The 72089-nt window shown below is 37.8% G+C and overlaps 1 pseudogene; it reads right to left on the bottom strand.

Annotated features, from left to right (window-relative positions):
- Nucleotides 1-35936: 35936 nt before the first annotated feature.
- On the bottom strand, nt 35937-66913 carry Upf3b-ps1 (UPF3B, regulator of nonsense mediated mRNA decay, pseudogene 1; annotated as a pseudogene).
- Nucleotides 66914-72089: the final 5176 nt, after the last annotated feature.

Genomic DNA, 72089 nt, shown 5'->3' with positions numbered 1-72089 from the left:
TGCATCTTCTCTCAATGAGTCAAGACCCAGCAGTCTTCTGCATATATTTTGGGGTACTTATATCAGGGGGTGTATATATTGCCTGATTGGTGTCTAAGCAGTTTCAGGGTTCCAGGTTAGTTGAGACTGCTGGTCTTCCTATATGGATCACCCTCCTCCTCATCTTCTTCCAGTTTTTCCCTAATTCTACTTCAGGGGTCATCAATCTCTATCCATTCATTGGGTCTAAGTATCTGCATGTGACTCTTTCATTTTCTTATTGAGCCTTTCAGACTGCAGTCATGCTAGGCTCCTGATTGTAAGCATACCATATTATAAGTATTAGGCCTTTGTCCTCCCCTTGATCTGGATCCCAATTTGGGCATGTCACTCGACCTTCTTTCCCTCGGGTTTCTCATTTTCTACTTGCCTTGTTCATACAATTGCTGAGTACTAATTATCTTCCACAAGAAAATAGCATGCCCGTATCAATTATTTTAGGTCTGTTTCCCAACTTGCCCTAAACTTTATCCCCTGACCACCCACCTATAGGAGCAACCTATCTATTGCTAGTCCCAAGAATTCTTTCTTGGCTTTTCTATCCCTAAAACATGTCAAACTTCCCTCTCCTCCCTTGCACTGCTTTCTTTTCCTCCTGGAAAGTGAAAATCCCACTTATTGTTTCTCTCCAACAACTGGCCCATGACTTCTTTACTGACAGGTCAAGAACAAATTGAAAAACAGGACAGCATGAGAGCCACCCTTACATTCCATCTCCAGGATAACCTTGGTTTGTGTTTTATTGCTTCCATTTCCTTTTTCAGGTCTTGGATAGTTTCATTCATATCCATCAAGTGTTTGATTGTATTTTCCTTTATTTATTCATGCTTATTTTGTCTTATTTTTAATGCCACTACCTATACCTCAACTTGCTCTAAATTTTATCCCCTGTTGACCTAACCTGTAGGAGCAGCCTATCTGCTAAAGAGGGTGTATTCATTTTCTCTTTAAAGGCCTGCATCATCTTTATAAGATTAGATTTAAAATCATCTTCTTGTGCATCGTTTTCACTAAGATATCCAGGGTTTGCTTTAGCAGGATACCTGGGATCCGATGGTGCCATATTTCTTTGGGTCTTCTTTGTTCTGTTTTTACCATGTCCTTTAAGCTTCTGGTTTTACCTTGTGTTAGCTGGATGACCCTGATCACAGCAGGGATTCTCTGGGAGTTGGAAGGAGCTGGGGAGGTCAGACAATAGAAGGGCGGTTACCCTACTCTGTCGGTTGTGTTCAGAAGGACTCCACTAGCTAGGGATTTGTGGGGAGATGTTTCAAGCAGTTAGTTCTTAGGGTCTTTGTGGTTATCCCCAGAGAAGCAGGATCCCCTTTAGGTCCTGTAAGCCCCCTTGGAAGTGAAGAGCAAACTGAGAGTTAGACAGTTCAGGGACCACAAGCACCTCAGATCTGCATGCTGTTATTTAGGATGAATTGACTAGGAATGGATTTATGAAGCAGGATTCCAAGCTGGGCAATCTTGGGTGCCCCACATGTTTTCAGGTGGGAGGGGGAATGCATTTAGGGTTGTGCAAGGCTCCTCAGGAACAAAGAGTGAGCCCAGATGTAGACATTGGGTTTCAGGAAATCACAAGAAACTCATCTTTGAAGACTGTTACAGGCAGGACCCAGATGCTTGGAAGTCTTGTGTTTCTTCTTTAGAAAACAGTCTATTGATTATATTAGCCCTTTGATGATTAGCAATTTTTATTTTGGTTTGGTTTTTGGTTTGGTTTGTGTGTTTGCTTGTTTTAGAGTTTACTTTCTTCATTTTTTATACATTCTGAATATTAACACCTTGTCTGAAGTTTAGCTTTTATAGATTTACCCTTGTTCTTTGACCCATCTGTTTTTCTGCCTTACTGATAATTCGCTTTGCTACGTAAAAAAATAATTTTATGTAATCTAATCTATTGATACTTTAGGATAGTTCTGGTTTTATTGCTGTTCTGCTCTGAAATTTAATATTTATTCAAGTATAATTTCAGATATTTTCATATGTATATTTTCATGTAGAGCTTCAAGTCTTAAAGTTTAAATGATTGTCACTGATACATTTTGAATTGGTCTTTGTACAATTTGAGAGATATTAACTGCATTTTTTAACAAGAAAATATTCAATTTTGCAGGCAGCAACTGTTGAGTAGGTGTTAAACAACTCGTGCTTTTATCTGATTGTCTGAAATTGGGTGAACATAGCATTGACATTTTATTTCTGAATAATATGTACACCTGCACTGGGAAACTCGTGTTTTAGGTCAGTCCTAGACTGTTTTTGACATCACAACAGCAGTGAGATGCTTGACATCCCCCAAACACTGCTATCTAGCTATCGAATTTCTCTCCACTGTCTAGCTTCTTTTCTGATTTGCTTGTTCAATGTAATGATGTTTGAATTGTACAAATTTTCTGTAGTACATAAAATTTGAAAGAGGATGATAGACATCACTCTCTCCTTCATAATTTAAAAGAAAATAAGCTCTGTTCTCTCAAATTAACATAAAGTTTTCTATATTTTTGTATATAGTCTGAATTTTTGATGAATTATTCATCCTTTTCTAAAATTTTGAAGATTTTTATTATGAAGGCATGATGAACTTTATCAAATTCTCCTTAAAAAATCAGTCAAAATGTTTCTGTGATCTCTATTCTTAGTTATGTATAGATGTTGTATTACATTTACTGATTTACATAAATTAAAACAATCTTGTTTTCCAAGATGAAATACACTTTGTCTTAATCTTCTTAATGTATTACTGAATTGTGTTAGCAAGTTTTTTGATGAGATTTTGTGCATTCATGTCAATAATGGAAGTAAACTTGTAGGTAATATTTTAAAACTCCTTTTAATGGATTTTTGTACCAGAATAATACTGACTTCACACAATTAATTGATAATTATACTCTGCTGTTCATCTTGTATAACAATTTAAGAGGAACTGGTGAAAATCTTTCTTGAAAGTTGACAGAGTTTCGAAGTCATGGTAATATTTCATGTGCAATCAAGAAAATGTTTATGCGCTTACCTAGGAAGTGCAAGGCCCTGGGTTCGGTCCCCAGCTCCGAAAAAAAGAACCAAAAAAAAAAGGTTTATTACCTATGAGTTCTTTGGGGTGTTCTCTATATTTGGTAAGCCTAGTTCACATACTATGCATTTTAGCTCTGACATTACTTTATCTCTTTTTAGTTTTGAGAACCTATAATATGAGATTGGGATAGTCTGGTTACACAGTATTATTTTGTCAGGACCAATAAAGCCATTGATGTCTTTAGTGTTATTTTATATTTTTATAATTCTGAACTATAGGGTTTAGTACATAAATGTTTACATCCATATTTTTATGAAAATTAAAAATGCAAATCTTTTAATTATCTGACAATTTAAAAGACTGTTAACTTCTGATTCTTACACTAAAATACTTATCACATGACTCACTTAACTTATGAAATTTTATATATTTTTTCTCTGAATTCAGAGATACAGGTGAGTTATAAGGATAAAAAGCATAAAGTAATAAATAAATAAAATTAGCTTCCAAACTCAATTAAGGTTATAAATTCAGGTAGATTGTTTTATATATAAAATTCATACCTGACTAATATATAAATTCCCATCAATGATTTACATCTTCCAAAATGTGACAAAGTGATATATTCAGTGTTAAGTGTTACTCTTTGTGAAAAATATACTACTGACTATACTTTAATAATAGATTACATTAGTGCATTTTAACCAAGGAAAAGGAATGTATATATATATATATATATATATATATATATATATATATATATTTCATATTCAAAACAATAAAATATGAGGTATGCATTCTAAAGGTAGGAGGGAGAGGTGTATTTGGGTGATATTGGAAGGAGAAAATAAACAGGAGACATGTAGCTATAATTTCAAAATTAAAAATATTGCTAAATACAAATTAGTAAATTATCTTCTAAAGGAAAATACCTACAACATTTACTTGCTAATAACAAATGGATAGAAATGCATCAAAATGAGACAATACATGGAAATGGTAAAAGAAAATTATAAACATCAAATACTATATCCTAATTAACTGTGATACCATTTCACTTTCTGACTCCTTTAGATTATTAGATTATAAGAAAATTTTCACTATATTTTTCCTTGCACAGTTTTGTTTAAAATAATTTTAATAACTTCTTGAAAGTCTTCATAATTAGGTAATAGTGACAGTTATTGAATGTATAAATGATTGTTTATAAAAAGGGTAAACATTTAAAAGTATGTTTTAAAAAAACGAAGTAATTTAATAGTGATTGAAGCATATTTTCTGCTCTAACAAAATATATTCCTTTTGCTACCATCTTGTTGAAACTGTGTTTTGCTAGGTTCACAGCTTTAGAGTCATTTATAGACTGAAGATATTGTTGAATACCACTGACTTACTTTGTTCAACTTGTGAAACACATTAATCCAATGCTAAAACATCTCTTTCTGTCTTGTAAAAATATAGATTAACTGATTAAAGTTTTCAGACATATATTCTTCTAATTGTTTAAGTACCACATAACAATGAAATTAAAGAATCATTTGATATGTAATTATATTCATTATACACTACATACTAGATTTCTTTGTATATAAGCTAAACCATGGAAATAATTTTATACCTTTTTTCCATTGATTTAGTGATTTTAATAACCGTAGAATCTCTAATAGACATATAGTGACATAATTTCAGGTTAATGCTTGCAGTAGTGGTACTTTAAGAATATAAATCCTTCAGATTTCTAAATATGTTACCAAACTAAAATTATACTACTATCTGTATGATTTTAAGTAATGATAATGATTTGTAGGCTTGGTTGCTTAAATTAGACATGTTAGTCATTCTTGATTCCTATTTGATTTCATTGTTGGGAAAATGTATAAGGGACAAAGAAGTACATTTTTGCTAGTGTAGGTACATCACTGTGGTTGATATATTTATGGCATATAGTGCATATGCAGCCTCACACTGTTTTTGATTGAAATTGTGATCTATCCACACCTGTTCTCTCCACGTGTTGGAATGTTTCTGTATTTTAAACCCCTCTCAAAACTGTAAATCAATATCAATTTCTCCTCATACAAATTACATTTGGTCATAATGCTTTATCACACTCAAAGAAAAGAAAATAATACTGGACTAGAAAGAAAATGCCAGAAACTATCTTTAAATAATATGACTATGTTATATTTATCAAGGTACAAAATTTTGAAACTTTGGATTAAAAAAATGGCTTAATGTGAAAGCATTAATCAGTAGAGCACTCTAGTAGGAGCATGGAAGTCTGTACTTATCAGAGTAAAGAGGAATGCTATGAAAATCAATTTCATCCTTTGTTTTTGAAGTTGTTTCATTTGTTTGAAATCAAAGGTGAATAGATCACTGAGGACTAATATTCTATAGATGTCTTTTGGCGATATGCTAGTGTGCATGCTTGCTTGAACAACACTTGGAAATTCCTGAAACTTGACATTTTAGCCAAATCTTCTCCTTTTGCTCAGATTATAAGTTATCCTGTCATATCAGATTATACAGGTGAGTACAGATGAATGAGGTAAGACAACTACTACCTGCATTAACACAAATCCTAAATGAACTCAGCATTAGAGTATTCTTGTTTGCATTGCTTGGTTCATGATCATTCTTGGAAAAAAAAAACATTGACTTGCTTATTATTGTTTATGTGTTTCTTTATGTCAATCCAAATATATTCCTTTTCAACAATTTGAATGCATATTCAGGATTTTCAAGCTGGTCCTTGATTTGTCTCCTTTGATGTGTGTGTGCCCCGTAGCATATTGTGAAATCTTCCTCTAACTCTGGAAAATAAAGCACTTTCAATTCCACAATGATTTCTTACTTAGAGTTTAACTGCTGTGAAGGGACACCATGACCAAGGCAAGTCTGATAAGGACAAAATTTAACTGGGGCTAGCTTATAGGTCTAGAGGTTCATAGCAACTAAGGGAATATCCCAGACATGTATGAGAGTCCCACATGGCAAATCTCTCCTTAGTATTTGGGACATCTCTAGTTGCTTGAGAGTAAATGTCCTATTTTGAGGGCAAGAAACTTCCTCTTTAGGGCCAAATGTGTGCTGGTGGACACTTTAAAGAAATGAAAAGTGGAAATAATTAAGCAAAACTTAGTTCCTAAAAAGTAATAAAGAAAAGAAACAGATTCCTCTAGATGAGAGGTGTGGAGGAGACACTACCAACTTCTCTGCATGACCCAGGAGTTCTCAACCCCTATTCAATGCCTATTCCTGCGGATAGTAAAGAGATCTTGAAGTATTTGAAGGAGCACTCCAACACAAAGGTTATTCTTTCAGTCCTCTCTCCTCGTATCATATAATTATCTACATTTCCCTTTTTTATCTGGTTCCATTCAGAGATTCTGGGAGGATCTTTACTAGATTTGGGAGACAGATGGTAAGAAACTTGTGGTTAAATATAAAACTGCCTTATACAACTATGTCTCCATTAGATTTTCTTACTGCATAGTAACAAAACACAAGGTTATAGAAGGTTTGACAGTGGGATCAATTATTTTGAAAATTTTGATTTATAGTGGGCTCCAGCCAATACATAGTTTTTTCACTCAAAGTTATTCCTGGGTGGTAAAAAGCATGACACAAATCAACTTTTATAAGTAAAAGATTTAGCTGAAAATGGTTTATAGTTCAGAGGTTTAATCCATTGTCCTTGTGGTAAGAAGCATTGTAGAGGATCCCGGCACACAGCAGCTCTCTGCTCCCAGACCCCGTGAGAGAGAGACCCAACCGCCTGGTCAGGTGGGCACTCCTGAGGCTGCAGAGCAAAAGAGACCACCAACACTGCTCACCCCTGCCCACATCCCTGGCCCAAGAGGAAACTGTATAAGGCCTCTGGGCTCCCGTGGGGGAGGGCCCAGGAGCAGGCCGAACCCTGCCTGAGACACTGCCGGAACCTGAAGGAAACAGATCTGATAAACAGTTCTCTGCACCCAAATTCCGTGGGAGGGAGAGCTAAACCTTCAGAGAGGCAGACAAGCCTGGGAAACCAGAAGAGACTGCTCTCTGCACACACATCTCGGATGCCAGAGGAAAAAGCCAAAGACCATCTGGAACCCTGGTGCATTGAAGCTCCCGGAAACGGCGGCACAGGTCTTCCTGGTTGCTGCGGCTGCAGAGAGCCCGTGGGCAGCACCCCACGAGCGAACTTGAGCCTCGGGACCACAGGTAAGACCAAATTTTCTGCTGCAAGAAAGCTGCCTGGTGAACTCAAGACACAGGCCCACAGGAACAGCTGAAGACCTGTAGAGAGGAAAAACTACACGCCCGAAAGCAGAACACTCTGTCCCCATAACTGACTGAAAGAGAAGAAAACAGGTCTACAGCACTCCTGACACACAGGCTTATAGGACAGTCTAGCCACTGTCAGAAATAGCAGAACAAAGTAACACTAGAGATAATCTGATGGCGAGAGGCAAGCGCAGGAACCCAAGCAACAGAAACCAAGACTACATGGCACCATCGGAGCCCAATTCTCCCATCAAAACAAACATGGAATATCCAAACACACCAGAAAAGCAAGATCTAGTTTCAAAATCATATTTGATCATGATGCTGGAGGACTTCAAGAAAGACGTGAAGAACTCCCTTAGAGAACAAGTAGAAGCCTACAGAGAGGAATCGCAAAAATGCCTGAAAGAATTCCAGGAAAACATAAATAAACAAGTAGAAGCCCATAGAGAGGAGACACAAAAATCCCTGAAAGAATTCCAGGAAAACATAAATAAACAAGTAGAAGCCCATAGAGAGGAGACACAAAAATCCCTGAAAGAATTCCAGGAAAACGTAAATAAACAAGTAGAAGTCCATAGAGAGGAGACACAAAAATCCCTGAAAGAATTCCAGGAAAACACAATCAAACAGTTGAAGGAATTAAAAATGGAAATAGAAGCAATCAAGAAAGAACACATGGAAACAACCCTGGACATAGAAAACCAAAAGAAGAGACAAGGAGCTGTAGATACAAGCTTCACCAACAGAATAGAAGAGATGGAAGAGAGAATCTCAGGAGCAGAAGATTCCATAGAAACCATTGACTCAACTGTCAAAGATAATGTAAAGCGGAAAAAGCTACTGGTCCAAAACATACAGGAAATACAGGACTCAATAAGAAGATCAAACCTAAGGATAATAGCTATAGAAGAGAGTGAAGACTCCCAGCTCAAAGGACCAGTAAATATCTTCAACAAAATCATAGAAGAAAACTTCCCTAACCTAAAAAAAGAGATACCCATAGACATAAAAGAAGCCTACAGAACTCCAAATAGATTGGACCAGAAAAGAAACACCTCCCGTCACATAATTGTCAAAACACCAAACACACAAAATAAACAAAGAATATTAAAAGCAGTAAGGGAAAAAGGTCAAGTAACATATAAAGGCAGACCTATCAGAATCACAGAAGACTTCTCGCCAGAAACTATGAAGGCCAGAAGATCCTGGACTGATGTCGTACAGACCCTAAGAGAACACAAATGGCAGCCCAGGTTGCTGTATCCAGCAAAACTCTCAATTAACATTGATGGAGAAACCAAGATATTCCATGACAAAACCAAATTTACACAATCTCTTTCTACAAATCCAGCACTACAAAGGATAATAAATGGTAAAGCCCAACATAAGGAGGCAAGCTATACCCTAGAAGAAGCAAGAAAGTAATCGTCTTGGCAACAAAACAAAGAGAATGAAAGCACACAAACATAACCTCACATCCAAATATGAATATAACGGGAAGCAATAATCACTATTCCTTAATATCTCTCAATATCAATGGCCTCAACTCCCCAATAAAAAGACATAGATTAACAAACTGGATACGCAACGAGGACCCTGCATTCTGCTGCCTACAGGAAACACACCTCAGAGACAAAGACAGACACTACCTCAGAGTGAAAGGCTGGAAAACAACTTTCCAGGCAAATGGTCAGAAGAAGCAAGCTGGAGTAGCCATTCTAATATCAAATAAAATCAATTTCCAACTAAAAGTCATCAAAAAAGATAAGGAAGGACACTTCATATTCATCAAAGGAAAAATCCAACAAGATGAACTCTTAATCCTAAATATCTATGCCCCAAATACAAAGGCACCTACATATGTAAAAGAAACCTTACTAAAGCTCAAAACACACATTGCACCTCACACAATAATAGTGGGAGATTTCAACACCCCACTCTCATCAATGGACAGTTCATGGAAACCGAAATTAAACAGTGATGTCGACAGACTAAGAGAAGTCATGAGCCAAATGGACTTAACGGATATTTATAGAACATTCTATCCTAAAGCAAAAGGATATACCTTCTTCTCAGCTCCTCATGGTACTTTCTCCAAAATTGACCGTATAATTGGTCAAAAAACAGGCCTCAACAGGTACAGAAAGATAAAAATAATCCCATGCGTGGTATCGGACCACCACGGGCTAAAACTGGTCTTCAATAACAATAAGGGAAGAATGCCAACATATACGTGGAAATTGAACAAGGCTCTACTCAATGATAACCTGGTGAAGGAAGAAATAAAGAAAGAAATTAAAAACGTTTTAGAATTTAATGAAAATGAAGGTACAACATACCCAAACTTATGGGACACAAAGAAAGCTGTGCTAAGAGGAAAACTCATAGCGCTGAGTGCCTGCAGAAAGAAACAGGAAAGAGCATATGTCAGCAGCTTGACAGCACACTTAAAAGCTCTAGGACACAAAGAAGCAAATACACCCAGGAGGAGTAGAAGGCAGGAAATAATCAAACTCAGAGCTGAAATCAACCAAGTAGAAACAAAAAGGACTATAGAAAGTATCAACAGAACCAAAAGTTGGTTCTTTCGGAAAATCAACAAGATAGATCAACCCTTAGCCAGACTAACGAGAGGACAGAGAGAGTGTGTCCAAATTAACAAAATCAGAAATGAAAAGGGAGACATAACTACAGATTCACAGGAAATTCAAAAATCATCAGATCTTACTATGAAAACCTATATTCAACAAAACTTGTAAATCTTCAGGAAATGGACAATTTCCTAGACAGGTACCAGGTATCGAAGTTAAATCAGGAACAGATAAACCAGTTAAACAACCCCATAACTCCTAAGGAAATAGAAGCAGTCATTAAAGGTCTCCTAAACAAAAAGAGCCCAGGTCCAGACGGGTTTAGTGCAGAATTCTATCAAACCTTCATAGAAGAACCCATACCAATATTATCCAAACTATTCCACAAAATTGAAACAGATGGAGCACTACCGAATACCTTCTACAAAGCCACAATTACTCTTATACCTAAACCACACAAAGACACAAAAAGAAAGAGAACTTCAGACCAATTTCCCTTATGAATATCGACGCAAAAATACTCAATAAAATTCTGGCAAACCGAATTCAAGAGCACATCAAAACAATCATCCACCATGATCAAGTAGGCTTCATCCCAGGCGTGCACGGATGGTTTACTATACGGAAAACCATCAACGTGATCCATTATATAAACAAACTGAAAGAACAGAACCACATGATCATTTCATTAGATGCTGAGAAAGCATTTGACAAAATTCACCACCCCTTCATGATAAAAGTCCTGGAAAGAATAGGAATTCAAGTCCCATACTTAACGTAGTAAAAGCCATATACAGCAAACCAGTTGCTAACATTAAACTAAATGGAGAGAAACTTGAAGCAATCCCACTAAAATCAGGGTCTAGACAAGGCTGCCCACTCTCTCCCTACTTATTCAATATAGTTCTTGAAGTTCTAGCCAGAGCAATCAGACAACAAAAGGAGATCAAGGGGTTACAGATCGGAAAAGAAGAAGTCAAAATATCAATATTTGCAGATGATATGATAGTATATTTAAGTGATCCCAAAAGTTCCACCAGAGAACTACTAAAGCTGATAAACAACTTCAGCAAAGTGGCTGGGTATAAAATTAACTCAAATAAATCAGTTGCCTTCCTCTATACAAAAGAGAAACAAGCTGAGAAAGAAATTAGGGAAACGACACCCTGCATAATAGACCCAAATAATATAAAGTACCTCGGTGTGACTTTAACCAAGCAAGTAAAAGATCTGTACAATAAGAACTTCAAGACACTGAGGAAAGAAATTGAAGAAGACCTCAGAAGATGGAAAGATCTATCATGCTCATGGATTGGCAGGATTAATATAGTAAAAATGGCCATTTTACCAAAAGCGATCTACAGATTCAATGCAATCCCCATCAAAATACCAATCCAATTCTTCAAAGAGTTAGACAGAACAATTTGCAAATTCATCTGGAATAACAAAAAACCCAGGATAGCTAAAGCTATCCTCAATAATAAAAGGACTTCAGGGGGAATCACTATCCCTGAACCCAAGCAGTATTACAGAGCAATAGTGATAAAAACTGCAATGTATTGGTACAGAGACAGACAGATAGACCAATGGAATAGAATTGAAGACCCAGAAATGAACCCACACACCTATGGTCACTTGATTTTTGACAAAGGAGCCAAAACCATCAAATGGAAAAAAGATAGCATTTTCAGCAAATGGTGCTGGTTCAACTGGAGGTCAACATGTAGAAGAATACAGATCGATCCATGCTTATCACCCTGTACAAAGCTTAAGTCCAAGTGGATCAAGGACCTCCACATCAAACCAGACACACTGAAACTAATAGAAGAAAAACTAGGGAAGCATCTGGAACACATGGGCACTGGAAAAAATTTCCTGAACAAAACACCAATGGCTTACGCTCTAAGATCAAGAATCGACAAATGGGACCTCATAAAACTGCAAACCTTCTGTAAGGCAAAGGACACTGTGGTTAGGACAAAACGGCAACCAACAGATTGGGAAAAGATCTTTACCAATCTTACAACAGATAGAGGCCTTATATCCAAAATATACAAAGAACTCAAGAAGTTAGACCGCAGGGAAACAAATAACCCTATTAAAAAATGGGGTTCAGATATAAACAAAGAATTCACAGCTGAGGAATGCCGAATGGCTGAGAAACACCTAAAGAAATGTTCTACATCTTTAGTCATAAGTGAAATGCAAATCAAAACAACCCTGAGATTTCACCTCACACCAGTGAGAATGGCTAAGATCAAAAACTCAGGTGACAGCAGATGCTGGTGAGGATGTGGAGAAAGAGGAACACTCCTCCATTGTTGGTGGGATTGCCGACTAGTAAAACCATTCTGGAAATCAGTCTGGAGGTTCCTCAGAAAATTGGACATTGAACTGCCTCAGGATCCAGCTATACCTCTCTTGGGCATATACCCAAAAGATGCCTCAACATATAAAAGAGACAAGTGCTGCACTATGTTCATCGCAGCCTTATTTATAATAGCCAGAATCTGGAAAGAACCCAGATACCCTTCAACAGAGGAATGGATACAGAAAATGTGGTACATCTACACAATGGAATATTACTCAGCTATCAAAAACAACGAGTTTATGAAATTCGTAGGCAAATGGTTGGAATTGGAAAATACCATCCTGAGTGAGCTAACTCAATCACAGAAAGACATACATGGTATGCACTCATTGATAAGTGGCTATGAGCCCAAATGCTTGAATTACCCTAGATCCCTAGAACAAATGAAACTCAAGACGGATGATCAAAATGTGAATGCTTCACTCCTTCTTTAAATGAGGAAAAAGAATACCCTTGGGAGGGAAGGGAGAGGCAAAGATTAAAACAGAGACTGAAGGAACACCCATTCAGAGCCTGCCCCACATGTGGCCCATACATATACAGCCACCCAACTAGACAAGATGGATGAAGCAAAGAAGTGCAGACCGACAGGAGCCAGATGTAGATCGCTCCTGAGAGACACAGCCAGAATACAGCAAACACAGAGGCGAATGCCAGCAGCAAACCACTGAACTGAGAATAGGTCCCCCGTTGAAGGAATCAGAGAAAGAACTGGAAGAGCTTGTAGGGGCTCGAGACCCCAAAAGTACAACAATGTCAAGCAACCAGAGATCCAGGGACTAATCCACTAACTAAAGACTATACATGGACTGACCCTGGACTCTGACCCCATAGGTAGCAATGAATATCCTAGTAAGAGCACCAGTGGAAGGGGATGCCCTGGGTCCTGCTAAGACTGAACCCCCAGTGAACTAGACTATGGGGGGAGGGCGGCAATGGGGGGAGGTTTGGGAGGGGAACACCCATAAGGAAGGGGAGTGGGAGGGGGATGTTTGCCCGGAAACCGGGAAAGGGAATAACACTTGAAATGTATATAAGAAATACTCAAGTTAATAAAAAAAAAAAAAGAAAAGAAAAGAAGCATTGTAGAATGCAAGCATACATGGTGCTGAAGGGATAGCCAAGAATTCTGCTTTAAAATGTAGAGGCAGCAAGCAAAGAGAGAGACTCATGACCTGACTTGGGAAATTAAAACTTCAAATCACTTAAATCAAAACCTCAAATCAAACCCTAAATCTATAGTAACGTACTTCCTCCAAGAAGTCCACATATGTCCCCCAAATGCCACACATCTTAATCTTTCAAATGGTAACACACCCTGATGTCCATGTTTTCAAGTACATTAGTTTGTTGGGGAATATTCTCTTTCAAATTCTACAATTTGGGCCTCAAAGCCTATAACCATATGATAATGCAAAATTCATTTATTCCATCATCAAAAACACTTATATTCTTTCACAGTTTTAAAATATTTGATAGTCCATAGTCTCTTTTGATAGTCAAGCCAACCTCTTAATATAATCCCTGTAAATCAAAATAAAAAAGAAAATAAAATACTTTCAACATAAAAATCACACAGAATGTTTATTTGTATCCCAAATGGAAGGAAATGAAGCATGGGGAAGAAATACCAGACCAAAGGAGGACTAGCAAGAAGAATGGAAAACTTGAATTTCTGTGACTTCATGTCTGGTGTTTAATGTCAAATTGCTTGTCAGCTCTTCACTTCTTTTCTGCTTTGTTGATTGTAACACACTTCTTTATCTTGAGTACATTCCACATTCTTTAATTCTTTTAATCCCTTAGGAGGTATTTTGGCATTTCTAACAACTACCTTGACTGTTTTAAAAAATGGCCGTGAGCCTCCATGGATTGACACACCTGACACATGCCTGGCTTCTTCCAGTATTCTGTAGCTATTGAATATGATTATACAACCTTTCTTGTATTCTTGACTTTAAAGGCTAATCCATGTAGTTTAATTTGTCAAGTTCTGCTTCCTGTTGTGGCTAGAACTCTATCCCCTTGCTTAAATAATTTTTCATTAGCTTTATGTTTTCAATGATTTCCTTCATTGCTTAATCATTTATTTAATTCCTTTTTATAAGTTAAAGTGTAGTTGAGTAGGGCAATGTTCAGAGGCCTGCCACTACTCCCGTCATTTCTTTTAGCATCATGATTTTTTTAAGTGTTTTATCTCCTTGATCACTAGACTGAGCTCCATTATATTTGCTAGTGTTCCTTTTCTCCTTAATCTGTACATTTTCTATTATCATTCTTCAATTTGTTCCCCTTTATTTAAGAGTGACCATTAAAATTACATGACAGAGTAAATCCTTGGCTAATCAATACTCTCAAAAATATAATAGATGATATCTGAATCTTCTTGAATTGGGAATTCACTATTAAAATCAGTCTCACCATCATTTTTTTTCTGTTTTCCTTCAAAATGGCATTCTATGCCTCCTTAAAGCAATATACATCTTTTCTAATCCAAAGGCCCAAAGGCAACAGCAAAAACAAGCAAGACCATCAAACCTGTCACAGAAATACATGGATCCCTAATATCAACTTCTGTCAGTGACCTATTGCTAGGAAGAGACACAAAGATCAAGAAAACTCTTATAAAAGAAATTCCAGAGTACTGTTTAGAGTTTCTGAAGATTAGTCCATTATTTTTCATGAAGTATAACATGTAAAAACTTCTACACACCGTGACCCTTTGGCATCCAAGAAAGAGGAGGGAATTAGTTTTTGGAATATTATTTGGTTTGAAAAACCTTGATCTCCACCTTCACTAACACACTTACTCTAACAAAACAACACAAAATTTAACAAGGCCATACTTTCTAGTCCTTTCAAATAGTACCACTCTCTGCTGACAAAGTATTTAAAGCTATTATTTTATGGAGACCATCCTCTTTCAAATATCTGTAATTAGCTACATCAGCAAAATGGCAACCTTTATGTGACTTCAGCTCTTTCTTGGCTCAGGCACCCACACACCACATGAACTTTCTTACTCACCAACTTCCTATTGGTCTAGAGAAATAACGTTTCCTTTCAACTTTTGTCAGGTCAATGTTGTATTCCATCTTAGATTTTAAATATTATGCTGTATCTCCTTTTGTGACTGGAATATTTCCTTTAATATAATAACCTTTAATTCTATCGGGGTTGTAAAAAATGACAAAAATTTATTCCTCATTGAGCTGAAAAATTTTGCTGTGTGTGAGTGTGTGTGTGTATGTCTGTGTCTGTGTGTGTCTGTTTGTGTGTGTGTGTGTGTGTGTGTGTTTCTGTTTTTCTACGATTGTGATCTCTGTTGCTAGATAATTAGGTTACTTGTATGCTTTTTCCTAATTTGAATGTTAATGCAATAAGCACTCAAGATATTTTTCAGCCATAATGATTTTATTTCTCATGGGTAGAAGCAAAACAATAGTATTGCTGGATGTAGTAATTCTGTTTTCATGTGAAATAGTAAAGTTTATAGCTAGAAGTTTATAGCATATTTATAGTATTATTTGATTGCAGTACAAACTGCAGTGCAGAAGAGTAAAAATAAAGGAAACACAAGAAAGGGCCATTATAGAATTTTATAATCTAAAGCACTTAGGAAAGACATTCAGATATCTACTTTCAACAGAAGAATGGGAATCCTTCGGCACCCAGCTTTATGACAGTTCACCTACTATTTTCTTCAACTCCTAAGAGTGATAAACAAAATTTTTGTGAGCTAGTCTAATATGTCAACAGCTTCTTTTAATAACGTTTTTAAGAAGGAATGTGGTAGGTATTTCATGTGTGTGTGTGTGTGTGTGTGTGTGTGTGTGTAATGAGGGTATATGTATGAAAGTGTAAGTGATAAAAAGCTATGTTAACATTACAAAATTTCAGAACTTTTTGAATGCCAAATTAGTAGATCATTCATAACTTGGCATTGAAAATGAGATCAAGCTATTAGGTTATGATGATTAATCTGGATTGGAAATAGAATCAACTTGAATTGTCTGCAGGTAAATCTATAGGGATAGTTTCAGAAAGAATCCATTGATTGGAGAAGAGTTTCCTCCAGGATAGCAGCATCTCAAAGACCATCAGTAGAAAGGTAAATCATTGTTTTTTGCTTGTCTACTTTTATCTCTGACTGATGACTACATCAACTATTCTTGACAGTTCTACTGCCATCCTTGGTTGAGACTGACATTCAAGGCCTTTGGCTTTCCATGCTGGATAGAAGACCAGAAGTTATCAGTAAATCTTCCAGAGTTTCAACCCAAGACTGAGGTAGTGAAGCACCCAGATAAATAGGCTGTACATCTACCATGTTCTTGAACTCCTTTGTGTTCAGATAATAATGTCTGGATGATCATTTTTTTTGTAATTCAGTCTAATAAATCAGTTTTGTTTGTGCAGCACATAACAATGTGTGGTGTGTATGTATTATGTAATACATACATTATTTCTAAAGGTTTAATTTCTTATGAAATATAAGTAAACACAGAATTACATTGGCCTATATTTCAGAAGGGGGCAGACCATAAAAGGAAGATATATTGTTTGACACATTTGCATAATATAATCAACATTGCTTAAATATATACCTCATAAGACATGAGAAGAGCAATATTAGTGGAAACACACCATAATCTCAGCTTTAATTAAGCATTCAGAACAAATTTCATTTAAAAACCTGTGTATAGTGAAAACATAATATTCTAAATTTTTTGATATTTTTAGAAATTTCCTCTTAAGAAGCATTCTTTGCTTAAGAATAAATATTCAAATAAATAAATAAATAAATTTAAGCAGGAAGAGTAAAAAATAGTCACATAGATATCAGAGATTGAATATCATCCTTAAGGACAAAGGGAATCAAAGAGTTCAATAAATGTCATGGGCTACATGCAATCCTGCATCAAAAATAAAACTAGACAAAATCCTACTAAAAGGATTTAATCACATCCAGAATTGATTATAACTTAATATATGCTATATTTTCTGCTAGTTTTCATGTATTTTTTCTTTTAAGTAGAACTTAATTTTTTTTTCTTTAATGAAAACACAAACCTTGCTTAGGTACTGTATCTATACAATATACTTTAATACTATGAGGTAGTTACATTCAACAGAAATTTCATTGAAATCAAAATCCTTATTGAAGAAATCTTCCAGTGCTAATAAAGTTTGTTATTATGTCTTGCTTTTTTCACTAATGGGAGTTTTCAGTAAAGAGTTCATGTCTAATTGATGTATGAAGCAAATCACACTCCTTAATTGTGTTTGTAAATCCAATACCTCTTATAGAAAGAAGCATATTTGAGTACGCTTCACAAAAAATAATCAAATATTCTAGGCCACATTTTATTCATTCATAAATTGCACATGTTCTAAATGTCTGTGTCTGTGTTCAGTAACTACAAAATGTCTCTCATCGACCTTGGAAGGTTTTATTTTGCTTCATGTTCCTGTGATGACTCAATATATTTTCTCTAAATCTCATATAATGCCATTGAAATTCTACATGAGAGAAGGAAGATACTATATTCTTTAGTATATAAAAATGCATTTTAGAAGTCACTGGACTTAAAATGTTTAAACATTAAAGCATTGAAGCCTGAGAAATACTTTTAGTTTGAGCCATACACTCTACTTTAAATTTATTTTTTATTGGATTTGGTAGTATGCTATATGCAAGATTTTCTTGTGACTATGCACAGCAGAAGTGGGTTTCAGGTTTCAGTAAGCCAACAAATTATACAATGAACAAGTGAAGGTCCTCTGAAGGTGGTCTTTACTTTAGCTTTAAAGTTAAAAAGAAGATATCAATAGATAATGCTATTTCAAGCCAAACACTAATTTTAACACAAATTGAAATTAGAATGTACTCAGTATAATTTTCTTTTAATATGCTTAATATATTAGGGCTGCAGTGAAATATTTAATTTAGCCCTGGCTGTCCACATGCTCATTATCGTCTTGTTTAACCATCATGTAAAAAAGGTTCTGAAAATTTAGTATTTTTCTACTTTAAGACAGTTTTTTTCCTGCATTTCCCTAGTTATCATAGAACTCTGTATAAAGACCACTTGACCTCAAATTGGTAGACCCCCTGGCATCTGCCTCATTGAGTACTGTGATTAGAGGTGTGTGCCAACATGAAGCAACACATTTTAGAATTTTTGCGGTATTCATAATCATAAACACACACACACACACACACACACACACTCACCCCAAACCAATTATGATATAACAAGATATTATACCTGCCTTACTACATTCCCATCAGGGCTATATTATGAGAATTCTCCAAATCTGTATCTTTTACAGTGTAAGCAGCAAGAGAAAAAGTGGAGGAAAGCTCTTCAGCATGATTGACTTTCAATCAATTTTGATTTTTCAGCATTTGTATACATCTGAAAAACAAACTATACTAAAGGATTTATATTTTAACTACCCAAGGATACTGAAACCAAAGTAAGCAATAATAAGGGGATATGCATAGATGAATTATACCACAGGCAGAAGAATTCACACTGATCGATAAATGGAGTCAGTATTAGCCTTTCATTTGTACAGATAAGATCTGTTCAAGTTACTGGAGTGCTTCCATTAAATAAGGTATCTTGACTTCTCTTGACAAGAAGAAAGTAGGCACATCAAGCTATGAGCAAGTTACATTATTTAATCTAAGTCATAAGTTGGAGCCTTTGTGTAACATAGAGCCCAGGCCTATTTATGTATGATTTTGTAGCCTTGCTTTTATACCTTTCAAGAATGGAAAAAGCACAAGAGATACATAAAGTAGATGACCCTATGACTCATGCAACTAACCATATTTACTATGCTTGTCCTTATAGAGAACATATGCTAGTTCTTCTAGAAACACTTGAAGAAATTTAGCAAAGAAAACTGAAACTCATCTAACCATATCTACTATTTCACCACATCTTTACCTAGGTTCTGTCTTATTTTCATTGTGGGGGAAACCTGACCTTCACAAATATGAGATTGTAACAAGTCAATAATTTAGGGGAAGAAAAAAAGTACTCTATAAAATTCCTCTTAAGATGGTACACTGATGGTAGATTAGTCATCATGTTCACTTTTCTCACCAAATGTGGAAGATTTGGAAACTTAAGGTCATTTGAGGGAGTAGAATTTCTCATTTGTTTCTGATTCAGACAGACTTCATACATACATGTAAATATATACATATCTTGTCTATTTTCTTATTACTGTGCCAAAGATTCCTACCAGAACAGTATAGGAGAGAAAAGATTTATCTTCAATAAATTCAATCAAGGCAGGGATGATAGAATAGTAGACAGGAAGACATGGTGGCAGGAACAGGATGGTTATATTACATCTATACTCAGGAAACAGAGCAAGTATGAGAAACTCTGCAGGGTAATAGACCCTGCCTCAAGTGGCTCAGCTCTTCCAGCAAGACGTCCCAACAGAAAGTTTGCTCAGAATCACAAACTGTGCTACTAGTTAGGGATCAAATATTTAAACCATGTATTTTTATCTGTAAAAATATAAATGAATATATTTATTGGTACAATATTTTTATGTTATGGGGTAATTTTTTCAATAAAGACACTTATGACTATGGACTTTGTGGCTCAAAACTTTTAAATTTGTTCCTTCTCTCCTGCTTTCACCAATTCATTTTATACCCCCCCATACTTCTACTTCTCAGATGGTGGAACTAGGTATGTGAGCCCAGGAGTATCTAAACTATCTCAGAATCTAAATATGTCTTTACACTGTGATGGTGAACAATTTATCAACTGAGACATCTGACTATCCCTGCCAGATAAAATTTAAGGATAAAATTTTAAGAATAAAATCAGAAATATTCTATGTGTATCAAAATGTTAATTAAACATAAAACAAAATCACAAAGCACTGTAAAATATAAAGATAACATTTCATGAAACTTACAAATTGACTATTCCTTATACAATGATAAAGTAATTTCCTGACAGAAAGAAAACATGCAAGAAAGATACCTATTAAATATACATTACGCTATCTTGAAGAGATAATTCAATTATTTGAAACTTTTTACTGCTTTCTACATTGCAGTAATGTGAAGCCTATACCCATAAAATTATGAACTTCAAAGACAAATAGAATAAATAATGGGATTCTAAAATATTAGCTAATTATTCAACTGTAAATAGTTGAAGAATTTAATCAATGCTTCTCTTGGGTAAAACTGGTAGAAAGGAAAAAGAAAGAAAACATAAAAGAACAGAATTGAGCTCTAAAACTTTGTCCCTAGGAAGAAAATAGTATTCTAGTGTCAGAGTAGAAAAGCACTTTTGAAAATAAAAAGATATCAAGACTTTTATATAACCAAACTCAATATAAAACAAAAGACTGCACAAAATAATAAATCAACCTAATTATATAACCCAACATAAAGAACTGCAATTTCTGTGTTGTGAAGCAGAGTTTATTTTAAATATCTGTGGTAGGTGAAAGAAATATAGCTCTTTGGCATACATACACAATATGTTAAAAAATTAAAAATATAGATACCATAACAACATGCAAACCATAATGTAAAGTGTGGACTCTCGGTAGTACTTTGTGTCATTTTAGGCAAAATTTAAGCAAATGCAAAACTGATGACATACTCAGCTAGGAAGTCTTTGCATGCAGGCTGAAAGCATATGGAATATCTGTGTAGTCTTTGTTTAGTTTTACTTAGAACTCAAAACTATTGGGTTTTTTGTTTGTTTTAATTGGATTTTTATTTACATTTCTAATATTATTCCCTTTCTCTGTTTCCCTATCATAAGCTCCCTATCACATCCCTGGCCCCTTCTTCTATAAGAGTGTTCCCCCTTCACAACCAACCCCCATTCTTGCCTCCACATCTGACATTCCCTGTACTGGTACAGCCTTGGCAGGACCAAGGCCTTCTCCCATGGGTGCCCAACAAGGCCATCGACTGCTACATATGCAGCTGGATTCATGGGTCAGTCCATGTGGTAGTTGTTTAGTCACTGGGAGTTCTGGTTGGTTGGTATTGTTGTTCTTATGGGGTTGCAAACTCCTTCAGCTCCTTTAATCCTTTCTCTAATTCTCATTCTCAAGTTCTTAGTTCAATGAAAGCTATTAGCATTCACCTCTGTATTTGTAATTCATTGACTGAGCTCTGCAGAGAAAGTTATATCAGGCTGCTGTCATCATGAACTTCTTGGATTCATAGATATTATATAGCTTTGGTGATGGTTTGCAAACACACAAACACACATAATATATATATATATATAATTATATATGTTATATATAGCATATATTATATATGTTATATATGTTATATATTATGTATGTTATATATTATATATTATATGTTATTATATATGTTATATATATTATATATATATATGTTACATATATGTTATAAACACACAAAACACACACATACATACATATACATATGGGCTGTATCCCCAGTTGGGGCAGGCTCCAAATGGACATTCCTTCAGTCTCTACTCCAAACTTTGTCTCTATATCTCCTCCTACAAATGTGGTTCACAATTTTAAGAAGGACAGAAGCAACTGCACCTTGAGTGTTCTTCTTCTTGAGCATCATGTGGTCTATGAATTTTATCATGGGTAATTCAAGCTTCTGGGCTAATATCCACTTATCGGTGACTGCATACCATGTTTCTTTTTCCGTGATTTTATTATCTTATTCAGGATGATTTTTTTCTAGTTCCATTTACTAGCCAATGAATTTCATGTACTTATAATCATTGATAGCTAAGAAGTACACCATTGTGTAGATGTACCACATTTTCTGAACCCATTCCTCTGTTGAAGGATATCTGAATTCTTTCCAGCTTCTGGATATTATAAATAAGGCTGGTATGAACAGAGTGGAGCATGTGACTTTGTTGCATGTTGGAGCATAATTTGGGTATATGTGCAGGAAAGGTATGGCTGATTCCTCAGGTAGTGCAAAATCCAATATTCTGAGGAAACGCCAGATTGACTTCCACAGTGGTTGGGACAGGTGCAATCCCACCAAAATTGGAAGAGGATTGCTCTGTCTCCACATCCTCACAGGCATCTGTTGTCACCTGAGATTTTTGTCATAACCATTCTGACTGGTATGAGGGAGAATCTCAGGTTTGTTTTGATTTGCATTTCGCTGATAACTATGGATGTTTAGCGTTATTTTAGGTACTTCTCAGCCATTCAATATTCCTCACCTGAGAATTCTTTGTTTAGCTCTTCACCCATTTTTTAAAATGGTTATTTGACTTTTTCGAGTCTACCTTCTTGAGTTCTTTATATATTTTGGATATTAGCCCTATATCAAATTTATGATTGGTACAGATCTTTTCTCAATCTGTTGGTTGCTCTTCTGTGCTAATGGGAGTGTCCTTTGCCTTACAGAAGCTTTGCAATTTAAAGAAGTGCCATATGTTGACTCTTGATCTTAGAGCATAAACCACTGGTGTTTTATTCAGGAAATTTTCCCCAGTAACCTGTGGTTAATGTTACTTTCCCACTTTTTCTCTTATGAGTTTGAGTGTATCTGCTTTTATGTTGAGGTCCTTGATCCACTTGGATTTAAGCTTTGTAAATGGTTATAAGAATGGGGTGATTTTCATTCTTCAACATGTTGACCTCCAGTTGAACCAGCACCATTTGTTAAAAATGATCAAGAGACCATAAGTGTGTGAGTTCATTCTGTGACTTCAATTCTATTCCACTGTTCTTTGTGCCTATGTCTGTACCAATACCATATAGTTTTTATTATCATTTTTCTGTAATACTGCTTGAGGTCAGGGATGGTGATTCCCCCAGAAATTCTTTTATTGTTGAGGTTAATTTTCGCTATCCTGGATTTTTTGTTATTCCAAATGAATTTGCAAATTACACTTTCTAACACTATGACAAATTGAATTGGTACTTTGATGGGTATCACATTGAATATAAAGACAGTTTATGGAACAATGGACATTTATACTATATTAATCCTGCCAATTCATGAGCATGGCAGGTTTTTCCAACTTCTGAGATATTATTTAATTTCTTTCTTCATAGATTAGAAGTTCTTGTTATACAGATCTTTCACTTGTTTGGTTAAAGTCACACTGAGGTATATTATTTGGGACTATTGTGAAGGCTGTCAATTCCCTGATTCCTTTCTCACCCTGTTTATCCTTTGCGTAGAGGAAGGCTACTGATTTGGATAATTTTATTCCCAACCCCTTTGTTAAATCTGTTTATCAGGCTGAGTAGTTCACTGGTGAACTTTTGGGGTCACTTAAGTACACTACCGCATCATCTGCAAATAGTGATATTTTGACTTCTTCCTTTCCAATTGATGTGCCATTGACCTCCTTTTGTTATCTGATTGCTCTGGCTAGGACATTGGGTACTATAGGGAATCGGTAGGGAGAGATTGGGGAGCCTTGTCTAGTCACTTATTTTAGTGGGAATGCTTCAAGTTTATCTTCATTTAGTTTAATGTTGGCTACTGATTTGCTGTATATTACTTTTAGTAGGTTTAGGTATGGTCCTTGAATTCCTGATCTTTCAAGGACTTTTATCATGAAGGGGTGTTGAATCTTGTCCAATGCTTTCTAAGCATCTAATGAATTGATTATGTTTATTTTTCTTTGAGTTTGTTGACATAGAGTATTATGTTGATGGATTTCTGTTTATTGATCCATCCCCGAATCCCTTGGAATGAAGCCTACTTGATCATTATGGATGATTGTTTTAATGTGTTCTATGATTCGGTGTGTAAGAATTTCATCGAGTATTTTTGAGTCGATATTCATAAGGGAAATTGGTCTGAAGTTCTCTTTCCTTGTTGGGTTTCTGTGTAGTTTAGGTATAAGCATAATTGTGGCTTCATAGAAGGAATTTTGCAGTGCTCCTTTTGTTTCTACTTTGTGGAACAGTTTGAACACTATTGGTATGATGTCTTCTATGAAGATTTGATAGAATTCTTCACTAAACCCATCTGGACCTGGTCTCTGTTTGATTGGCAGATTTTTTAATAACTGCTTCTATTTCTTTAAGAGCCATGGGATTGTTTAGATCATTCATCTGATTTTGATTTAAATTTTGTTATTTTTTACCTGTCTAGAAAATTGTCCATTTGATCCAGATTTTACAGTTTTGTTGAACATAGGCTTTTAGTAGGAACTGATGAATTTTAGAATTTTCTCAGATACTGTTGTTATGTTTCCCTTTAAATTTCTGATTTTGTTAATTTGGACACATTCTCTGTGCCCTCTGGTTAGTCTGGCTAAGGGTTTGTCTATCTTATTGATTTTCTGAAAGAATCAGCTTGTGGTTTTGTTGATTCTTTGTATATTCCTTTTTCTTTGTATTTGGTTGATTTCAGCACTGAGTTTAATTATTTCCTCCCTTCTAATCCTTTTTATAGAGCTTTTATGTGTGCTGTCATGCTTCTAAATGTATGTTCTCTGCCTTTTCTTTTTCTTTTTGGAGGGATTCATTCCTTTCATTTTGTCCCACAAGTTCAAGTATGTAGTGTAATCATTTTCATTTAATTCTAAGCAGTCTTTAATTTCTTTATTTCTTCCTTGACCAAGTTATCATTGACTAGAGCATGGTTCAACTTCCATGTATATGTGGGCTTTCTGCCGTTATTGTTGTTACCAAAGAACAGTCATGATCTGATAGGATGCATGGAATTATTTCAATCCTCTTATATCTGTTGAGGCCTGTTTTGTGGCCAATCATACAGTCAATTTGGGAGAAGGTACCATAAGGTGCTGAGAACAATTTATATTCTTTTGATTTGGAATGCAATGTTCTAAAAATATCAGTTAAATTTATTTGGTTCAAAACTTCTGTTAGTTTTTCTGGGTCTCTGTTTAGTTTCTATTTCCATTATCTCTCCATTAATGATACTGGGGCGTTTAAATCTTCTACTATAATTGTATGAGATAAAATATGTGCTTTGAGCTTGAGTAAGGTTATTTTTATAAATGTAGGTACACTTGCATTTGGAGCATAGATATTTAGGATTGAGAGTTCTTCTTGCTTGATTTTTTGTTTGATGAATATGAAGTGCCCTTCCTTATTGTTTTTGATAACTTTTGGTTAAATTGATTTCATTCAAAATTAGAATGACTACTCCAGCTTATTTCTTCGGACCATTTGCATAGAAAGTTGTTTTCTAGCCTTTTTTTTTCCTTTGGAGCGGGGGATCGAACCCAGGGCCTTGCGCTTGCTAGGCACGCGCTCTACCACTGAGCCAAGTCCCCAAACCCATTTTCTAGCCTTTTACTTTGAAGTATTTTCTGTCTTTGTCACTGAGGTGTATTTCCTGTTTGCGACAAAATGCTGGGTTCTCTTTATTTATCGAGTCTGTTAGTCTATGTCTTTTTATTGGAGAATTGAGTCTATTGATGTTAAGAGATATTTAGGAATACTGATTGTCATTTCCTGATAATTTTTGTTGTTAGAGATAGAACTATGTTTGTGTGTCTCTCTTCTTTTGTTTTCGTTGCAAGATTACTTTCTTGCTCTTTGTAGGGTATAGTTTCCCTTATTATGTTGGAGTTTTCTATCTATTATTCTTTTTAAGTCTGGATTTGTAGAAAAATTTTGTGTAAATTTGGTTTTGTCATATAATACCTTGGTTTCTCCATGTATGTTAATGGAGATTTTTGCTGGATGTAGTTGCCTGGGCTGGCATTTGTGTTCTTTTAGGGTCTTATATCTTCCTATGATCTTATGGCTTTCATCTTCTCTGGTGAAAAGTCTGCTGTAATTCTGATAGGTCTGCCTTTATATGTTACTTGACCTTTTTGCCTTACTGCTTTTAATATTCTTTCTTTGTTTTGTGCATTTGGTGTTTTGACTATTATGTGATTAGAGGAATTTCTTTTCTGGTCCACCCTATTTGGAGTTCTTTATGCTTCTTGTATGTTTAAGGCCATCTCTTTCCTTATGTTAGGGAAGTTCTCTTCTATAATTTTGTTGAAAATATTTACTGGCCTTTTAAGTTTTTGCTCTCTTCTATACCTATTATTCTTAGGTTTGATTTTCTCCTTGTGTCCTCGGGTTCCTGGATGCTTTCGGTTAGGAATGTTTTTTGTTTTACATTATCTTTGATGGTTGTGTCAATGCTTTCTATGGTACCTTCTGTGTCTGAGATTCTTTCTTCTATCTCATATTCTGTTGGTGATACTTGTGTCTATGACTCCCAACAACCTGTTAAAAATCAAGACCCAACAAACTGCAACCCAACAATAAGATTTAAATGTTAAATTCTCCATCCACAATATATCCACACAATAAACTTACAACCAATCGATAATGATATAAACTACCCACCAAGAAAAAATAAATTTGCCTACAGAAATTCATCCTAAAAACCTTGGCAATTCAGGACCACCTAGATCTGGGTCATCCTTCCCTGTCTCCATCTTGATTCTCCTTCCTTATCCTTCTATCCTGCTTTACAAAAGCTTTGTCCCTGACTTATTTTTTTACTGTCCAACCATGGCCTTGACCTAACGTGTGCCAGCCCTCACCCACAAATAGAAACCTACACAATACATTTATGTAAACTACTTGAATTTCTTTCAAGATAACAGTAATTCTATCCATGTCTCACATTAAATTTAATATACATGTCTTTTAAAGAGGTTAATCACTACATCCAGTATCCTATTTATGTTCAGGACATTTACCAATGCACAACTTTTATTAATTGATAGCCTCATATATGTACAAAATGCATATTTGTCATATTGCCTCCTCCCCTTATCATAACCAAAATTTGAGCAAGAACTCCAGACTCAAATCCTCTTTTTCTGTTTAAATTAAAAGGGTTGTTCTTAAAATCTTTCACCAAGATCTGAATAACTACTTTAAATCAACAAAAACATAAAGAATATTTTAAGAGAATTTGTTATCGCAAAACATAAATAATGTAAGAATACATTTTATGCATCTTTATGTCATACTCTAAATCTACAAGAGATATAGTTCTATAATCCATGAACCATTAGGAATACTATTAGAATGCATAAACAGTTTTTTTTTCCTTTTGACACTAATGACTCTAGTTCTTTCATATAGTTTTTTTTTCAATTTTAGAACTTTCCATATGAACAAAATCTATTATAATCCTCAATCTTGTTAGTAGAAACTATCAAAGCCCAAAGAAACCATACCCATGTATTCATTCCCAGAAAAGAAAGTGCCAGAAAATAAGGATTTTTATGGGGTCACTTACCATACTCTAAAATGTTAAATCAATCAAATTTAAAAGGTACATTAAATTTAACATTTTTTCTAAAATAAGATATTTTGTTTCATTGACTAAATTAGCACATCAATCAAGGCATGGAGTTAAGTTTAAGAGCAACATACTATCTGCAGCATGATATTTTTCAGGCTCTTTTTTTTTTGACACTAAGTGTAAGAGCTGTTTCTGAAGACCAGGACAGTTGTCATCTAAACTCTCATTTTTAGAAGTAATGCTCATTCTAAACTCATTATTAGAAGAAATTTTTGGAAATAATACCAAGGGCAAAAGGGTATATTTTGGGTAAATTTTGCTAAGAAATGCATGAACAAACAAACCTAACTAACGTTTTGCTAATGGACTAGAAGATGCACTGTGATTAAAAATCAAATTACAATAACTTTTAGAGATCTAGAAGACACCATCCTTATTAGTAGTAGGCAATAATGAAAGAATAGTGTGTTTGAGTTTATCCTTTATAGTTTGGCACTGCAAAGTCTCATGTATCAGTAATGTATCTTTGAACTCAGCCCCTGTGACATTGTGGGAAATCTTTTGGGTATATGCCCAAGAGTGGTATAGCTTGAACTTCAGGTAGAACTATTTCTAATTTTCTGAGGAAACTCCAGATTGATTTGAGGAGTGGTTGTACCAGTTTGCAATCCCATCAGCAATAGAAGAATGTTCCTCTGTCTCTACATCCTCACCAACATATGCTGTCACCTGGGGTTTTGATCTTAACAATTCTGATTGGTGTAATGTGAAATCACAGGGTCATTTTGATTTATATTTCCCTGATCATTATGGACTTTGAAGTTTCCTTTAAGTGTTTCTCAGCCACTAATTCCACTATGTTCATAGTGGCCTTATTTGTGATAGCCAGAAGCTGGAAATAACCCAAATGCCTCACAACAGAAGAATGGATACAGAAAATGTGGTTCATTTACCCAATTGAATACTACTCACTTATTAAGAACAAGGACATCCAGAGTTTTGCAGGCAAATGAACAGAACTAGAAAATATCATCTGAGTAGGGTAATTCAGACCCTAAAGACATGCATGGTATATACTCACTAGTAAGGGAATATTAGCCAAAAAAGCACAGAATACCAAGGATACAATCCACAGAACTCAAAAAAGTTAACAATTCAAAGGGACAAAGTGAGAACATTCCAATCACAGTTGAGAAAGAGAAGAATGAAATCACAGGACAGGAAAGGGGGACAGGTAGGGGAAGAGAGAAACAAGATCAAGTATTGGTAGGGGAAACAGTACTGAAGCCCTGAGTGACAGCATAAAGAATGGAAAGAGGCTACCTGGGGAGGGAGGAGATGGGGGGAACCTCTAGCATGTACCAAAGACCTTGGAAGTAAGAGAATCTCAGGCTCAAAATGTGGGCCCTAAGGTTAAATGCCCTATACTGTGGAGAGGGAACTTGTGGAGCCCACCCCCACCTGAAAGAGAGAACATCAAGTGAGGGATTGGGTTGCTATTCCACAGTCAAAAACTCTGACCCATAATTGTTCCCTTTAGGAACAGTTCTTTAGGAACTGCAGGGACAAAATTGGAGAAGAGCCTGAGGAAAAGGAATTCCAGCAACAGGCCCAAAGTGAGATCCAGCTGAAAGGGATGCCTTAAGTCCTGACACTATTACTGATGCTATGGTGTGCTCACAGAAAAAGGAGCCTGTCACAACAACCTTCTGAAAGAACAAAAAGCAGCTGAAAGAGTCAGACGCAGATGTTTACTCCCAACTAACCTCTGACCTCTGTGGTTGAATTAGGGAACAGCTGGAAGATGTAGAGGAGGGCATTCTTGTAGGAGGACCAAATGTCTCTATTAACCTGGACCCTGAGATCTCTAAGACACCGGACCACCAACCAGGCATCATATACAAGCTGGTATGAGGTACTCAACACATATACAGTAGAGGAATGCTGGGTCTGGACTCAGTCAGAGAAGATGCCCCTAACCCTCAAGAGACTTGAGGTTCTAGGGAGTGGGGGGGTCTAGTGGGGTAGGGGTGAGGGATGGAGGTGAGGATATCCTTGTGAAGATGAGGGGAATAGCTTTGGGATGTAGAAAAGTCAGAGGGTGGACCAGGTAAGAGTCTGAACAATAAAAAAAAAAAAGATTGAATTAAAAGAGTGGAAAAAATAAAGAAATGTAACTTGGAAATTGTTTTAAAATATTCAAGTAATAGATACTCCCTTTCTGTTTCAGGATAAATGACTTACTATAACAATGAAAATTACATTTCTTGTTTCAAAAACCTCTGGGAAAAATAAGGTGTTTAAAAGAATTTAAAATCATTCATCTAGACATAACAACTTACTTATTTTTTAAAATTCATTTTGTTAAGATTTGAACTATTTTAAGACTGTTAACAATATTATAAGAATATCTGTATAAATGAAGCTGTGCATTCTTGTAATTTAAGATACAGTTTTATTTGAAAACTAAAATGCAGACTCAAATATGTGAGAAATGCATAGATATCTGTAATAATAAAGTTATTTGAAATTATGTCACGCATATATTTTACTGGTTGTTATAAACTGTAATCAGAGTGCTTTAAAAATCTGTATGTGTACATATATTCATTAAATATTAAAGAAATTTACTAGTATAAAGAATAAGCTTCACTATGTGAAGTTTTAAAAAATAGAAATATTAACTGCAATCCATTGTCAAAGAACATTTAGATATTGCCATAACTAACATATTTATCAGTAATGATGATCTAGCATTATACAAATATAATCTATTAAAATTACAATATTTTACATCCAATTTGACTCATCATTTTATGATACCTTCTTACCAATCTATGTGAATATAAATGTAATATCTAAAAAAATAACTTAAGTAGATTGTATCCCATGCCTTGTAAATTAATTCTTAGAATTTGTGGACTAGAGAAAAAGCTCAGTTATTAAGAGGACATCAGACAATTTAGAGGATCAATGTTCAACTCCTAGCTCCTATGGCGAGGGCTCAAAACCACTGTAGCTGTGGCTCCAAAAGCTCTAATTCCCTCTTCTGTCCCTTCAAGCAGGTGCACTTAGGTGATGACACACACACACACACACACACACACACACACACACACACCATCTTTATCTTAAAAGAAGCTCATTTTTTCTAGTGTTCATAAAATGGTGATAAATTAGGAAACCTTTAGCAATGGAAGAAGCAAACACAATTTAAGAAGCATTTCTGATTCAGGGGAAGTTCAAAAAATCATCAGATCTTACTATAAAAGCCTATATTCAACAAAACTTGAAAATCTGCAGGAAATGGACAATTTCCTAGACAGATACCAGGTACTCAAGTTAAATCAGGAACAGATAAACCAGTTAAACAACCCCATAACTCCTAAGGAAATAGAAGCAGACATTAAAGGTCTCCCAACCAAAAAGAGCCCAGGTCCAGACGGGTTTAGTGCAGAACTCTATCAGACCTTCATAGAAGACCTCATACAAATATTATCCAAACTATTCTACAAAATTGAAAGAGATGGAGCACTACCGAATTCCTTCTTTGAAGCCACAATTACTCTTATACCTAAACCACACAAAGACACAAAAAAGAAAGAGAACTTCAGACCAATTTCCCTTATGAATATCGACGCAAAAATGCTCAACAAAATTCTGGGAAACTGAATCCAAGAGCACATCAAAACAATCATCCAACATGATTAAGTAGGCTTCACCCCACGCATGCAGGGATGGTTTAATATACGGAAAACCATCAACGTGATCCATTATATAAACAAACTGAAAGAAAAAAACCACATGATCATTTCACTAGATGCTGAGAAAGCATTTGACAAAATTCAACACCCCTTCATGATAAAAGTCCTGGAAAGAATAGGAATTCAAGGTCCATACCTAAACATAGTAAAAGCCATGTACAGCAAACCAGTTCCTAACATTAAACTAAATGGAGAGAAACTTGAAGCAATCCCACTAAAATCAGGGACTAGACAAGGCTGCCCACTCTCTCCCTACTAATTCAATATAGTTCTTGAAGTTCCACCAGAGCAATCAGACAACAAAAGGAGGTCAAGGGGATACAGATCGGAAAAGAAGAAATCAAAATATCACATTTTGCAGATGATATGATAGTATATTTAAGTGATCCCAAAAGTTCCACCAGAGAACTACTAAAGCTGATAGACAACTTCAGCAAAGTTGCTGGGTATAAAATTAACTCAAATAAATCAGTAGCCTTCCTCTACACAAAAGAGAAACAAGCAGAGAAAGAAATTAGGGAAATGACACCCTTCATAATAGACCCAAATAATATAAAGTACCTCGGTGTGACTTTAACCAAGCAAGTAAAAGATTTGTACAATAAGAACTTCAAGACTCTGAAGAAAGAAATTGAAGAAGACCTCAGAAGATGGAAAGATCTCCCATGCTCATGGATTGGCAGGATTAATATAGTAAAAATGGCCATTTTACCAAAAGCGATCTATAGATTCAATGCAATCCCCATCAATACCAATCCAATTCTTCAAAGAGTTAGACAGAACAATTGGCTAATTCGTCTGGAATAACAAAAAACCCAGGGTAGGTCAAACTATCCTCAACAATAAAAGGACTTCAGGGGGAATCACTATCCCTGAACTCAAGCAGTACTACAGAGCAATAGTGATAAAAACTGCATGGTATTGGTACAGAGACAGACAGATAGACCAGTGGAACAGAACTGAAGACCCAGAATTGAACCCAAACACCTATTGGCACTTGATTTTTGAAAAAGGAGCCAAAACCATCAAATGGAAAAAATATAGCATTTTCAGCAAATGGTGCTTGTTCAACTGGAGGTCAACATGTAGAAGAATGCAGATCGATCCATGCTTATCACCCTCTACAAAGCTTAAGTGCAAGTGGATCAAGGACCTCCACATCAAACCAGATACACTCAAACTAATAGAAGAAAAACTAGGGAAGCATCTGGAACACATGGGCACTGGAAAAAATTTCCTGAACAAAACACCAATGGCTTATGCTCTAAGATCAAGAATCGACAAATGGGATCTCATAAAACTGCAAAGCTTCTGTAAGGCAAAGGACACTGTGGTTAGGACAAAATGGCAACCAACAGATTGGGAAAAGATCTTTACCAATCCTACAACAGATAGAGGCCTTATATCCAAAATATACAAAGAACTCAAGAAGTTAGACTTCAGGGAGACAAATAACCCTATTAAAAATGGGGTTCAGAGCTAAACAAAGAATTCCCACCTGAGGAACGCCGAATGGCTGAGAAACACCTAAAGAAATGTTCAACATCTTTAGTCATAAGGGAAATGCAAATCAAAACAACCCTGAGATTTCACCTCACACCAGTGAGAATGGCTAAGATCAAAAACTCCAATGACAGCAGATGCTGGCGAGGATGAGGAGAAAGAGGAACATTCCTCCATTTTTGGTGGGATTACAGACTGGTACATCCATTCTGGAAATCAGTCTGGAGGTTCCTCAGTAAAATGGACATTGAACTGCCTGAGGATCCCGCTATACCTCTCTTGGGCATATACCCAAAAGATGCTCCAACATATAAAAAAGACACGTGCTCCACTATGTTCATAGCAGTCTTATTTATAATAGCCAGAAGCTGGAAAGAACCCAGATGCCCTTTAACAGAAGAATGGATACAGAAAATGTGGTAGATCTACACAATGGAATATTACTCAGCTATCAAAAACAATGACTTTATGAAATTCATAGGCAAATGGTTGGAACTGGAAAATATCATCCTGAGTGAGTAACCCAATCACAGAAAAACACACATGGTATGCACTCATTGATAAGTGATTATTAGCCCAAATGCTTGAATTACCTTAGATGCCTAGAACACATGAAACTCAAGACTGATGATCAAAATGTGAATGCTTCACTCCTTCTTTAAACGGGGAACAAGAATACCCTTGGCAGGGAATAGAGAGGCAAAGATTAAAACAGACACAGAAGGAACACCCATTCAGAGCCTGCACCACATGTGGCCCATACATATACAGCCATCCAATTAGACAAGATGGGTGAAGCAAAGAAGTGCAGGCTGACAGGAGCCGGATGTAGATCACTCCTGAGACACACAGCCAGAATACAGCAAACACAGAGGTGAATGCCAGCAGCAAACCACTGAATTGAGAATAGGACCCTCATTGAAGGAATCAGAGAAAGAACTGGAAGAACTTGAAGGGGCTCGAGACCTCATATGTACAACAATGCCAAGCAACCAGAGCTTCCAGGGACTAAGCCACTACCTACAGACTATACATGGACTGACCCTGGACTCTGACCTCATAGGTAGCAATGAATATCCTAGTAAGAACACCAGTGGAAGGGGAAGCCCTGGGTCGTGCTAAGACTGCACCCCGAGTGAACTAGATTGTTGGGGGGAGGGCGGCAATGGGAGGAGGATGGGGAGGGGAACACCCATAAGGATGGGGAGGGGAACACCCATAAGGAAGGGGAGGGGGGAGGGGGATGTCTGCCCGGAAACCAGGAAATGGAATAACACTCGATATGTACATAAGAAATACTCAAGTTAATAAAAAAATAAATAAATAAAAAAGAAGCATTTCTGAGAACTTTCTTTATTAACTAAGTGATTTTTTTTTCTTGAATGAAGAAATTTATTGTCAGCATTACAAAACAAGCTAACACTGAAAGATCCCATAAGTGTAACAAATTTTTTGTAGTTTCCTTACTGGAGAGGGTATGCACCCAAATCATCAGATCTAAGATAAAACAAAGATTAGATTGACAGTAAATAACTGAGGAGCATGTGTTATCCTTTTTATAGAAAAAAATGCTAAAGGCAAAATTGAGAGTTCAAAAAGTATTTTTTTTTGATCCTATTTCAAAGAAGTAAAACAGTCAGTTATTACAAAAACTTCAGACATGGTATATAGATGTAATGTGACAATTTAAATACTTTCCATCACACATAATTTTCTCTTTCTTCTGGACTACTTTGGCGGCAATTACCTGATTGTTGCTTCTACACTACAGAGACAACAGCTAAAACCAACTGTGCAAAATAGTTATATCCCAAGGAGACTTAGTGCACTTCTCCTCCACTCAAACTAATATGGGACAAGCCAGAATTAAGAACACATGTTGAAGAGGAATGGATTAAAAAACTTGATACATCTACACAATGGAGTATTACTCAGCTATCAAAAACAATGACTTCATGAAATTCCTAGGCAAATGGGATGAACTAGAAAATAACCTGAGTGAGTTAACTCAATCACAGAAAAACACACTTGGTATGCACTCATTGATAAGTGGATATTAGCCAAAAAGCTCGAATTCCCCAAGAAGCAATCCACAGACTACAGGAAGCTCAAGAAGAAGGATGACCAAAATGCTGATGCTCCCACTGCTTCTTAAAAGGGGAAACAAAATATCCACAGGAAGGGATATGGAAGCAAAGTTTACAGCAGCCTCTCAAGGAATGGCCATTCAGAACCTGCCCTACATGTGACCCATATATGTACAGCCATCGAAAATAGATAAGATTGATAAAGCTAAAAAAATACATGCTGGAAGAAACTGGATATAGATCTCTCCTGAGAGACACATCCAGAGCATGTCCAGTACAGAGGTCGATGGTAGCAGCAAACCACTGAACTAAGAATAAGAACCCCTTGGGAGGAATTAGTGGAAGGGTTGAAAGAGTTGAAGGAGCTTGCAACCCTATAACAATAACAATGCCAACCAACCGGAGCTTCCATGGACTAAACCACTAAGGAATGACTATACATGGACTGACCCAGGACTCCAACAGTGTATGTAGCAGAGAAAAGCCTTGTTGGGGCAACAGTGGGAGGGGAAACCCTTGGTCCTGCCATGGTTGGGCAGGGGAGTATGGGGGGGAGGCAGTAAGGGGCATGTATGGGGGGATACCAGTATGGGGGAAGGGGAGAGAAGGGGATGGGGATTTAAGACAGGAAACCAGGAAGGGGAATAACATTTGAAATGTAAGTAAATAAATATATCTAATAAAAAATTTTTAAAAATCACCTGTTGAGTTTGAACCTTCTCTTTTTTACATGTCAAATTCAGCCCTTATTTGACATTTTTCTCTTGCACTGTATTTGCCATCATCTTTTTCTGAGACATGAAAATTAACTTGTGGAAACTGCAGAAAACAATGAAATTGTCCTTCGTTTCTGAACCTGCAATCTTATTCTGCGTAAACACACTCCTCTGTAGTGCCCCACCAGCACAGTGACCCCTTTTCTTGTGCTCTGTCCCTTTGCCCTGAAGGCACTTCTGAATAGCATAATACATTTTCTCTGCCTGCCTGGACAGTCAGCACACCTATGGCCATTTGGAATCTCCAGGCTTGATGCAGTAATCAGCAGGACAAAGTCGACTTAGGCTTCGAGCTCCTGGTTGGTAAAACTGCATTGCTGGATGATCCTTGCTCCTTATGTAGTCTCTCTCAACCTCTCTTTCTCTCTCTCTCTCTCTCTCTCTCTCTCTCTCTCTCTCTCTCTCTCTCTCTCTCTCTCTCTATCCCTCTCTTCTTTCATATCTTTTTTTCTAACAAGCGTATGATTCTGTAATTCTGTGTTCTCACGCTTCCAAAGTCTTTTCATTTCTTCTTCCTTTCACTTAAAAGCCTTCTCTGTCTCATAGTGCTCCTTCTGCAGCTGCTTCGGGAGCTCTTCTTGAAGCTTCAATGCCTCACTCAGATCATGAGCCCGTGAACTCTTTCATAATCCCGATCCTTGCATCTGTAATCTCTGACACTCTTGTCATCAGGCTTCACTTTGATATCAGAACACCTGGGCAGAGTATAACTGTGCCCATTGGCTCTTTCTTCATTCAGATTTTCCTTGTCCAGTCTCTGGGTTTTGTCTGTTTTATCAAGTTGTTTTTCATCTAAATTTTCTGGTTTTCTGAGCAGTTTAAACTTTGGTTCATCTGTTATCTTGTCCCTTTCTGGAATTCTTTCTACTTTCTTTAGTTTTTCATTATCCTTTCTTTTTCGTTTCTCCTCTGCTTTCCATTTTCTTCTCTCATCTCTTTCCACCCTATTTCCTCTCTCCTCCTTCACTCTTTTCTACTTTCATTTTCTGCTTTGTCTTCAGGAAGCTCAAAAGTGTTGTTTTCTTTTAGCTATTAATTCTTGATTTTTGGCTTCAGTTTCCTCTAGCAACGTCTCTGGAGTAAATGTCCTTTTCTCATTATCTGTATTCTGATTCTTTATTGTCAAAGAATACATAGTCATCAAATTGATTCCTGAATAAAAGAATGTCTCTAGGTTTTTAAAGTTGATATATGCTCTACCATACATCTGGGGATAAAGAATAGTATCATTAGACAATAACTCAACATAATCATACTCAGGCATAGGTTGAAGTTTTTCCTAAACCTGCTCCTTGGCAAAGTGGGGGTTAATCTTCGAATTACCACCTTGCTCAAAGCTTTCTTGTCCCTGTTGTGACCTTGCCTGTCTTCCCCTTTGACACCTTGTGCTATAGGTCCTATGCAGCTACCCATGGCACCCTGAGGTGTTAACAGGGTCTCTCACTTCTCCTTAGACCTATCATCTTTTTCTTCCTTTCTTGCCACGGTTACACTCTTGAGAGTGGTGGCACACCTGCTCAAATATTTGACACACTAAGTACAATTACTGGAGTATAAAAATGAACTACTTGATTTGTAACTACTAGATGTGCTTATTAGAAGACGATGTATTCTTCCACACACGAAAAACACCTTTCAGGGTTCATATGATGTCCTTAGTTAAATAGAAATCTAAATACTGCAAAATTCTAAAATAGGGTAAAATATTTTGAGGAAGGAAACTAGGTATTTCTCATAGGGTCAAGTCATAGCCATACTTTCTATAATATATGAATATAAATTCTAATGTATGAATATATACTTGCCATTTGATACATGAATTATTTCAAATTATATACTAATTTTATTTGTATGACACTTATTTTATAATCCTTTATTATATAAACAACAGAATTCAATTTTTCAGTATTTATTAATTTATTTAATTACATTCCGGTTATTGTCCCCACCTTGTTCCCTCCTCCCATGGTTCCTCATATCATTCCTCCTCACACTTGCCTCTGAGACAGTGGCCCTTCCCACTAGGCTCATCCCTGGGTCTCAAGTCTCATGAGAATTAGACTCATCTTCTTTCACTAAGGCCTAAACAGGCAAATCCCTGGTATATTTGTGCCAGGGGCCACAGACTGACCCATGTATGCTTCTGGTTGGTGGATCAGTCTGTGAGCTCCCTGGAGTCTGGATAAGTTAAGACTACTGGTCTTCCTATGGGGTCTCCTTCACTTTACGCTTCTTCAATCCTTCACCTAATTAAACCATAGGGCTCCTCATTTTAGTGCAATTGCTGGGTGTATGTGCACTGTCTCAGTCAGATGCTGGTGGGGCTTCTTAGATCACAGCCATACCAGGCTCCCAGTATAAGCAGATCACTGCATCAGTAATAGGGTCAGGCCTTTGTGCCACCCCCATTCCCAAATAAGATGGATCCCAACTTGCGCTGGTCATTGAACCACCTTTCCTTCAGACTCTTCTCCAGTTTTTTCCCCGTCAGTTCTTTTAGACAGGAATAATTCTGGATCAGAAATTTTGACTGTAGATTAGTCTCCCTGTCTCTTTCCTTGTGGCCATGTTTATCTACTACTGGTGGGCTCTTTGAATTCCCTCTCAGTAATGTTGGGTATTTTGAATCCTTAGTCTCTCACCTCCAAGTTCTCTGATATTTTCTATAGGGTCACCCCTCTTTCACTCCACTTTAGCTTCCAATGTTGCTTACCTATATTCATTCTCTAGGCCTTATGGGTGTCTTTACCAACACCACCACCACTCCATACCTTATCCTGTTCTTATTTTCCCATTTTCCTTATCTCTCACAACCATGTCCTCAACTCCCTCTTCCTCCCTTGATTATTTTCTTCACACTTCTAAGTGGAACTGAAACATTCTATTTTTACTTGTTAGACTTCTTAAGGACTGTGGTTTGTTTCCTAGATATTCTATAGTTATTTGGCTAATATCTGCAAATTAGTGAGTACATATCAAATATGTTCTTGTAGGTCTGAGATACCTTATTTATGATGGTGTTTTTTCAGTTCTATATATTTGCCTGAAAAATTCATCATATACTCTTGTTTAAAGATTTATTTTCTTTTATTTATTTATTAGCCATTTTATTCATTTATATTCCAATGATATCCTGCTTCCCAATTACCAGATACCCCTCTACAACAACCCTACCCACACTATCTGCCATCTCCCCCTCCCTTTTGCCTCTAGGAGGGTGCTCCTTCACCCACTCACCTTCTCCTCTCTGAATGCTCATGCCTCCCCCTGTGCTAGGGCATCAAACCACCACAGGACCAAGTGCTTCCCCTCCAATTAATTTCATATAGGTCAATTCCCTGCTACATATGCAGCCCACACACTTTTGGTCATTTGATCTTTGACAAATAAGCATAAACCATCCATTGGAAAAAGTAGTATTCTCAACTAATGATGCTGGTTCAACTGGACGTCAGCATGTAGAATAATGCAAACTGATCCATTCTTATCACCAAGTTAAAAAGCTCAAGTCCAACTGCATCAACAACCTCCACATAAAACCAGATACACTAAATTAATAGAAGAAAATAAGGGGAAGAGCCTCGAACTCATGGGCCCTGGGGAAAATTTCCAGAACAGAACATCAGTGGCTTATGCCCAAAGATCAGGTATTGACAAATGGGACTTCATAAAATTGCAAAGCTTCTGAAATACAAAAGACACTGTCATTAGGATAAAATGCCAAGCAACAGATTGGGAAAATTCTTTACGAATCATACTTCTGACAGAGTGCTAATAAACAGTATAATCCAGAACTCAAGAAGTTAGACTCCAGAGAATCAAAGAATCCTGTCGAAAAATAGGGTACAGAACTCAACAAATAATTCTGCACTGTGGAATACTGAATGTATCATAAGCACCTAAAAAAATGTTCAACATCCTTAGTCATCAGGGAGATACAAGTCAAAACAACCCTGAGATTCCATCTCAAACCTTTCAGAATGGCTAAGATAAAACTCAGGTGACAATAGATGCTGACAAGTATATTGGGAAAGAGGAACACTCTCTTTGGTAGGATTGAAAGCTGGTACAACTGCTCCGGAAAACAGTCTGGAGGTTCCTCAGAACCTGAGGACCCAGCCTTACCACTCCTGGGCATATAGCCAAAAGATGCTCTAACATAAAACAAGGATACATGCTCCACTATGTTCATAGCAGCCTTGCTTATATAAGCAAGAGCTGGAAAGAACCTAGATGTCCCTCAACAGAGGAATAGAATCAGAAAAGGTACATTTACACAATGGACTTCTACTCAGCTATTAAAAACAATGACTTCATGAGATTCATAGGAAAATGGAAAGAACTAGAAAACATCATCCTGAGTGAATTAACCCAATAACAAACAAACACACACACACACACACACACACACACACACACACACACACACACACACACACACTCACTGACTGATAAGTTGATATTATCCCAAAAGCTTGGATTACACAAGATACAATCCCGAAGCCATGTGAAGCTAAAGAAGAATAATGACCAAAGTGTGAATGCTTCAGTCTTTTTTGAAAGGGGATAATAATATTAATAGGAGGAAATACAGTGACAAACTTTGGATCAGAGCCTGAAGGAAAGGCCGTCCAGAGATTGCCCTACCTTGTGATCCAGCCCATATACATATAGCCACCAAACCCATACAATATTGCTGTTGCTAATAAGTGCATGCTGACCAGAGCCTGAAAAAGCTGTCTCCTGAAAGGTTCTACCAGAGCATGACAAATACAGAGGTGGATGCTTGCAGCCAAATATTGTACTGAGAAAAGGGTCCCCAATCAATATTAGGGAATTGTTTGAAGGAATTGAAGGGGTTTGCAGCTCCATAATAACAACAATACCAACCAACCGGAGCTGCCAAGGACTAAACCACTACCCCAAGAGTACATGGACCTATGGCTCCAGATGCATATGTAGCAGAGGATGGCCTTATTCAGCACCAATAGAAGAACACCTTGGTCCTGCCAAGGCTGGAGCCCCCATTGTAGGAGAACTTCAGGGTGTGGAGGACAGAAGGAGTTGGTGGGTTTCTGGGGGAACACCCTCATAGAAGAAGGAGGAGGGGTCATGGGATAAGGATTTTATGGACAGGAAACTGTGAAAGGGGATAACATTTGAAATGTAAATTAAATGTATCCAATAAAAATATTTTGGAATCAGCAACAATGAGTGAAGGAAGTACATGTGTGCATGGGCAGCATGATACCCTGTTGTATAGCAAGGATTTTCTTTTCAACTTTGGGCTGAGGTAGTAGTGAGTTTTTGTTAGTGATTTGATTTAATGGATTCCCAAATTACACAGGAATTTGCCTGCCTGTAGGTTCCTGACTCGAATTGGTTTTAATTGGGAAATACACTTATCAGCAGTCAATGCCTTGACAGGGAGCAAAAGGTGGGACTTTTACAATTTTCAGGCAAAAAATGCAGTAGAGAGGAGAAGGGTTTCTGCCATGAGAGTAACACAGGATGGACTATAGGTACAAAGGAAGAGAGAACTCATGGATGGCCTACCAGAAGGAAATAGGACAACAAAGATAAAATATATATTTAGAAAGAATTAACTCCAAACTTTTGGAAAGGAATGTGTTAGCTGAGGAGATTTGAAAGTGCCCAGCCATTGAACTAGTTAAGGTATATTAAAGAATAAACCCTCATGTGTATGTCTGTTATTTGTGAATCTAGAGCCTTGGGTCCTGTGGCAAGAAGCGCTCAAACAAGGCCAAGCCTATTAATAGTGCAACTTCCCATGGGCCAAGATTATTCAAACCACCATAGGTGGGGAGGGATGACTGAGGATTTGGTCTGTTAAATGTTAGAGAATGGGGAAAGTCTATGGACAGATGGCATACATGTTTTCTGGTAGACATGCCTGTAATTGGACAGAAGGCATCTTCCCAAAGGAACCATGAGATTTACAGTCATCTTCTAATTAATAACATATTTACTTCATAAGTACACTAGGTGACTGCATTGGTTGTGAAATTCTTGCTCATTTCTACTGTATATGAAATCCTTTGTGCTTACTCTGATTCCCTTTAATTCTTTCTCAATATTACATTGTACTTACAGTGAATCTTAACTCACTATTCAGTGTTAGTTACAGTGAATATCTACTGTTGTTGACTTGTTAGAAATATGACACAAAGGTGAAAGGGAAAGAATTGTTCTGGTTGGTATTTCTGGAGGATTGAATGAAGACAGCCTGATAGCTTCCTAGGGAGTGGGACTGTTAGGTTGTGTATTCTTATTAGAGGAAGTGTATCATTGGAGTCAGGTTTTGAGGTTTCAGATGTTCAAGACAAGTGTCACTCTCTCTTCCTGTTGCCTTTAAATCAGTCTATAGATGTCTCAAATACTTTTCCACCATGTTTGCTTTCATAACACCCTCTTCCTGAATATGACAATGAATGTTTACTTCTAAACTGTATTCCAGCTATCAATTAAATGTTTTTCTTCATAAGAGTTGTCATAGTCATATTGTCTTTTCACAGCAATAGAACTCTTAACTAAGAGAGTATTGAAATCTCATTAATAATAATGATCACTTATAGTTCTCTAAGTAAAAGTTACTAATAAGGAAGGTAACTTAATATTCCTCCCCTACTTAAAAATGTCCTTTGCTTTAATCAATTGATAAAATTGATATAAATCCTAATTAAATCATGAACCTTTATGGATCTAATATGTTCTATTAAATTCTTTGTTCTATCACAAACATATCTGTATATTATAATCTCCAGAGTGCTATATGATTATGGATATTTAAATGATGTAATGAGTAAGGCAAGAGTTTGGAAGGTAGTAACTCAGAGGAATAGAAACTGATAGAAATACAGTTGTGAATTTCTCTACATTAGAAACATAATTAGATTTGAAAATATCAAAACTTACATGAAAACATAAGGGGTTGATTGTTTTCTCTGCGGTCTTTCAGAATCATATCAAAGTATTTGCAACAAATAAATTCAAAGCCTATAGTAGTTACTGAAATCTACAGTTCAGGGAGAAGGAATCTGTTAAGAGCCTTACTGAGGAAAATGACAGTGTCCACAGAGCACAAGGAAACTGACCTTCTAACAATTTCTTGAAAAACAATACCAAAAGATCACATAAATTTCACCTAGAAGCTGAAATAAAACTGGAGTGTATTATGAGGGCAACGAAATAAAGTACAAAGAAGAAATATGGACTATGAAATGAACATTTGGTGTATTGAAACTTTTACAAACTATATAGAATGAGAAGCTTGAGAAATAAACCTAACAATGATTACAGATATTGAAGGTGAATACTATAAAATACATAAAATAAAAATATCATTTGAAAACATTTTGTTAGTTAAGATTTCCTTAATAATTAAATAAATAAATAAATAAATAAATAATTTTTCAGTAATTTCAATGATAAATCCTAAAACCATAGAAATTGCCAGACTTAAAGAAGAAATTAAAGCTATTTTCAATATTTGAAAATGTGACAATAATTAAGAAATGCTAAGAATGTAGCGCATACCAATCACTTTCAAGGAAATTAAAAGAAGATAGAAAAATCTAAGTTAACACATAAGTGCTCCCAGATTGAAACTTTAGCTTTGCATTAACTCTTTTTAAGATGATAGTGAGCAACTTTGCATTATAACCAAAGCAAGTTGTATATGTATCCTGAGGCAATGATTTTCCTCTCTTTTTAAAGCATTGTTAATATGTTCATCAGTTTTGAAAGCATGATGGATTGGCTACTTTAACATTGTGAATAGAAATCTCTTTCATAAATCTCGGACTTTTTTCTATGGTGTTAGGGTATTCTCTCATAATGGCAGAACTAAGAGCATGCTTAGCAATTGTTTCCCTTTTAAAGAAGATGTTTTGATTAAGGCTTCATCCCGTATTCAATAAGGTCTTCCCATCTCATTGAATTTTTGATGTGCAAGTAAGGGTCCTATGTCAGTTATGCATATATCTTACCTCAGGTTGGCATATACCTAAAGCTTCTTTCAGATTAAAAACATCATAGTAAATCAACTGAGAATTTTATTATGCTCAAATATGTTTCATCTTGTTTACTGTCTAATTTTTCTTCCTTACATTTAGAACCTCTTTTTTCAGAAGCAATATCTAACATTCATGGCTAGGTAAGTCTTTGTCAGAGAAGGAGTATCTTGAACAATCTTTCTAACAACAGTTCACCAAGAGTGTCCTTGCAGCTTAAACTAAAACAGAACTTTCTAAAAGGATCAACTCATGCTGACAACAATGTGGACTTTCTGTCTCTTGCAGTTAAGTTCAGTATTAATAACATTTTTTAATAGATCTGCAGAGTCTTCATAAAAGATCATGACCAGTGGTAAGGCTGAAAACATACCTTCAGGAACAAATATATTAATGTGTAATATGACAAGATTTTCAGTATTTGAGGAGACATAATTCCATGGCTGTTCTCAAAGAATAAAACCAGTTATTTAATGTTAAGTAATCAGACAGTCTTAGAGTTTTTATTGCTGAAAAAAGACACCATGACTATTATGGCACCACTTTATATAGGAAAACATTTAATTGGTGCTTGCTTATAGTTTTGTGTGTGTGTGTGTGTGTGTGTGTGTGTGTGTGTGTGTGTGTGTGTAGATAGAAAAATTGGTAGATGGTAGATATACAGACAGATAGACAGATATTCACATGTATTACACTATTCTGGCATTTCTAATATCTTGAGTTCTCCAAGACAATCCAGGCTTCACTCGGAATGGAGTTTCTGAGTCTCCCTGCAGGGATTTCCCTGTCATATTCCTGGCCTTAGCATCTTTTCTTAGTTGTAGAGTGAGAATCCATAATCCTTATTTTGTATCCTTCACTTTAAAACCAGAAACATGTGACTGAAGTTGCCAAGTTCTTCTTGCTGAGGTTGGAACTTGACTCTCTTGTCCAAATACATTTTTTATCAAGTGTCTGCTTTCAATGGTTACCTTCATGTCTAAACTTGATTTTCCTGGAACTTGTTCTGTAGAACAACCTGGCCTCCAACTCAGAAATGTCACTGCTTCTGTCTTCTAAGTGCTAGTATTATAGCTATATGCCACCTCAACAGCTCCTAAAGTTTTAAAAATTCCTTTTCATTTTCCTTTATTTTTTTCCACAAGTTTAAACATTAGCTGGGCAGGTCTTGCTCTGAGATCACCACTCTCTTTGTTTTGTTTAACAGTAGAATTTTCTAATCTGTTTACATTTCCTCATGGTCCTGTGTCCTAAATCTGTACCCTGTTTTTTGGTTTTTTTTTTTTTCTCAGCTTGCTCTCTTTAATTTTAGAGTTGCTGAGGAGGAGCCACTATTAACCAAATCATACAGTCAACCTTAGACTGTGATGAAATTTCCTCTGCCAAATGTGTTAATCCATAACTCTTCAGCTGACACTCAGACTATTTTTTTTTAACAAAAAGTAGTCCTCTTCCTTCTGCTCTTCTTCTTCTTCACAAAAATATCACAAGGATGGTTACAAGAAACATACTAATATTCCTGTCCTCAGAAATCTCCTAGAACTGGCTCCCACAGTTCAGGTCACACTCAGTACCACTGTTTTTTCTGTTCCTTATTGTATGGCTCATATAATCAGTTTAAATCATTCAACAGTTTTCCTAATTTAAAGTTCTAAAATCCACAATACTCCAAACAAATGCAAAGTCAGACTTATCACAGTGGTACTCTAATCTCTGGTACCACCTTCTGTCTTAGAATTTTTATTGCTGTAAACGCACAGGACTGTGGCCTACTATTCAGAGGCTTAGTTCACTATACTCTTGGTGAGAAGCCTGGGTGTACATTACCAGACATGGTACTTGAGACGCAACTGAAACTTCTATATGTAGTTCAGCAGGCTATAGGAAAGACACATCATTGCTTGAACACTTGATACATCAATGGCACACTCCCTCTTAATGAACCATACCTACTTCAACAAGGTAATACCTCCAAATACTATTATTCTCTTTGATTATTTCAGGTCTATTTTCACTCAAAGCATCAGAGAGACACTCATGATACTACTGAGTAGATATTAGTGAAAAAAAAATGGCTCTGTTTTTGTGAGATCTTTGATGGCAGTTGTTCCTGGAAAACAATTGTTAACCACCACTACAACAACAGCAACCAATACTTTTTTAAAAAATTGTATTACCTCATGATGATTGAGGGCATCAGCAAAATGGAGACTGATGCTGAAATTGAATCTTTTAAAGCTTGATAACAAATACAAATTGAAGGTAATATTGGAATAGTACAAATATCTTCATGCAAAAGACCAACCAATATTAACTTGGAACCATACCCTAGAGAAAGAAGTACAAAAAGTTTTTAGTGAACATAATAACCCATTTCATACTTACATTGAGGCTTGTGGAGAATACTAATAACAGCTTTAGTAAAAGAAATGTGTGGTGGAAATAATATAGGAAATTATGACTTTACCTTTAAAATGCAATGATACAAGTGTATATACATCCACTGAAATTTTTGGTTAAAAACTTTGAAAAATTCCAAGTGATCCTGAAGTCTTGTTAGAATTCTCAAACAGGTTATTAGGAAGCTGCTACTCTCTGCTTTCAGATATCATCTCTTAGTAAACTTACATATAATCATGCTACCTTATGAAATATTTAGAAATCAGCTATAATTGCATTGCATAGATCATATAAATCACATATTATATAAATTTATATAATGAATAATACATTTAAGAAGCACTTCAGTGTCAATGAGAATAGATAATAATATTCATTATTGATTTAAGAAGAGTTATTTTTTTTAATTAACTTGAGTATTTCTTATATACATTTCGAGTGTCATTCCCTTTCCCGGTATCTGGGCAAACATCCCCCTCCCCCCCCTTCCCTATGGGTGTTCCCCTCCCAACCCTCCCCTCATTGCCGCCCTCCCCCCACCAGTCTAGTTCACGGGGGGTTCAGTCTAAGCAGGACCCAGGGCTTCCCCTTCCACTGGTGCTCTTACTAGGATATTCATTGATACGTATGAGGTCAGAGTCCAGGGTCAGTCCATGTATAGTCTTTAGTTAGTGGCTTAGTCCCTGGAAGCTCTGGTTGCTTGACATTGTTGTACATATGGGGTCTCGAGCCCCTTCAAGCTCTTCCAGTTCTTTCTCTGATTTCTTCAACGGGGGTTCTATTCTCAGTTCAGTGGTTTGCTGCTGGTATTCACCTCTGTGTTTGCTGTATTCTGGCTGTGTCTCTCAGGAGCGATCTACATCCGGCTCCTGTAGGTCTGCACTTCTTTGCTTCATCCATCTTGTCTAATTGGGTGGCTGTATATGTATGGGCCACATGTGGTGCAGGCTCTGAATGGGAGTTCCTTCAGTCTCTGTTTTAATCTTTGCCTCTCTAATCCCTGCCAAGGGTATTCTTGTTCCCCTTAGAGAGAAGGAGTGAAGCATTCACATTTTGATCATCCGTCTTGAGTTTCATTTGTTCTAGGCATCTAGGGTAAACAAGCATTTGGGCTAATAGCCACTTATCAATGACTGCATACCATGTATGTCTTTCTGTGATAGGGTTAGCTCACTCAGGATGATGTTTTCCAGTTCCAACCATTTGCCTACGAATTTCATAAAGTCGTTGTTTTTGATAGCTAAGTAATATTCCATTGTGTAGATGTACCACATTTTCTGTATCCATTCCTCTGTTGAAGGGGATTTGGGTTCTTTCCAGCTTCTGGCTATTATAAATAAGGCTGCAATGAACATAGTGGAGCACGTGTCTTTTTTATACATTGGGGCATCTTTTGGGTATATGCCCAAGAGAGGTATAGCTGGATCTTCAGGCAGTTCAATGTCCAATTTTCTGAGGATCCTCCAGACTGATTTCCAGAATGGTTGTACCAGTCAGCAATCCCACCAACAAGGGAGGAGTGTTCCTCTTTCTCCACATCCTCACCAGCATCTGTTGTCCCCTGAGTTTTTGAACTTAGCCATTCTCACTGGTGTGAGGTGAAATCTCAGGGTTGTTTTGATTTGCATTTCCCTTATGAATAAAGATGTTGAACATTTCTTTAGGTGTTTCTCAGCCATTCGGCATTCCTCAGCTGTGAATTCTTTGTTTATATCTGAACCCCATTTTTTAATAGGGTTATTTGTTTCCCTGCGGTCTAACTTCTTGAGTTCTTTGTATATTTTGGATATAAGGCCTCTATCTGTTGTAGGATTGGTAAAGATCTTTTCCCAATCTGTTGGTTGCCGTTTTGTCCTAACCACAGTGTCCTTTGCCTTACAGAAGCTTTGCAGTTTTATGAGATCCCATTTGTCGATTCTTGATCTTAGAGCGTAAGCCATTGGTGTTTTGTTCAGGAAATTTTTTCCAGTGCCCATGTGTTCAAGATGCTTCCCTAGTTTTTCTTCTATTAGTTTCAGTGTGTCTGCTTTGATGTGGATGTCCTTGATCCACTTGGACTTAAGCTTTGTACAGGGTGATAAGCATGGATCGATCTGCATTCTTCTACATGTTGACCTCCAGTTGAACCAGCACCATTTGCTGAAAATGCTATCTTTTTTCCATTGGATGGTTTTGGCTCCTTTGTCAAAAATCAAGTGACCATAGGTGTGTGGGTTCATTTCTGGGTCTTCAATTCTATTCCATTGGTCTATCTGTCTGTCTCTGTACCAATACATTGCAGTTTTTATCACTATTGCTCTGTAATACTGCTTGAGTTCAGGGATAGTGATTCCCCCTGAAGTCCTTTTATTGTTGAGGATACCTTTAGCTATCCTGGTTTTTTTTTATTCCAGATGAATTTGCAAATTGTTCTGTCTAACTCTTTGAAGAATTGGATTGGTATTTTGATGGGGATTGCATTGAATCTGTAGATCGCTTTTGGTAAAATGGCCATTTTTACTATATTGATCCTGCCAATCCATGAGCATGGGGGATCTTTCCATCTTCTGAGGTCTTCTTCAATTTCCTTCTTCAGTGTCTTGAAGTTCTTATTTTACAGATCTTTTACTTGCTTTGTTAAAGTCACACCGAGATACTTTATATTATTTGGGTCTATTATGAAGGGTGTCGTTTCCCTAATTTCTTTCTCGGCTTGTTTCTCTTTTGTATAGAGGAAGGCAACTGATTTATTTGAGTTAATTTTATACCCAGCCACTTTGCTGAAGTTGTTTATCAGCTTTAGTAGTTCTCTGGTGGAACTTTTGGGATCACTTAAATATACTATCATATCATCTGCAAACAGTGATATTTTGACCTCTTCTTTTCCGATCTGTATCCACTTGACCTCCTTTTGTTGTCTGACTGCTCTGGCTAGAACTTCAAGAACTATATTGAATAGGTAGGGAGAGAGTGGGCAGCCTTGTCTAGTCCCTGATTTTAGTGGGATTGCTTCAAGTTTCTCTCCATTTAGTTTAATGTTAGCACTGGTTTGCTGTATATGGCTTTAATATGTTCAGGTATGGGCCTTGAATTCCTATTCTTTCCAGGACTTTTATCATGAAGGGGTGTTGAATTTTGTCAAATGCTTTCTCAGCGTCTTATGAAATGATCATGTGGTTTTGTTCTTTCAGTTTGGTTATATAATGGATCACGTTGATGGTTTTCCGTATATTAAACCATCCCTGCATGCCTGGGATGAAGCCTACTTGGTCATGGTGGATGATTGTTTTGATTTGCTCTTGGATTCGGTTTGCCAGAATTTTGTTGAGTATTTTTGCGTCGATATTCATAAGGGAAATTGGTCTGAAGTTCTCTTTCTTTGTTGTGTCTTTGTGTGGTTTAGGTATAAGAGTAATTGTGGCTTCGTAGAAGGTATTCGGTAGTGATCCATCTGTTTCAATTTTGTGGAATAGTTTGGATAATATTGGTATGAGGTCTTCTATGAAGGTTTGATAGAATTCTGCACTAAACCCGTCTGGACCTGGGCTCTTTTTGGTTGGGAGACCTTTAATGACTGCTTCTATTTCCTTAGGAGTTATGGGGTTGTTTAACTGGTTTATCTGTTCCTGATTTAACTTCGGTACCTGGTATCTGTCTAGGAAATTGTCCATTTCCTGAAGATTTTCAAGTTTTGTTGAATATAGGTTTTTATAGTAAGATGTGATGATTTTTTGAATTTCCTCTGAATCTGTTGTTTTGTCTCCCTTTTCATTTCTGATTTTGTTAATTTGGACACACTCTCTGTGTCCTCTCGTTAGTCTGGCTAAGGGTTTATCTATCTTGTTGATTTTCTCAATGAACCAACTTTTGGTTCTGTTGATTCTTTCTATGGTCCTTTTTGTTTCTACTTGGTTGATTTCTGCTCTGAGTTTGATTATTTCCTGCCTTCTACTCCTCCTGGGTGTATTTGCTTCTTTTTGTTCTAGAGCTTTTAGGTGTGCTGTCAAGCTGCTGACATATGCTCTTTCCTGTTTCTTTCTGCAGGCACTCAGCGCTATGAGTTTTCCTCTTAGCACAGCTTTCATTGTGTCCCAGAAGTTTGGGTATGTTGTACCTTCATTTTCATTAAATTCTAAAACGTTTTTAATTTCTTTCTTTATTTCTTCCTTGACCAGGTTATCATTGAGTAGAGCATTGTTCAATTTCCAAGTATATGTGGGCATTCTTCCTTGATTGTTATTGAAGACCAGTTTTAGGCCGTGGTGGTCCGATAGCACGCATGGGATTATTTCTATCTTTCTGTACCTATTGAGGCCCGTTTTTTGACCAATTATATGGTCAATTTTGGAGAAAGTACCATGAGGAGCTGAGAAGAAGATATATCCTTTCGCTTTAGGATAGAATGTTCTATAAATATCCGTTAAGTCCATTTGGCTCATGACTTCTCTTAGTCTGTCTACATCTCTGTTTAATTTCTGTTTCCATTATCTGTCCATTGATGAGAGTGGGGTGTTGAAATCTCCCACTATTATTGTGTGAGGTGCAATGTGTGTTTTGAGCTTTAGTAAGGTTTCTTTTACAAATGTAGGTGCCCTTGTATTTGGGGCATAGATATTTAGGATTGAGAGTTCATCTTGGTGGATTTTTCCTTTGATGAATATGAAGTGTCCTTCCTTAACTTTTTTGATGACTTTTAGTTGAAAATTGATTTTATTTGATATTAGAATGGCTACTCCAGCTTGCTTCTTCTGAACATTTGCTTGGAAAATTGTTTTCCAGCCTTTCACTCTGAGGTGGTGTCTGTCTTTGTCTCTGAGGTGTGTTTCCTGTAGGCAGCAGAATGCAGGGTCCTCGTTGCATAACCAGTTTGTTAATCTATGTCTTTTTATTGGGGAGTTGAGGCCATTGATGTTGAGAGATATTAAGGAATAGTGATTATTGCTTCCCGTTATATTCATATTTGGATGTGAGGTTATGTTTATGTGCTTTCATTCTCTTTGTTTTGTTGCCAAGACGATTAGTTTCTTGCTTCTTCTAGGGTATAGCTTGCCTCCTTATGTTGGCCTTTACCATTTATTATCCTTTGTAGTGCTGGATTTGTAGAAAGAGATTGTGTATATTTGGTTTTGTCATGGAGTATCTTGTTTTCTCCATCTATGTTAATTGAGAGTTTTGCAGGATACAGTAACCTGGGCTGGCATTTGTGTTCTCTTAGGGTCTGTATGACATAGGTCCAGGATCTTCTGGCCTTCATAGTTTCTGGCGAGAAGTCTGGTGTGATTCTGATAGGTCTGCCTTTATATGTTATTTGACCTTTTTCCCTTCCTGCTTTTAATATTCTTTGTTTATTTTGTGCGTTTGGTGTTTTGACTATTATGTGACGTGAGGTGTTTCTTTTCTGGTCCAATCCATTTGGGGTTCTGTAGGCTTCTTGTATGCCTATGGGTATCTCTTTTTTTAGATTAGGGAAGTTTTCTTCTATGATTTTGTTGAAGATAGTTACTGGTTCTTTGAGCTGGGAGTCTTCACTCTCTTCTATACCTATTATCCTTAGGTTTGATCTTCTCATTGAATCCTGGATTTCCTGTATGTTTTGGACCAGTAGCTTTTTCTGCTTTACATTATCTTTGACAGTTGAGTCAATGGTTTCTATGGAATCTTCTGCTCCTGAGATTCTCTCTTCCATCTCTTGTATTCTGTTGGTGAGGCTTGTATCTACAGCTCATTGTCTCTTCTTTTGGTTTTCTATATCCAGGGTTGTTTCCATGTGTTCTTTCTTGATTGCTTCTATTTCCATTTTTAATTCCTTCAACTGTTTGATTGTGTTTTCCTGGAATTCTTTCAGGGATTTTTGCGATTCTTTCAGGGATTTTTGCGATTCCTCTCTGTAGGCTTCTACTTGTTTATTAATGTTTTCCTGTGTTTCCCTAAGGGAGTTCTTCATGTCTTTCTTGAAGTCTTCCAGCATCATGATCAAATATGATTTGGAAACTAGATCTTGCTTTTCTGGTGTGTTTGGATATTCCATGTTTGTTTTGGTGGGAGAATTGGGCTCCTATGATGCCATGTAGTCTTGGTTTCTGTTGCTTGGGTTCCTGTGCTTGCCTCTCGCCATCAGATTATCTCTAGTGTTACTTTGTTCTGCTATTTCTGACAGTGGCTAGACTGTCCTATAAGCCTGTGTGTCAGGAGTGCTTTAGACCTCTTTTCCTCTCTTTCAGTCAGTTCTGGGGACAGAGTGTTTTGTTTTCGGGCGTGTAGTTTTTCCTCTCTATAGGTCTTCAGCTGTTCCTGTGGGCCTGTGTCTTGAGTTCACCAGGCAGCTTTCTTGCAGCAGAAAAGTTGGTCTTACCTCTGGTCCCGAGGCTCAAGTTCGCTCGTGGGGTGCTGCCCATGGGCTCTCTGCAGCGGCAGCAACCAGGAAGATATGCGCCGCCCCTTCCGGGAGCTTCAGTGCACCAGGGTTCCTGATGGCCTTTGGTGTTTTCCTCTGGCGTCTGAGATGTGTATGCAGAGTGCAGTCTCTTCTGGTTTCCCAGGCTTGTCTGCCTCTCTGAGGGTTTAGCTCTCCCTCCCACGGGATTTGGGTGCAGAGAACTGTTTATCAGGTCTGTTTCCTTCAGGTTCTGGCGGTGTCTCAGGCAGGGGTCCTGCCGCTCCTGGGCCCTCCTCCACGGGAGCCCAGAGGCCTTAAACTGTTTCCTCTTGGGCCAGGGATGTGGCAGGGGTGGGCAGTGTTGGTGGTCTCTTCTGCTCTGCAGCCTTAGGAGTGCCCACCTGACCAGTGGGTGAGGTCTCTTTCCCACGGGGTCTGGGAGCAGAGAGCTGCTGCGGGCCGGGATCCGCGGGTGTGGGACTTCTGGTAAACACAGGACGTGCCCGGTCCTAGAGGAATTCTGCCTCTGTGTCCCGATTTCACCAGGCAGCTTTCTTGCAGCATACAAGTTGGTCTTACCTGTGGTCCCGAGGCTCAAGTTCGCTCATGGGGTGCTGCCCACGGGCTCTCTGCAGCGGCAGCAACCAGGAAAGAAGTGTTATTTTACATTTACATTTATTTTCTTAATTATAATCCAGAGTGGGTCAAAGCTCCTGGCCATTCTATATTTTATTGGTTCATATGTAACAGTGATAATGTCATTTACTTTAGACTGAACAAACATTATACTGTAAATATATGAGAAATCCCTTTAAACATTTACAATACAAGCACTTCAAAATAAACCATATTCATGGTACTGCTTCATCAGTGAGCTTCGAAGAGTAGAACATACTGATTCTTCAGTTCTGATTCTTTCTCATAAACAATCTACAAGGACAAAGAGAAGTAAGACAAATTACCTCATCTAACAAGAAAATTCTTGATAGAAAAAGTTACATATTAGATATATGATAGTTTGGAAATTAATACTACAAGGTGTTAAATGAAGAAAGAGCTTTAAAATTAGAATATATGAATGGATGCAATTGAATCAGCACTATATGAGATATGGCAAGCAGCTATACCATTAGCCAACGATTAAAACTTATTCCAGGATATATTTGTTTATGCTACCCTAATACTCTCATAATTGTGTACACCCTTGTGCAGAAGATATGTACAAAATAATTACTCAAAACAATTAATCTTTGCTTATCCATCACCATTTTGTCCTGTATTACACAAGAGAATGTCTTTTTTTTTGTTGTTGTTGTCATACCTCTGGCTTGCTATCATCATTCCTGGTTCCTCTTGTTTTCTGCATTTGTGTGTATGTGTTTGTGTGTGTGAGTGTACATGTAAAATACTGTTTTGCTCTGGATAGTGATGGAAGTGTTCAAAGATGTATTATTACCAAGATGTACATTTCACCTCTATAGGAAAGGAGCAGCCACAATAAAATAAAACCTAAAAGTTTATTGATGTACAATAAAGAAATAGGCTATCATTCAAAAATTAAATGTTCTAGAGCAATGCAAATGAATTATTAAAAATAGGTTTAATTGTTAAAACATGTGTCAAGTGAATAAAGCTGAATGAAGCAAAAATGATAAATATACCAATAAAATTTAATCAATGATCTAGATAAGTTTTTCTTCTCTTTAATCAGTAACGAACTTCTATATTTTAAGCTTGTGTTGAGTAGCGTCTCTCTTGAAAACTATATTTTTAGTTTTTGGACATTTTAATTATATTATATGCATATGTATACCTCTGCATGTATTTTTTATACCATGCATTCACAGAAGCCAGAAAACTGTATTGTAATCCTGAGAAATGGAGTTATAGGAGGACATGATGCACATAATTTGGGTACTGCATCTGTATCCAGGTCCTCGTCAAGAGTTTGCTGTATCCACTTAGCCTTTTTTTCTATTTTCATCTATCTATCTATTTCTATTTATTCTTCTGTCATTCTATACATCTTTCCTCCACCCAATGTCCCCTCTGCATTTTCCCACATACCCACTGCTTCTCCAATTCTCTTTAGAAAACATCAAACCTTTCAAGAATATCAACCAAACTCTGCATGACAAGGTGCAAGACACTAGACATGTACCACCATATCAATGCAGGATTGGACAAAGTAGCCCAATAAGAAGTAAATGTCCCATGAGCAAGAAAAATCGTCAGAAGCAACCCCATTAACATTGATAAATGTCCAATAAAAACACAAAGCTAAAGACCACAGTACGTATGAGAGGATCAGGTGTAGAATCATGCTGTATTCACAATTACCTTTTAGTCTCTGTGAGTTCTTATGAACCCTACTTAGTTGATTCTGGGAGTAGTATTCACCTGATATCTTCAACCCCTCTGGCTCCTCAAAATTTTACTTGTTGTCTTCTGTGGAATTCCCAAAGCTTCACCTCAGCTGCTAGATGAAACCTTTTGACATTTATGATAGGCACAAATTTAAAGATCTAGGAGGCTAGAAGAATATCGTTAGAAATCAATCCAGGTTTTTTTTTTATTTAAATTTTGCCAGTCATATCAGGTTCTATTTTATGTCTCTGAGCCATCCAGCTTCCAGATTCTGGCCTTCTATGCATTCTTGAGCATGAGTTTCCTCTCCTTTTGAGGGCCTCATCTTAGACCAATCATCAATTGGCCACTGACACAATATCTGACTTTTAAAGAATTTTATTTTTTTAATTTATTGTTTGATATTTACAGGTTTAAATATAATGGGTTTGGAAAAATGCATTTGTCTTCTCTAATCCCTTCCAACTATTGACATTTTCACCTCGAATTTTAGAGACTATTTTAAACTCACTGACTTTATTTTAGGGCTACCAGTACATTCACAATTATTTGGCCATTTATTGAAAATAAGCAGACTATCACGTGTCAGCTTCAAAGAACACTGATTCTCTATTCTCCAGAAGTCATGTATACGCAATAACTTTTTAGCGTAGTGTAGAAGTTGCTGTATCCCTCTCCCATTAATTATATAAATTTGAAGGTCTTAATCTTACACATATCTCTTGCAAACAATTAAAGTCACTTTATATTAGTAACATTTCTCTCATGTCTGAAAATACTGGCTTATACCAGTTCTCTTCAACCTCTGACCCTTACATTCTTTGAACCCTCTCTTTCAGTAAGATTCCATGTATATTATGATTGAAAGTAACTGAATGTCAATGAGTGTCACAGACTTAGTTGATCTAGCTTTCTCCTTAATTGAGACTGAATCACAGGTTCTATGAGAGCTATTCTTGGTATTGCTATAATTAAAAGCCCATCTATAGAATGAGATTAAATGTGTACTAGGAATAAACTTACAGCTTCCAAATGAACAGTTATGCATTGTTGTCAAATTAGTTGTTAAGAAAAGCAACTTTTTAACTTCTGGTTTCAAGAAATGTCAGAAAAGGTGTTTATTCCTCTTTTTTAATGATTACCACAACATGACATTTCTAGAAAGAGAAAACAAGATAGTACAGGTTTTTAGACCTTTAACTGGATTTGGTTTCTTTGTGTGTTTGTTTGGTTTTGTTTTTTGTTATTTAATAATAACTTAGCCACTGTTGAAGGATGGGTCATACATCCATCTCAAAAAATTTAATCCAGAATGGTTTCTGTCTAAAGAAAATACAGGGACTGAGTGAAGCAGAGACTGAAGGAAAGGCCCTGAAGAGACTGCCTCACCTAGGGATCCATACCATGTGCAGACACTAAACCCAGACACTGTGACTGATGCCAAGTAGGGCTTGCTGGCAGAAGCCTGGTATAGTGATCAGCAGAGAGTCTCTGCCAGAGCCTGGCCAATACAGATACAGGTGCTCAGAGTCAACCATGGAAATTAGCCTGGGGATTCTGAGAAAAAGAGTTAGAGGAAGGACTGAAGGAGCTGAAGAGGATTGCATTCCCATAGGAAGAACAACATCAACTAAACTGGACTCCCCAGAGCCCCAAGAGACTAAACCACCAACCAAATAATACACATGGAGGGACCCCCTGACTCTAGTCACAGATGTAATAGAGGACTGCCTTATCTGGCATCAATGGTAGGGGAGGCCCTTTGTTCTATGGAGGCTTGACGCCTTAGCATAGGGGTATGCTAGGGTGATGAGGTAGGAATAAGTAGGTGATAAAGGGAGGAGCCTCACAGAAGAAGGACAGGGGGATGAGATAGGGTTTTTGCAGAGGGGAAACCTGGAGGGGGACAACATTTGAAATATAAACAAATAAAATAACCTAAAAAAAGAAAATCAAATTAATATACATGGGCATTTGAAATTCCTTTATTGATATTTTTTTGTTTAGATCTGTACCTCATTTTTAATTTGGATTATTTCGTTTGTTCATGTCTCATTTCTTGAACAGATCATTTATATATATATATATATATATATATATATATATATATATATATATATATCCTATGTAGACTTTGTGAAAAAATTTTCCCATTATATAGGCTGCAATTTATTCCTATTGGCAGTGTTTTTTGTCTTACAGAAGTTTACAATTTCATGAGGTTCCATTTATTAAATATCAATTTTAGTGACAATAATAGATGTTTGTTCAGGAAGATATCTCCTGTGCCAAGGCATATAAGGCTATCCCTTAGTTTCTCTCTGTCTTTTTTAATATAAGTTTTATGTCTTTTTATAAAGATTTATTTATTTATTGTATATGAGTACACTGTACCTGTCTCAGACACATCAGAAGAGGACATCAGATCTCATTACAGATGATTGTGAGTTACCATGTGGTTTCTGGGACTTGCCTCAGGACTTCTAGAAGAGCAGGCAGTGCTTTTAACTGCTGAGCCATCTCTCCAGCCCCCCAGTTTCTTTTATCACGTTCAATGTTTATGTTGAGATATTTGATCCAATTGTACTTGGTGTTTTGTGAAGTACAACATATATGAATTTCTTTGCATTTTTCCTCATACAGACATCCAGTTGAAACAGCAAAACAAGTCTGAGATTACATCTGACACCTGTAAAAATTGCTGGAATTAAAAACACAATGAGAACTCACTTTGTTAAGGATTGTTGGGGGGAGGGTGGTAATAGGGGGAGGATCGGGAGGGGAACACCCATAGAGAAGTGGAGGGGGAGGGGTTAGGGGGATGTTGGCTCAGAAACTGGGAAGGGGAAAAACAATCGAAATGTAAATAAGAAATACTCAAGTTAATAAAGATGAAAAAAAAAAAAAAAAGGATGAAGAGTAATACTGCTCCATTGCTGGTGGATGTGCAAACTTGAATAACCACTTTGGAATGTAAATTGCAGTATCTCAGAAAGTATAAAATCATTCTACTATAAGGACACTTACTCTACAATATTCAAAGGAGCTTTATTCAATATAGCCAAAATTTGAAAACAACATAAATTTGCCTCAACTGAAAACATGTGTAACAAAATGTGGTCCATTTACACAATTGAGTATTACTCAGCTGTTATAAGCAAAAGCACCATGAAATTTGTAGGCAAATGGATAAAACTAGAAGAAAGTATTCTGAGTGATGTAACCCAGACCCAGAGAGACTAGCATGGCACCAACTCACTTACAAGTGGATATTAGGTGTAAAATAAAGAAAAACCATGGGGGTTGGGGATTTAGCTCAGTGGTAGAGCGCTTGCCTAGCAAGCACAAGGCCCTGGGTTCCGTCCCCAGCTCTGAAAAAAAAGAAAAAAAAAAGAATAACCATGACCACAGACACAGACTAAGAGAAGCTAAGTAACAATAAGGGTTTAAGGCAGGAGGTGGGTGATTCATAGAAAGGAAAATAAAAATTATGAGTGAACTGGGATAGAATATGTATGGAAACAGTAAGCATCAGGTGTAGGAAGGATGGAAGTAAAGAATACTGGTAGAGACAAGTGTGATTTGTGGGCATATCATTGATGAGCTAGAAGCATACTACAGTACAATCTCCCAGGTATCTATGAGAGTGATCTTATCTAAGACTCCAGTAATAAGGGATATGCAACTTAAATCAGTTGTCTACTACAACCATGCAAAATTCTCAGTGGATGGGTGGGAACAATAATTTAGCCACAAAATCTTTGTCCTAAAATTTATCTTGCCTATAAGTTGTTTTAAAGTAAATGTGGCATAGAAATTGGTGGTCAAAGAATAATTGGTCCAGCTTGAGACTCATGTAAGAGAGAGGCTACTTCTGACATTACCAGGAAAGCCAAGACCCTGTGGCTGTATTGCATAGAGATATAGGATAGAAACAAACTGGGCAATTAAATAATTCTTAATTATAGCCATAGATTGGTGGCTAGACCAATTCCATCAGAAAAACCTTGATCCAGCATCTGATAGAAATAGAGGCAGAGACACTCAGCCAAACATTAGGCAGTGCTTGAGCAGTCCTATGAAAGAAGGTCATAAAGGATTATAGCAGGCAGCAGGGTCAAAAAACACCAGAAAAAAAAAATACAGAAACAAGTAATGTGGGTCCATACCAGCTCACAGAGACTCAGCCACCAACCAGAGAGCATGTAAAGGTCTGACCTGGACGCACTGAACATCTGTAACCACTGTGTAGCTTAGAATTGCTGAGAGATTCTTGTCTGTGTCTCTTTGGCTGCTTCGGGGACCCTTTTCTTCCTACTTGTTGGTCTCTTCCAGCCTTAATATATGAGGAGGACCCTATTATTACAGACACGTGATATGTATATTTGTTAGATATCTGAAGGCCACAGCCCTTTTCTCAAAAAAAAAAAAAATTAAAGGATTGCTTAGGGTGGGATTGAGAAGGGAGAAGACCGGGAAAACTTTTGTGAGGATGTAATATGGGAGAGAAGAATAAAATGAATATGTAAAAAAATTGAACTACCTGAGGACCCAACTATACTTCTCTTGGGCATATACCCAAAAGATTCCCCAACATATAACAAATATCATCTTGAGTGAGGTAACCCAATCACAGAAAAACACACATGGTATGCACTCATTGATAAGTGGCTATTAGCCCAAATGTTTGAATTTCCCTAGATGCACAGAACACATGAAACTCAAGAGAGATGACCAAAATGCAAATGCTTCACTCCTTCTTTAAAACGGGAACAAGATTACCCTTTGCAGGGAATAGGGAGGCAAAGTTTAAAACAGAGGCAGAAGGAACACCCATTCAGAGCCAGTCCCACATGTGGCCCATACTTATACAGCCACCAAATTAGATAAGATGAATGAAGCAAAGAAGTACAGGCCAACAGGAGCCAGATGTAGATCTCTCCTGAGAGACACAGCCAGAATACAGCAAATACATAGGTGAATGCCAGCAGCAATCCACTGAACTAAGAACGGGACCCCTGTTGAAGGAATCAGAGAAAGGACTGGAAGAGCTCGAAGGGGCTCGAGACCCCATATGAACAATAATGCCAACCAACCGGACCTTCCAGGGACTAAGCCACTACCCAAACATATACATGGACTGACCATGGGCTCCAACCTCATAGGTAGTAATGAATAGCCTAGTAAGAGAAACAGTGGAAGGGAAAGCCCTTGGTCCTGACAAGGCTGAACCCCCAGTGAATGTGATTGTTGGGTGGAGGGCGGTAATGGGGGGAGGATGGGGAGGGGAATATCAATATAGAAGGGGAGGTGGAGGGGCTAGGGGAATATTGGCCCGGAAACAAGGAAAGGGAATAACAATCAAAATGTAAATAAGAAGTACTCAAGTTAATAAAGATAAAAAAAAAAGATTACTACATAGGGTGATAGTTCTTTTCAATGTATTGAACGTACCTTAAAGATCTAACTCCTCATATCAGAATTCCTACAGACAATTTCTCTTCCATAAGCTATTATAATAGGAAAATCTGTCATTTACCCCAGCAACCAAGACTATGAAAGGTACTAAAGACTTATAAAGCCCTTTGTGGGGAGCGGGTGTGGGGGCAGTCCGAAGATGGCGCCGGGGACTGCAGCTAAATCTCATGACTAGCACCTGATTTCCTCACATACCCGAAACTAGCCACGCGTCCATTGTGAAAGCTGTGCAGGTGCACCATGATGCAAGATCAGGTCATGTGACGTGGACGTATGAACTGAGATTAAGAAGACTGGACTGACAAGGCAGAGTTGAGGGAGGATATAAGGGAGGGTGCTCGGGGGCTGGGAGAAAAAAAAAGAGAAGAAGAAAAAAAAAGATTCCTCTTTACAAGCTGTAAGGTTCCTGAATAAACTACTTTGAGAAGAACGCTGTGTCATCTCTCTTTTCTGCGGGTCCGAGACAGAAGCGATGAGTGGTGGCCTGTACGGGGACCCTCCTCCTTCATTCAGAACTCATCTCAGTCAGGGTAGCTAGCTGGTATGTTCCTAGGTAAGTGGGACGAGAATAGCTCTCGGATTGAGACTATAAGGTTCTCAGTTTTGGGACAAGTCACATGAAGCACAATGGGGAACTCAACATCAGCTCAGACAGTTCACCAAGTCCTCAAAGATTTGTTAAAAGCGAAAGGAATCGGGCTAAAGAAAGAAACAGTAGAGAATTTTTTAAAAGTAGTGGACCAGGTTGCTCCGTGGTTTCCAGTGACAGGACATCTTACAATGCCCAGTTGGGAGAAATTAGGGAAAGATTTGAGGTTTGCTGAGGAGCACGGGGTTTTAGCAAAAGGAGTGCTGCCAGTGTGGAAATTAGTGAAAATTTGAATAGAAGATGAGGAAAGGTGTGGCGCGGAGCTCCAAAAGGGAAATGACACACTAAATCAGGTTAGGGAGGAACGTTCTCAAAAATCAGAGACCGAAGGAAATTCTATCGAGGGGGAAATGTTGGAAGACAATCTGGAAAGCATTGCCGACAGCTTAGAGAAAGTGAAACTAAAGGGAGAACCATTGGCTCTGGGGCCCCCTCATCTGCCTCTGTATGCTCAAGCAGGGCAGAGGGACGTAGTTTACACCCAGAAACCTGGAGAGCACTGCGAGCCCAATGCTTCCCTGTATTTCAGGATGGGCAGGGCAATTGCACACATGAGCTGCTAGACTTGAAGATCATCCAAAGGCTGGCTGAGGGAGTATACGGGGTTAGCGCCGTTTATGTAGTGGCACAACTAGAATCCTTACACCGGTTTTGCATGACTCCTAGCGATTGACAAAATCTGGCTCGAGCCTGGCTGACATCAGGCCAGTACTTGGACTGGAAGGCATATTATATTGAGTTTGCCACTGAGCAGGCAGTGCTCAACGCTTGTAATGGGCAGCCTGCTTGGGATCAAGATATGTTGTTAGGACAAGGGAGATTTATAGTAGCACACATCAAGTATCCCCTTCAAGTGTATGAACAAATCAATACCCTAGGGACCAGGGCATGGAAATCCCTTCGAAATAGAGGAGAGGTGAGTGGGAATTTGACTAAGGTCCTCCAAGGGTTCACAGAGACTTTTGCAGATTTTGTGGCAAGGATAATGGAAGCTGGAGGCTGTGTCTTTGGAGATCCTGAATCTGCCATGCCCCTGTTGAAACAGCTTATCTTTGAGCAATGTACTAAAGAGTGTAGGCAAGCTATTACTCCTTATAAGTATAAAGGATTGGAGGTGTGGATGAAGCTCTGCAGGGACTTAGGGGGGCCTTTGACTAATGCAGGACTGGCTGCTGCTATCATGCAGATGTCCCAAGGAAGGAACAGCCAAAAGAATAACTGCTTTAAATGTGGGCAGCCTGGTCACATGAAGTGCCAATGCCCACAGCTGAGTGGGTTCGAAAAGCAGTGACCTCAGCTGCCTAGGATGCCTGGACTGTGCCCAAAATGCAGAAAGGGTAATCACTGGGCCAATGAGTGCCATTCAGTAAAGGACATTCACGGGCAGCCACTTAACCCTGGTGCCCAGCCAAAAAACTTGAGGAGGGGCCCCCAACCCCAGGGCCTGCAAACATATGGGGTGGTATCAGAGGGATGGCCCAATCTGAATCCTCCGCTGCAGTGGGGCTGCCTCAGAGAGCAACAAAAGGAAGCATAGGACTCGACCTCAGTTCCACCACCAGACTCGTATTGACCCCTCTAATGGGAACTCAGGTGGTGGATACAGATTTTAAAGGCCCCGGGGGTTGGGGATTTAGCTCAGTGGTAGAGCGCTTGCCTAGCAAGCGAAAGGCCCTGGGTTTGGTCCCCAGCTCCGAAAAAAAAAAAAAAGAAAAGAAAAAAAAATAAAGAAAAAAAAAATAAAGGCCCCTTACCTGCTGACACCGTAGGTTTGATTTTAGGAAGGAGTTCTGTTACTATGCAAGGACTAATAGTTCATCTGGGAGTGATTGATCCAGATTTTACCGGACAAGTTAAGATAATGGTGTCATCCCCTCAAGGCATTGTTGCAATCTTTCCTGGGGATAGGATAGCTCAATTGCTCCTTTTACCTAGCTATCACTCTATGTTTTCTGCTAAAGATTTTGAACAGGGAAGCAAGGGTTTTGGCTCCACTGGGGTCTCTAACATTTTTTGCTCCTTGGACCTTGAGACCCGGCCGCTATTACAGCTCTCTATTGAAGGAAAGTCCATATCTGGTCTCCTCGATACAGGTGGTGACCATAGCATCATCAGCATCAAGGATTGGCCCACTGGATGGCCAAGACAACAGTCAGAGCAAACTTTATGAGGATTAGGATATGCTCAAATGCCGGAAATGAACTCTCGTTCCCTGCATTGGAAGGATAAGGAGGGATATTCTGTCCAGTTTCAGCCATATGTATGGGCTGTCCCAGTGTCTTTGTGGAGCTGGGGTTTAAAGAGGGAGATGGGCTTTATTTTAGCTAATGAAGGAAGCTATAGCTCCATGGCCCAGAGTATCATGAGAAAGATGGGCTATGTCCCTGGTAGAGGGCTAAGCCACTCATTACAGGGAAGGGCCTCCCCGGTGACAGCCCACAAAAAGACTGATCGTGGTGGACTGGGTTTTTCCTAGGCGCCACTGTGGAAGCACTACCGATTGTATGGAAAACTGAGAATTTGGTGTGGGTTCCTCAGTGGCCACTACCCTCAGAAAAATTGAAAGCTACCCTGGAACTGGTGAAGGAACAGCTGTACTTGGGCCATTTACAACCCTCTTAGTCTCCCTGGAATACCCCTATACTTGTTATAAAGAAAAAAAATCAGGAAAATGGAGACTTTTACATGATTTGAGAGAAATAAATAGACCAATGGTTCTATTGGGACCAGTACAGAGAGGTCTTCCATTGCCTTCTGCCTTACCCAGAAATTGGCCTTTAATAGTTTAAGATATTAAAGATTGTTTTTTCTCGATTCCTTTACATCAGGATGATATGGTTAGGTTTGCCTTCACTATCCCTTCTCAAAATCATGATGAGCCTGATAAAAGATTTGAATGGACGGTTCTGTCACAGGCTATGGCAAATAGTCCTACTATGTGTCAATTATATGTTGACAGGGCCTTAAAAGGGGTTAGACAGAGATTTCCTAAGGTGAAATGTTATCATTACATGGATGACATCCTTCTTGCAGCTCCCAGAGAGGAGTTGCTTGATGAAGAATATAGCTTCGTGGTAACACAGCTACAGGAAAGGAACGTAGCTGTGGCCCCAGAAAAGGTACAAAAGGACTTAGTAGTAAACTATTTAGGGACAAAAATGACTGCAGATTCAATGACACCACAAAAGATCCACATTCGTACTGATAAGTTATGTACCTTAAATGATTTTCAGAAATTTTTGGGAGACATTGAGTGGGTTCGACCTTATTTGTCTTTAACCAATAAACAATTGCAGCCACTATATGACCTTTTGCCAGGTGATACTGACTTGAATTCTCCCAGATATCTTACTGACGCTGCCAGAGAGGCTTTGGATTTAGTAGGGCAGGGTATTCAAGTTGCTTCCTTGAAATGCCGAGATGAGTCAAAGCCTATTGTGCTGTGTATCTTGCCAAGAGAAGCACAGCCAATGGGGGTCTTATGGCAGGGAGCTCCCTTGCTCTGGATACATCCAAAGATATCCCCAGGCAAAACACTTGTTGATTATCCCACCTCATTGGCTCAGTTAGCCTCGCTTGGCATTCAGCAATGTATACAGTACTTTGGCATCCCGCCAAAGGATTTGATAGTTCCCTATAATGTAAAGTAGCTGGAAGTTTTGTCAGCCTCAATAGATGATTGGGCTATATGAGGTGCAGTTTTCAGGGCAACTTTGATAATCGCTTTCCCAAAGATCCAATCCTACAACTGCTTATAGCTCATCATGTGATTTTTTTCCTCATATTACTTCAAAAATCCTTTATCAGATGCTCTGCTTATCTTTACAGATGGCTCCAAGACAGGACAGGGAGCATATTTGGTGGCAGGGTCCTCACCTGTTACCATAAAATTTCCCCCTACATCACCCCAAGTTATTGAGTTACAAATTGTGATTAAGGTGTTTGAATTATTTCCAGGTCTTTTTAATTTGCTTTCTCATAGCCAATATGTTGTTAATATGTTACTTTGTTTGGAAGTGGTGGGCAAAGTTAATTTAAAATCTATCACTGGAAATTTAGTTGTTACCTTACGTGATTTAATTTTAAAGAGTTCCTCACCCTTTTTTGTAAAAGAAATTCGTGCTCATACCGGATAGCCTGGACCCCTGGTTGAGGGGAATGATATTGTAGATAAAGCCTCTAGGGCATGCATGACCTTCTTCATTGCTTCACCTGTTACATTGGCCCAAGATTTTCATTCACATTTTCATGTTAACTCCAAGACCTTGTCCTCCCGATTTAAAATGTCTCATGCAGAGGCGAGAGATATTGTAAAAATGTGCCAAAAATGTGCCCCGTTATTGCCTCAGATAGGGGTTGGGGTCAATCCATGTGGGTGGTGCCCTCTACACCTATGGCAAATGGATGTTACCCACTTTCCAGAATTTGGAAAATGAAAATATCTTCATGTTTCCATCGATACAGCTTCTGGAGTTGTTTTTGCTCTCTACATATAGGAGAGAAGGCATGTCACGTGATTGCACATTGCTTTGAAGCTTGGGGTGCCTGGGGGCAACCTAAAGAATTGAAAACTGATAATGGGCCGGACTATACTTCTGCTTCTTTTGTGTCCTTTTGTAAAATGATGGGTGTTTGATTGACTCATGGATTTCCCTACAACCCTCAGTGGCAGGGCATTATTGAATGAGCCCATCACACCCTAAAGGAATACTTAAACAAAAGGGGGAATTGCCTCTGCTGGCTCCACCCCTAGGTAAAGATTAGCCATTGCCCTTTTTACCTTGAATTTTTTGAATGAAGACAAACATGAGCAGGTCTCGGTCGAGCATCAGGGCAACCCTGATGCTTCTTAAGGCATGGTCATGTGGAAGGACGTCCTAATTTGTACTTGGCAGGGCCCTGATCCAGTGTTGTCTTGGGCAAGAGGGTCTGTTTGTGTGTTTCCTCAGGATCATTGGAAGTTGCTGTGGGTTCCAGAGAGGCTGGCCAGAGCGGTCCAAGATGAACGGAAGGAGGGTACTATGGATGTTCCTAATGTTGCCGAAGCTTCCCGAAGTGATGGCTGAAGACCTATGCTGGGGGCTTTTATCCGTGTTTCCCAAGTCCCTGTTGCTGACTCATTCGGCGCAAGTGTTTTTCCGAATTTTTTCCTCTAATGCTTCGCTAAAGCTACCCTTCCTACCCTGGCATGGATATGTAATGCCTATAAATGATTTGATGCGACTTTAGTTAGAAGGATTGCTATGCTTTCAGATGATCTCTAATATTTCTCAGAATAGTGATTGTCGGCACCAGAACCGACCTGGTACCGAGAATCGGGTGAAAGCCTACGGGATGAAAGAAGCACACACACACAGGTTATTCGTGTCTAGCCAGGAGAGGAGGAGAGAGAGACTCCTGTAGCTTTATTCACCACTTATATACCCAAGTTCCCCAGGTAGAAAATATCTGGGAAGCACAGTGGGAAACCCTGGCTCATGACTTCGGTAACAAAAGAACGACTACAAAAGACCTGAATTAATTAGGGAGAAATGACCATCACCCAGGTGTGGTCCTGGTGTGTCAGTTCCACATGCATCAGCCGGGCTCAGCAGGGGTCATGCAGTGGATACACCAGGTGTTTACTACCTGGTCTTTTATTCCTGTGCCGTAAATACATGGAAGAGGCTCTCGTGGAGTATGTGTGGCCAAGAGTCACGTAGCCACTTTGAGCTATCCAGGCCCAAATCAAATATGGCTCACTACAAGTGATTGCATTCAATTGTATAATCAGTCAGCAGCACGGTTTGATATGCCAATTAATATTACTACCAGAGCTAATGCCACATGGATTCAAGGAGTGTGGCCTGCCATGATTTCCAAAGGCAATGCTAGCATACCTTCTCAACCTAGATGGGCTCCCTTTTGCAATGGTACCCATGATTACCTTCCACCTTGGACTGGGTGTGAGGCAAGAAAGGCGGCTTGGGCTGTAAAGAATTATTTTACCTTTTCTCCTTATATTAGGACAGGCCATAATAGCTCATTTTTAGGATTTAATTGGACTTATCGAAATCCAGCTCAGTCAGTAGCTAGTAATACTTTTGATGTGTGGTTTTTGTGTGGGGTGAATGGCAGTTGCACAGATCTTTCCGCTCTGAGTATGCTGATGGGAGGGGGTTGGGGTAATGCAAGATTTCATTGGAATGGGTCTATAGGGTTTGAGACCTCTGTATCTCAATGTGCTAGAGAGCTAAATGTTACATTTAAGGCTACACCTGTGTGTATGTGGCCTCCTTTTGTGTTTAGTATTTATAAAGGTAGTTATGATGATAAGATTTTAAATTGTTATAATGGTAATTTTTATTATAGCATGTGTTGGAATGCATCTGCATATTCTTTGGCTGTTGTGACTAGGATGCCTCACTTTGTACCCTGGCCTGTTCAATCTCCATCTGCTATGACTTTGTTGAGGCCAAAAAGGGATTTTGGCGTTACTGCAGCCATTGTTACTGCTACAGCAGTTTCTGCTGCCGCAGCCATTGCTGCAGCCATATCCCTTATGCAGTACAGACTGGGGCAGCTGTAAATAATTTATCCGCAGGTGTTCCAGAAGCTTTGGATGTTCAAGGTAATATTAATACTTGAAAGAAGGAATTTTGCTGCTGTATCAAAGGGTCGATTTGCTACAGGAAGAAGTGGATATTATGATGGAGTTAATGCATTTGGGTTTTGAGTGGAAATATTCAGGACTGTGTGTCACCGCCATACCATTTGTGAATGTCAGTGTCGTGCTGCTCAGTTATCCTGTAATATATCTCAGTATCTTACAGGAAACTGGTCCCAACATTTTGATGGACTAGTTCAGGAATTGAGACAATCCATCCTCCATATCATCTCCACCCGAGTGGAAGTGCCCTTAGCTGGAAGACTGGCCGATTGGATCACCACCACTGCTTCACCGCTGAAAGAATGGGCTGGACTTGCTGGACTTGCCCTATGCCTGATTCTTATTAGCGTCCTGGCCTTTTGGTGCATGTGCCGTATACAGTTTCATCAGCACAGAACTCAAGCCTTAATGATACAAGCTTTTGCAGCAGTGGAGACAGGACAGTCTCCTCAAGTGAGGCTTGGCATGCTAGAGAAGTAGTCAATGACAGGTAAGACTCCCTGGGCGTGTCACCAACCTAAGACACGGATCAAACCTAAGCTGTTTGTCTCCCGATGATGGGTAAGGGGCATTGCTATAGGGGGCAACCTAACACAGGCATTCTCTCTGCCAAAACCATGAAGAAGGGGGAGATGTGGGAAGCAGGTGAGGCAGCAGTCCCAAGATGGCGCCCGGGACTACAGCTAAGTCTCATGATTAGCACCTGACTTCCTCACACACCCGAAACTAGCCATGTCCATTGTGAGAGCTGCACAGGCGCACCATGATGCAAGATCAGGCCATGTGACTTGGACCTATGAAGTGAGATTACGCAGACTGGACTGACAAGGCAGAGTTGAGGGAGGATATAAGGGAGTGTGCTCAGGGGCTGGGAGAAAAAAAAAGAAAAAAAGAAAAAAAATATCCTGCTTTCATGCTGTAAGGTTCCTGAATAAACTGCTTTGAGAAGAATGCTGTGTCATCGCTCTTTTCTGCAGGTAGGAGACAAAAGCGACAGCACTTAACTTGCCATTGCAGGTAAAATTTGCCATTCATTTAAAAAGTATTTCATTTTTAATTATTAGTAAATGTACTTTTCCATATGCAAGAATTTTCACATTATGGAATGAGTCCACATAAATGAAAAGAATATGTAAAATATACTGAAATAGAAGAAATAGCTGAGTTGTGAGATATGTGATGGGAGTGCTGGGATGAAGTTATGTTTCTCTAATGGAGATGAGCAGTCTCCGCCTCATGTTGCCAATTCTAAATAGGAAATAAAAATTATATTTTATTTACATAAGACAAGCTTTTCATGTGTAATTTATTTTTTTTTATTTTTATTAGATATATTTATTTACATTTCAAATGTTAGTCCCTTTCCAGGTTTCCCATTCATAAGCCCTTTATCACATCCCCTTCCCCCTTCTTCTATAATGGTATTCCCCTTTCCAAACAACCGCCCCTTCCTGCCTCACCACCATGATTTTCACCTACACTGAGGGCATGGGGAAGGTCAAGCCTTGGCAGGACCATGGACTTTTTTCCTCCCATCATTACACAACAAGGTCATCCTCTGCTACATATGCAGCTGAAGACATGGGTCGGTTCATGTGTACTCTTTTGGTAGTGTTTAGTCCCAGTTAGTCCCTGGGATTTCTGGTTGACTGGTATGGTTCTTATTGGGTTGTAAACCCCTTCAGCTCTTTCAATCCTTTCTCTAATTCCTCCAACAGGGACCCTGTTCTCAGATAAATGGTTTGCTGCTAGCATTTGCCTCTGTATTTGTCATGTTCTGGCTCACCCTCTAACAAGACAGCAATATCAGGCACCTGTCAGCATGCACTTCTTGACCTCATCAATATTGTCTAGGTTTGGTGCCTGTGTGTATGTGGACAGAATCCCAAGGTGGGTGCCCCATGCTCTGAATTACCATTCCTTCAGTCTCTGCTCCAAACTTTGTGTCCATATCCCCTCCTATGAATATTTTTGCTCCCCCTTTTAAGAAGGACTGAAGCATCTGCTCTTTGGTCATCCTTATTCTTGAGTTTCAGGTGGTCTGTGGATTGTATCCTGGGTTATTCTAGCTTTTGGGCTAACATCCACTTATTAGTGAGTGCATACTATGTTTGGTTTTTTTGTGATTGGGTTACCTCATTCAGGATGATATTTTCTATATCTATCCATTTGCCTATGAATTTCATGTAGTCATTGTTTTGTGCACTTTATTCTTTAGTTGAATAATGATCATGACATGGTACAAGTATTGGGAAAATAGAAAGAAAAGTAATTTAAAATAGAGTGAAATAGTTTTGCAATATATAGATATAGATATAGATAGATAAAGTTTAACAATACATGTTTCACCAAATGTCTTATTATTGGGCAAAGTACATTCTATTGTATAAAGCATATTTATGTTAAATATATATATTTAGATTGATATCCTATACTATTGGTGTTGTTATCAATCATAGTATTTTCTAAAAGGAATATTTATTTCTTGTATTTTACATGAAAACGTCTCCATGAAATGTTTGCTAATAAATGTGGTAATATTTTTCCAAATGTGTATTATGCATATACCTAAATGAGAAATATTTGCAAAACTATCACTGTTTAGGTTTCTCAGCACTAATTTTTGATTTTAGCCATCATAGTACCAGTAATAATATAATATGCAACAAGGATAATGATAAAGAGCAATTTCCATATCTGATTTTAAACCTCTTAGAAATTGGAAATCAATACTAATGAAAATTTGTCAACAGTTACCTTTTAGAGAACAAAGATAATTGCATTAAAGGATATTTTTAATTAAAAATGCAATATCTTTCAACATATTATCAAGTTCTTATGAGTGGTGCAAAGGAAAACTATATTTTTGCTTTGTTTTAAGGAGAAACTGTTCTTATTCATCATTTAAAGAGTATAAATGTGCTTCTGGTTACCTGGAGATGACCCTGTGCCACAGTTCTCTGAGACCATATGCTGCCCAGAGAAAGCTAGACTCCTGGCAGTGTGACATGCACAGTTAAGACCACCACTTCTTCTCAGAGGCACATACCTGGAGTCCACAGGATATAGGAACTTTGGAGCATTCTGGTGTAGGATCCTACCAGTTTACATGTGTACCATAGCTAAACCTGTGCCACATCTCTCTGAATTCAAACTCCCATGGAAGAGAGATGGTCTCCCAGGAGTACTGACACGTAGGCCCATAGGAGGGACAAGTTACAGTAAGAGGCATCAGGAACAAATAACATAACAGATAACCAGATGGTGAGAGGCAAATTTAAGAACCTAAGCAACAGAAAACAAGGCAACTTGCCATCATCTGGACACAGTTCTCAATCTATAGCAAGTCCTGGATACACCAACAAACTGGAAAAGAAAGAGGTGGATTTAAAAACACATCTCATGATAATGATAGAAGACTTTAAAAAGGCTATAAATAACTCATTTAAAGAAATACAGGACAACATAGGTAAAGAGGTAGAAGCCCTTTAAGTGGAAACAAAAAACAAAACAAAACAAAACAAAACAAAACCTTTAAAGAGAGACTGGAAAAGAGAAACAAACAGGAGAATGATTTGAACAAAACAATCAAATATCTAAAATGGAAAATAGAAACAATAAAGAAATCACAAAGAGAGACAACCCTAGAGATTAGAAAAGCTAGGAAAGAGATCAGGAGCAATAGATGCAAGAATTACCAACAAAATACAAGAGATAGAAGAGAAAATCTCAAGGACAGAAGATACTATAGAAAACATTGTCACAACTCTCAAAGAACTGCAAACACAAAATGATCCTAACCCCAAATTTCCAAGAAATTTAGGACACAAAGAGAAGATCAAACTTAATGATAAAAGTTATAGAAGAGAGTCAAGATTCTTACCTCAAAAGGCCATTAAATATATTAAAAAAATTACAGAAGAAAATGTCCCTAACCTAAAGAAAGAGATGTCCAGGGGTTGGGGATTTAGTTCAGTGGTAGAGCGCTTGCCTAGCAAGCACAAGGTCCTGGGTTTGGTCCCCAGCTCCGAAAAAAAGAAAAGAAAAAAAAAAAGAAAGAAAGAAAGAGATGTCCATAAACATACCAGATTGCTAGAGAACTCCAAATAGATTGGACCAAAAAAGAAATTTCTTCTGTCACATAATAATCAAAACACCAAATGTACAAAATAAAGAAAGAATATTAAAAGCAATAATGGACAACGTTCAAGTAACATACAAAGACAGACCTATCAGTATTATATCATACTTTTCAGCAAAAATATGAAATCTAGAATATCCTGAATAGATGTCAGACAGACCCATTTGTGTTCTCTTAACACAAATGCCAGCCAAGGTTACTATATCCAGAAAAACTCTCAATAACCATACATGGAGTAGTCAAGATTTTCCATGACAAAACCAAATTAAACAATGTCTTTCCACAAATGCTGCCAAACAAATAATA

This window comes from Rattus norvegicus, chromosome 13 (genome assembly GCF_021556685.1).
Source record: "Rattus norvegicus strain SHRSP/BbbUtx chromosome 13, alternate assembly SHRSP_T2T, whole genome shotgun sequence".
NCBI classification, from domain to species: domain Eukaryota; kingdom Metazoa; phylum Chordata; class Mammalia; order Rodentia; family Muridae; genus Rattus; species Rattus norvegicus.
The sequence above is the reverse complement of the archived record's forward strand: the minus strand, read 5'-3'. Positions and strand labels throughout refer to the sequence as shown.